This window comes from Ipomoea nil, unplaced genomic scaffold (genome assembly GCF_001879475.1).
Source record: "Ipomoea nil cultivar Tokyo-kokei standard unplaced genomic scaffold, Asagao_1.1 scaffold1334, whole genome shotgun sequence".
In the NCBI taxonomy this organism is placed as follows: Eukaryota; Viridiplantae; Streptophyta; class Magnoliopsida; order Solanales; family Convolvulaceae; genus Ipomoea; species Ipomoea nil.
This window is the reverse complement of record NW_017617762.1, coordinates 2,208,223-2,280,311: the sequence shown is the minus strand read 5'-3', so window position 1 is coordinate 2,280,311 and position 72,089 is coordinate 2,208,223. Positions and strand designations below refer to the sequence as shown.

Sequence of the window (72,089 nt, the reverse complement as noted above, 5' to 3'; positions counted from 1 at the left end):
ACATTGTCCAGCTTAATGCCCCGTCTAATTTCCCTATCAAACTCACCTCCATCAACTTTCCTATTTGGAGACGCCAATTTCAATCCACCCTGATTGGCTTTAATCTCCTAGGCTATATCGACGGTTCTGTCAAAGAACCAGCCAAATTTAATGATACTGCACAAACCACTCCAAACCTGGCACATTTAACTTGGTATCGCCAAGACTAGATAATCACCAGTGCTTTACTTGAGAGTTGTTAAGACACCATCCAACCCCTTATAGCCTCCGCCTCAACAGCTTGTGATGCCTGGCAACTGCTCGTTGCCAGCTATGCTAGTGCCTCCCGAGGACGGATCATTTTCCTCAAGTCCAAGCTTACCAGAAACCCGAATGGTAATTAATCAGTTACTACATTTTTGAATGACATGCGGTCCATAGCCGACGATCTCGCCCTGGCTCAATGCCATGTTTCTGATGACGACATGGTTGTTGTGTACATTTTAACACAACTAGGAGACGAGTATAGTTTTATCGTCTCCGTTGTTCGTATCCGTGACAAGCCCATTTCTTTGGGAGAATTAACCGATGTCCTGACGGATCATGAACGTCAGTTGAATGAAGTTGATGATGCTCGCCAGTCTCTACTGGCTACTACTAATGCCACCCAACGTGGAAACGTGGTCATTCGGCTTCTCGAAATAATCAGCAGTCTACCACCAATCGGAGGTTCCACAACAACAACAATAACAACAACAACACTTACGACAATAATAGACAAAATTGGTCACACAATGGCAACAACCGACCTGGTGTTGTGTGTCAGTTTTGTAACTTTGCTGGCTATGAAACCTGTGTTTGCCGTAAGTTAGCTCGATTAAAGGAACATAACATGTTTCCCATGCAGACACCTTCGTCTTATTAGTCTCCTACAGCTAATTCTACCGTAGCGTCAACTCCACCATGGTTTTTTGATAGCGGGGCTTCTGACCACGCCACCCCCAACATGACTCCTCGTTAGACCTTTATTGAGTACAAGGGTCCTGATGAAATACGCCTGGGCAGCGGTAATTTTTTAAAAATCTCTCATATTGGTCAGTCATCTATTCACACTCCCTCTTCCGTGCTCACTCTTCAAAATGTCATGCGTGTGCCACAGTTGCATAATAATTTAGTATCCATATCTTAGCTGTGCAAAACTAATCAAGTGTCGGTTGAATTTTTTGATTCCCACTTTCTTGTGAAGGATCTTCAAATGAGGATGTCACTACAATGGGGGGCGAACATTAATGGTGTTTACTATGGCCCACTCCTAAGTCAGCCCGCAGTCAACTCCATTCATTTGTCACGTGTGTCTCAGTGGCATCACCGGCTTGGCCACCCATCTAATAAGGTGGTGCATCTTGTGTTGCAACACTGCAACATTCCTATATCTATGTCATCATTAAGTAAGTTTTCTTGCCAGTCGTGTAATGTATACAAAAATCATAAGTTACTTTTTTCAAAAAGCACTCTTGTTAGTACTAGGCTTCTACAATTGATTTACACTGATGTATAGGGTACTTCAAAAAAATCGGTTGATGACTTTGTCTATTATGTTATATTTGTTGATCATTTTTCTAGATACGTCTGGCTATATCCCTTAAAACGAAAGTTTGATGTTTTTGTGATATTCCCTCAGTTTAAAAGGTTAGTGGAGAAATTTTTTGGTCTGTCAATTGTTTCAGTTTATTCTAACAATTGGGGGGAGGGGGGGGGGGGGGGGGGGATTTATTAAATTAATACCACTGTTTAATGCTCATGGCATCTCACATTTTACAACTCCTCCTCATACACCTGAGCACAATGGCATGGCTGAAAGGCAACACAGGCATGTCATCGAAAATGGTATGTCATTTCTGCACGCTGCTTCTTTGCCATCTTCATACTGGTCTCACGCATTTCAGGTTGTCGTCTATCTAATTAATCGACTCCCGACACCGATTTTAGGTAATCAATCTCCTTACTAAATGCTATTCAAACAATGACCCAACTAAGATAAATTACAACCTTTTGAGTTTTGATTGTTTGTGTTTCCCCTGGTTACGTCCTTATAATAGTAAAAAAAAAAAAATACTAGAACCAAAGTCGCGGCCTTGTATTTTTCTGGGATATTCCAACACACAATTGGCATATAAATGCCTCGATTTTGTCTCAAAGTGTAACACCCCCGAATAAGAATGAAGGCTGCTGCAACAAAAAGATGGGGAAACGAAGACTTAACGGTATCCATTTCACAAAACACCTCGAGTCAGGGACAACCATTAAATACCATCTCTCCCATCCATTGATGTATGAAAATGAAGTGGTGTCGGGTCGGGGTGTGGAGGGCCCTTTAGGGTTGGGGTTCAACCTTTTCGAAGAAGGAAAATGAAGTGGTGAGTTTACGGACATAAACTGGATTCGAACCACTAACCTCTCATAAAATTACACTATTCACCCACATATTTTCATCTCTCCATTTGGAGAATGTTTTTATTTTATTCTCCAAAATCATATATAAAAAGTGGAAGAATGGAGATGAGAATAAAATTGAAAAAATAAATTTAGTAAATAAGTTCTTCATTTTTTTTTTTTCATTTTTCCACTTCTTCATTTCTCGATTTTTTCAGAAAATCCTCAATTTCTCCAATTTGGTAAACAACCCTTTATATTTTGATTTAAAAATAGAGTACATTTTTTTTAAAAAAATAATATCTCACTTTTCTCATAAATAACATCATTTATCCCAATTTTTTTTTTTTGAAGGGATCATTTATCCCTACTTAGCATTACACTATTCATGATAAATATTGTATTTACATTTACACTTGACCCGTCTCACGGTCTCCGTCTCACAAGAGAGTCCTCCCTTATCTTAATTAAAATTCATTAAAATGCAAATTATATGGCTAGAAAAAAAAAAATATTTTCTATATATTTTCATGAACAAAAAATTTCAAACTGGGCATCAGCGCCTTGGAAGGCTGAAATATTTTGAATTTCGTAGTCCGCCAAAAAAATCGCCTTCGTCTCCACCGAATACTCATCACTCATCAGACAACAAAGACACACACAGTCTCTTTCTGAACAAATAACCCTACAAATACTCCAATCTGTCTCCCAAGTTTCAAACTTTAATTCCTCCATTGCATCTTCATTCGAGCTCCATTATCGCCCCAGAAAATGGCTTCAATCAAGCCATCTTCTCGCTATGCCACCGCCAATTTTTCATTTGAATCCCGATCCTCCACCAGATCCGACCCCTCTTCTTCCACGGAGGTCGCCCCGAAGTCCCAGTTCCTCCGCCCCTCCTCTCGTGATTCATCACGCGCCATCGTCCCCACTAAGGCCCCGAGCAAGGACAACGCCAATTTCAGCTCAATGGTGAAGAAGCTAGTTGATCACAGGTCGAGCTCCGCGCCGGCGAAGAAGAAGGGCGAATACAAGCTGGCAATTCCGGCGGATTTCATAGCTGAGGATTTGAAGAAGACGGCGAGGAAAGGGACCACGGGCTTGACCTCTCTGCACAAGAAGCTCTTCAAGGGATCGGCGAAGAGAGCGGAGGGGGGTGAACCGAAGGCGTTGACGGAGTTCAAAGGGAACACGCGAACATTGGCAATGGTGCTAAGAAGTGAGAGGGAGCTATTGAGTATGAACCAGGAGCAGGAGAACCAGATTACTGAGCTCAAGTTGTTGCTTGAGGAGAAAAACAAAGAGGTATTGCACACAAAATGTTTGTATATATTCACTTGATTTTCCTTTTGGATTTCATATTAGGGCAGCTCAAATTTGAATATGATTTTTGGGATTCCAAGCATTGGGTTCTATGCTAGTATTAGTTGAAAGGTTTATGAATCACTTGAAAGGACATATAGAAAAGTTAGATCCCTTGCCTTTTCTATTTAGTTCATGTTTGATTAGCTTTTAGAATCTGCATTTTAAAAGTTAGATCCCTTTTTTCTTTCTAACTTGCCTGTTTGGGATGGTTGTTTGATTTTATTTTGTTTAATGAACTTTTAGCATATACCATCAGAACTAGTAGTCTAGTACAACCTTCTCACTAAATTGTGTACAATTAATTGTAGGTAGATAAGTTGAAAGATTTGTGCTTGAAGCAAAGGGAGGAGATCAAGTCACTGAAGAGTGTCGTTCTTTTCCCAGATGTTATGAATTCACAACTACAGGAACTTATGGAGAAGCAGACTTCAGAACTCAAGCAGGCTAGACAACTTATACCTAATCTGCAAAGGCAGGTCACATCTCTTACTGACCAGCTGCAATACCTCGCAGAAGATTTTGCAGAGGTAGTACTTACAATCTTACATATAATTACTTTTGCTTGAATTACCTTATATTGATAAACAGAATCATTAATTAATTTACACATGCATTTATTATATTCTTGTGACATATTTCACCTCTGCGACCAGTTAAACTTGCATTTATTCTGCATTGTGTATAAACGGTTCTGTTTAATTGGTTCTTAGAAACTCTTGGCCTTTGAGGAAGTGGCATAAATAGCTTTAGCTAAATCTTTGAACTACCTAGTTGTGCAGTCTAGCCTTCACTAATGCCGAATAATTGAACAATTTTGTTTCATCATCTTGCAAAGATGGTTTTTTGTCAATTGGGCATTTGGGCTCTAAATTTGTAAGGGAAATTCTGTTGCTTTCCAGATTTACACAGTAATGCTCAGTTTCCTAAGCAGCAATTTTCAGCTGCACGATTAATGGTATAATAAATTCCAAGGAAATTAGTGAATGATGTGTCTTTGGTGTTGTTTTAGGTTCTTTTACTTAATAGGTACTTTAAGGATTTAATAGAGACATAATTTTTTCAATGTTTTCTCATTACATGGCTCCTTCACTGCCATGAAAAACAATTACTTTGTATATCACAAGGTATGAATACATGTTTCTGGTGTGATATTTTAATTCTTAGACTGGTAAGAGTAGCAATAAGGTTTTCTCTTTGCATTTGCTGATTATGTTTTTTTTACAGGTCAAAGCAGATAAATACTCAATGAGAGGGTTCTATGATAGTTGCATTAGTTCTCCACGAACACCTGAATATGATCATAGAGAGGCAGCAAATTCTCTGGTAAAGACATCTAAATTAATACAAATTTTCGGTGCAAATGGATAATTACAGCTAGTGATTACATTTGATTTAAATGAATTTATTTTGAATTGGTAGCAATTTTTGTGTTTAATGAAGTGATTACACAAGAAATTTTGACATTATAGCACTTATTTTTTTTTTGGGTTTAAAATTTGAGTTCTATGTTTCATGTATGACCACTTCAGGATTTTAGTTCTGAAGATAATGCAACACCAGAGAGCCCTGATGATATGTTTCTCAAAGATCTAAACCCTTGTTTAACACCTTACGACAAGACGAAGTCCAAGGTAAGTGTCAAAACAAAATCTTGCCAGTGAATGCTTCATTTGTTGAATTGCTGGTTGATAGAATAAGGTTCTGGATCTTGTTCATGACAAAGTTCAAAACCATTTTAGTATACCCTCTATCTTAGCTTTTATTTTATTTTTCTTGCAGGAATTTGATACATTTGATGTCCCAGATGATCAAGATTTGCATAGCACTATTAGCTTCAGTTCTTGTGCAAGGAAGCTGTCAAAAAGCTCAGATTGTTGCCAATGTTCAAAGTCAGGGAACAAATGAGTTGTGATCATATGAAAGAGAACCTACATGTAAAAAGCAGCTGCACAATAATTATCTCCAAATTCTGTTCGATCTTCTTCCCTGAATCTCAAATGCCAGAGTTCAGACCAATGGTCTCTTTGTTTGTGTTACATGCACGTCTCTCTGTGTTCATTTACTTCAGTCAGGTCAATAATTTTTGGCCCCTAAAATAGTCCGTGCGTTTTGGTTTAAGTCGTGTTTGGTAAGTTAGCCAGACAAATTTTACTTGACGGGCTAAATTTTGATTGGTTCATTGCTCCTTTTTATTTGTCTCACCAATAAGTAATAAAGTTTTAGTTTTATTTGATGTATAAGTTAAACGGAGCACGCTCAAGTGAGAACGAGGGTTCAGGAGAGAACTAAGAACTAATCGTAATTGTTCACATGTTTAGATTTAATGAATCAGATGTAATTTAAAAAACGATGCGGTGACATTTTTATAAATAATTTGAACTTTGGTTCAAGTAAAATATGTTACAAGTGTAAGTAATTTGTGCAAGTTTGTAAGTAAAATAGTGCAAGTAAAAATCACTTACAAGTGTAAGTAATTTTATCTCATTAACGTTTGTGCACATAATGATAAACTCTTTCACATAGATGCACTTAAAGATAATGTTTGGTGCAAGTAATGATAACGCTAGGTGCACTTGATATTGATGCTTAGTGTATATTTTACTTGCACTTGTAATACATTTTATTTGTATTTTGGTGTATTATATGAAATTGTTATTTACACTTTGATGTTTAATTATTTATGAAAATGTCATCATATTTTTTTAAAAAAATCAGTGTTTCTAATTCATTAGATTGGGATATGTGAATGGCAAGTGGTTCTTAGTTCTTTCCTGGGCGACCCGTTCTCACTTGAATGACTTTTTAAGTTAGACAATGAGATGTGTTAGTTCAAACACTTTATTCTACCAAAAAATGGATGTATTACTTAAAACAAAGTATGCTAGAGTCTTAGATGGCAATTTATCAATAGTTATTGTGTGGACCGTGGTCTACAACTATGTGGACCACAGTAAAAAAACATCGTCGTTTTACTTTTTTTTTTTGCATGTCTAGCTGCAACATATATATTTATAACTCACAATGTACATTATTCTAAAACAGTACATTATTCTAAAGTATAATGTACATTATTCTAAAGCATAATGTACATTATATTACTCAAAATATTTCATTATTCTAACACGTAATGTACAATATTTTAACACACAATGTACATTATTCTAACACGTAATGTATATTATTCTAACACATAATGTACATTATATACGTATGACCATTTTCCTAATAATATGTCGATATTTTTAATTGCAACTTCTAAAAGTTTGATGGCCTAATTGACTTTTTGTGTAAAGCTCGAGGGTATATTTGACCATTTTTCCAATAAACTTTGTCCGTGCATCGCACGAGTGGAGTACTGGTTGAATTATTAAATAAGAAAAATATATATAATTGAACAATTAAACAAGTAAAATATGTACAATTAAAATATTTTTTTAAAAAAATTTCAACATAATTTGAGTTAATAATATTTCAATCTTTTATCCTAACTAACATAGTAAAGGAAAGGGAAACTGTTTCTATTCTATATATATGTTTTAAGTTCAATAACCTAATTTCATAAAATGTATAAGTTCACGGATTTGTTTGACACATTTTTCTTTAAGATAAAATAAAACTATATTTCTTTTTATTGTTTGGAATAATTGCCAAGAGCAACAAAGCTACAAAAGGCACTGAAATATGTTTATATAGTTGTGAATTAGAGAGTACATATTCTTGAGCTAAAGGAGAAGTCCCATATTGTTCAGTCCCCACCGCTGAGCGCCAGCCTCACCACCTGGAAAACAACTGCATCAAAGACAAACTAGAATTTAATTTTAATCCTAAAAAATAGAAAAAATGTATGAAAAAAGAAAATTGGAAGAAAAACTTTTGGGTTGATTGGTAAATAGATGTTAGCTGATTGAGTTAGTGGATTTGAGTAGTTGATAGCATTTTTGATAACTTAGTTGTTAACTGATAGTGGATTACAGTCATGTTTGGTAAAAAATTGGCTTATAGACCAACTTTGGCTTATTTGACCACTATTAATTGTTTGATTTAGTCAAAATATCAATATAAATGTTTGGTTAATTAGCATTTTGGAACTCCAAAATGCTAAAATTCAAAAAGCTACTCCAAACAACTTTTTCAATTAACTTTTTGAGAAAAGAAATTATACCAAACAGCTATCAGCTAATAGCTAATTTACGAAACACTTTTCTACAATCAGCTAATGTTATCAACTATTTATACCCTATAATTAACACAATCAGTTAACAGGGCCTATATGCAAAATGACTTTCTCAAAAATCTTATTGAAAAAGCTGTTTTGAGCAAATTCAAAGCAGCTTTTTGAATTTTAGCATTTTAGAACAATAAATTGTTATAAAAGCTAATTAATCGAACACTTATATTGAATATTTAATCAAATCAAACAGTTAATAGTTATTAAATAAGTTAAAATTGACTGATAAACTAACTACGTTATCAAATATGACTTACATGAGGCGATGACCAAGACAGCAAAGAGGATGATAATGATACGGGTAGGCTCGAATCCCTTCCTTGATGACAGAGGATTCAACCCTCTCTTCGTTATGTTTTTCTCAAACTTCGCTATTTTTCTATCTGCAAGCCGTTTTGAGGTTGTCTGCACAATAATCATTTCTTTTTAAATTTACAAAAGAAATTTACAAGAAAGACTTAAATTAAAAAGACCAATAACCAACAAAATTAACTTTCTAATCAACTTGGTTCTTTACAAGAAGACGAATGCATTATGCATGAAGAGCAAATCATAACTTTGTTTCAATACACATGCAAATAATCTCAATTTGGACCCAAAAGTATATTACTATTATTTTCCTACCTTACCCCCCACAACCCAATGTGCTTCAAGTGAATCGTTATGCTGTGGAATCGTGTCCACCTTGTAAGGTGGGCACGATTTTATGTTCATAATTACTGAACTATATGTTCATAATTATAAAGATATATATTCATAATTTTTGAACTCCATATTCATAATAACATAACTCTATGTTCATAATTATTGAATTATATGTTCATAATTATAAAACTATATATTCATAATTTTTGAACTTTATATTCACAATTATTGAATCTCTATATTCATAATTATAGAACTATATGTTCATAATTATGTTCACAACTTTATGTTCATAATTATAAAACTATATATTCATAATTTTTGAACTATATATTTATAATTATGAACAGTTTTAAAGCCGTATCTACTTTGTAAGGTAGACACAGTTCCACAACATAATTTGCAGCTTCAAGTAATATATTACTCCGGGTGTAAAATAAGAGGTACACCTTTTTAGCATCTTAATTGCATTTGAAACAATGAATGGCCTGTTTTCTTTTTTTTTTTTGAAAGCTACTGGCTCTATTACATTGTAGTATCTGTTCATAAACAATGAATGGCCTGTTTGATACGCAGTAGTTACAATTCCTTTTCAATGGAATTGTTTGGTCATCAAAACTCTATTGTTTAATTGAAAGGAATTGTAATTTCATGAAATTAGAAAGATAAAAAAAAGGGAGAAAATTGACAAAATTATTCTTCATTATTACATAAGGACATTTTTTTTATAAGGAAAGGGGATACCTAAACATACAAGCTAATATGCCTCCACTAAGACTCAAACCCATCACCTCCCACCTAGTACCATCGAACCACAAAGTTCTTAGTATTTAAATTTCTACTTTATTCTCCTATTCTTTTCTCACAAAATTACAATTTCTTCCCTCTAATTCCCTCCTCCCAACCAAACGCTCTAAGATTGGGATGAAATTAAAAAAAAAAAAAAAATACAACGGGGTGTCGGAATTTTTTAATCACCGATGAAAACAAGAACCATACCCTTCTCCTTATTCAAAATCTTTAAGTTTTAATTTTGATATAGTACGTATGAATATATAATAGTAAAAAAAAAAATAAAAAAATAAAAAAAACTCTACGGAAATGGATAATCCTTGTCTCCATCCATGGATTAGCTCTACAAGGTGGAGATGGGAATGATTTTGTCCCCAAACCTAACAAACGAAATCATGATCAAAATCAAGAATGTCCCGGATACATACTAAACACAATGCCTATATTTTAGTTACTCCAAAAAAAAAAAAAAGAACTCTATATATTTAAAAAATACTAAATAATTTATAATTTGAGTAATGAGGAAAATCTGTAATCACTAATCTAAGGTGTACGTGGACGAGATAAATCTTGTCCTATGACTCTAGTAAGTAAAGGACCACAAGTAAATTAATCAAAGTTGCCCATAATTGGTCAGAGTAAAATTTGTAATTTTGTAATTACCAAGTAAATATTTTTATGTTTTCAAAAAAAAAAAGTAAATAATCTGATCAAATTACATGAGATTACCCAAATACTTTATAATTTGTGTGAAGGAATAGAGAATAACACTGAACATCGAATATTGTCAGCCAGTTCTACAATGACAATCTGGTCCCATTCCAACCAAAATAAAATAAATTAATGTGATGGCCCTACATGCAATCGCAAATATTTTGACAAACACCATAGAGTAAAAGGAGTTACAAATTAAATTGGAGGCGCTAAGGTATGCGATCTTATCTTTTTGTCACAAAAGTTACAAATTAAAAGTTAAAAATTCGAAATGTTGTATTCAGATTATTCACAGCATCAATTTTCCTCTCCCAAACAACACTAAAGAAAACAAAAAAATGTGATCTGATATGCTTTTCCTAAGTGTTACTATGATCGTAGATGAATATTCTCATAAATTTAAAATAAAAAATTACTGAGATTAGTATAAGGACGATTTTTGTACCGAATATATTTTTAGATTGTATTGAATATCATAGAGGATAACCAAACCGATATACTATAGAAAAATCGGCACCGATCAACATGATAAAAATTTTCAAGTATATTTATAGATAGAAGAATGGCTAAAAAAAGATGACTAGGAAACAAATCCAATGGAAAATTGAACTGGAGACAAAAAGTTTATGCAAAAATTCGGAGAAAGAGAGAGAGAGAATTGATTTTACCATTTTCGCCTTAGTTTCGGTATGAAACCGGAAGGGAATGGAGACGGCAGAAGAACGCAGGCCCTCTGGGAATAAACAAACAGACAGACAGAGAGACAGAGAAGTCAAGAGATCCAAAACCTAGGATTTAATTCTCTTTTATGTATGTTTATTTTTATTTTTATTTTTATTTTCTCTTCAAAGTTTCCTTTTTCTGTATCATTGTAGTAGTTGTAATGATATGATGCAAAGCGGGGAAACGTCCATTAAAGACATGTATTAATTGCGTGCGTTTCAGTTTGGAAAACAACCATTTTGGAATAAAATTTAAGTTTTATTATAAATCGAAAATCCTTAAATTATATCATAATTATTATTCAGTTAATTCTTGATTTCTTTTTATAATCACTTTTTACCTTTAATTAAAATTTTTTTTTGACTCTTTTCACAAACCTTCATGGAGTATTTCAATAAACAAAATTATTAAACTTAAAATTATAAGGTTAAACTTGTAATTTCACTTACTCTAATTCTACTTTCCTCCCCACAACTGACTAGTAGAGTAGTTTATTCTAAAAAAAAAAAAAATTAGTGAAAAAGTTCATAAATTTGACAACTAATCTCATATGACATTGAAGAAAATACGTGACTTGATATACCTCCTAAATCAAGTTTATACACAACCAATTTATTTCATCTTGTTTGTAGTTCTTTTGTTTATAATTTAAGATGGCATAAAACGATATCGTATAAAATTACTGATTAGAAAAATTAAATTATGGAAAGAGAAATTAATTACAAGTTTAACCCTCAAATTTTAAATTTAGAAAATATTTCATTTGTTTATTGAGCATTCCATCATTTCCATGAATGTTGGGTGAAAAGAGTCATCAGTGAAACAATTAAAGGGTGAAAATTGGCTATAAAAATAATTGAGTTAATACCCAAAATCGTCCTCGACTATAGTGGTTTTTCTCAATTTCGTCCTAAACGACTTTGGTGACCTAATATCGTCCCAGACTTTTGTGTTTCGCTCAATTTAGTCCTAGACTTTTGTATTTTTACTCAATTTAGTCCCTCATTTGTTATTCTGTCCATTTGGTGTTAAATAAATAGACAATTCAGTAATTTTAATATTGGCATCTCTTTACTCATAGACATGTGAACTGCGAAATCCTTTTTTTTTTTTTTTTATGAATTACTCCTAAAACTGCGAATATAAAATTTGATTTGCAGGTCCGGGAGTAATTCTGGGTGTAATTCGTACAAGAAAGAGGAATTTCGCACTTCACAAGTTGAAAGTAAAGAGAGATCAATATTAACATTACTGAATTGTCCCTTAATTTAACACCAATTTGACGGAATAACAAATGGAGGACTAAATTGAGCGAAACACAAAAGTCTGGGACGATATTAGGTCACCAAAGTCGTTTAGGATGAAATTGAGAAAAACCACTATAGTCGAGGACGATTTTGGATATTAACCCAAAAATAATTTAAGGGCTAAGTTAATAATTATGGTATGATTTGAGGGCTAACAATGTCATTTTCCCTATTAAAAAATTTAGAAAATGTTTTTTTTTTTCTTTTTAAGTATGTTTATAAGGAATATTACTCTTATTGTATGGCTTGCATTCATTGAATGAAAGGGAAAAGAAAAAAGAAAAGTGAATTGCCCTCTAAAATCAATTATCAATCATCAATCTAACAAACTAAAAAGTAAGATAAGGTCAAGTGTAGCGTGATGACACATCTGTTACTATTTTAAATGGATGGTCACAGGATCAAATTTTAGTGGTGGGTTATTAATTCTTTGGACTGAAAGTATAGAATATATACTATCTTGTAAAGAATATGAGTATTTCAAAAAAAAAAAGTTAAAGAATAAATATAAATATACAGTAGTATAACTAAAAAAATCACCTATTTATTTCTATTTAATGTTTCTTTTTATTCATTTCTATTTAATGTTTCCTTTTACTTAATTATTGTACAGCTCATTTGATTCATAGTCATCCAATTAAAATAACGGTAATAAGAATAAGAAATTAAGAATTCAATACAATCGAATAAATGTAATATTTGTTGTAATTGATTCCTCCTTTAACCCATTGTGAATTGCTCTATTTAGCTTGCAGCGCTCCTCAGTGAAACGAATTAACATATGGCAAACGAGAGAGACAAAATGTAGGGAAAGAAAAGAGACAAGGTGTGTACTGTTAAAAATGTTAATCTTTTATTCCAACAACATATTCTTGTACAAATTACATAGGATATATATAATTACAAATCGTAACAGAAAACATAAATAGAGACATAAGTACGATTGTTACATAATAATGTTCACATAATGATAATATTTATAACACTCCCTCTTAGACATTATTTTTTTATAATCATGCCTCGTTAAAAACTCGCTAGAAAAATCCTGTGGGAAAAATCTAGTCGAGAAAAGAATACATGATATATGGGTAATTCATGTATTGTTTGAGTTGCCTCATTAAAAACCTTATCGAAAAATCCTGTGGAAAAAAAAAAAACTTAGTTAAGGAAAATAGTACAACCATAAGCCTTCAGGGCATAATCTCCAAGATTTTGAGATTGTCTATTTAAGTATTTATTTGCAGCTTTTCCCACATTGACATTACTATATCATACTCATGCATCGTTAAAAACCACACTATAAAAACCTAGTGAGGAAAGTAGTACATGAAGATGCATTCATATGTTGCAAAAAGTACAACTGTTAGTTTTTTAAGACCCAATCTTCAAGATTGATTCGAGTAAATGTACTTCCAGTCTCCCCCTGAAGATAACAATCTTCAAGTTCTACATGGCTTAAAGTAAAGTCATTGTTTCAAAAGTGTGTAGAGAAGGGATATGGTACAATCTTCAGGATTGTCACTAGAGTTTATCATTTTATATAATAATCTCATGACTCTTCTGGAGCTTACGTGGGTTGAATATTTATATATAACTTGTCTTTAAACATACCCACTTATAAGACAAACTTTATTATCCTCACATAAGATAGTGGAGGTAAAACAAATTAAACATAACTAGTTTGGATTTGGCATCATGAGAATCGAAAAGAGTCAATACCCAAGTGGTCTATGAATACACGTATAAATTGCAAAATCTTTTATAAATAAATCAAAGATACGAGAGGATTTTCGAATATTATTCCAATATTTGATTATAGGATGAGCACTAGGTATTATTAGTAAGGACAGTGTCAGTCCTAATGCAATCATGAAATTTCTGATTCTATAATAGTGCTACAATAGTAATGAAGTAATGGACTTCCAGTCTTAAAAATGTCCTCATTATCTTATTTGAGTCTAAATGATCTTTTATCTACTTCAAGAGATTATTGGACAGCTGTTAGTGTGATAAGCCAATGATACTTATCCATAAAAAATGCGTTAAAGACATTTTTTCAAAATAGACTAATTGGTTAAAATTCCTTTCAAGGAAATACTCTACATGCAGGTCGGGATATTATTTGGTTTTCTAAGTCCTTAATTTCCAAAATCCGTCTTTAGAAATTAGCTAATATCATTGAACTCTTTATGTGTTTTAATGATGTTCATAACACCAATATAGACTGAGATAGTAAATAAATAACTCTATTAGTAGCCTTTTAATAAGTACCTAATGGTACATATTCATTTCTACATTTTCATACTTCATGAGGAAATCACTCAGTCAATTGTTTTACTATTTTAAGTTAAGTAAAGCCTTTGTACTTCAACAACAAACATATTGTGATATTTACTTTCTTTCATTATGAGAATTATAAATCCATCAAGGATTTTTCAAATAAACATTAGTGTCCAACGACCCATAATTTTATGGTTATGACTTTAATCAGCTGCATATCTAAGTTTATTATTATTTTGTCAGTTATGTAGTGGAACTTAATGATATTCATTATGAGAGAGTATATTTGATTATGGGTCTCTGCGTGGACCCTTAGGCTGCAGACTCGCTTTATATCACACCACCTCATCATTTTTGCTTCTCTTTCATACAAACACCCATTTTACACCTACATAGTTTACACTTCAATGGTGTACAAAAGAAATATATTTATCAGTGAGTTGAGCTATAAATGCCTTAATTGCTCTTTTTATACGTTAACTAATCAGGGCGTTTCTGGCGCCTAGTGGGATCTAGATTGTCATATAATATGAGCAATTCGAAGGCAATTGTGTTGTCGACAATTTATTATAATATTTTCAATAATTTCTCCCATATATAAAGGTTCATGGTAATTTCTAAGTCAACCAGATTCTAGTCATTTCTCAAAGGTATTTATATTTGGTTGTTCCGCATCCCACTATTATGCTTATTTGGTGCACCTATAGATTTATTGGGTTTTCTCGTCTTCTGGACGAATTCAAGAGTGATGAAAATTCTTTACTTGATCTAGTTGCTGTGGATTCTTATTTTTCTTTATCAATGAATCTCCTGCATTTTTGGTGCCAATGAGAATCAGAGGATATATATATGGTTCAATTTTAAGGAATGTTTATGGGACCTAATTAGTCTTTTATTAAATAGATATGTTTGGCAGATATGTTTGATTTCCTTCTGAACTTCCAATTCAGTCTAATTGATACGTTTGATTTCCTTCTGAACTTCCAATTCAGTCTAATTGATACGTGGATTTAATTGTTTTGAAGACCATTTCATTCCATGAAATTTCTCGGCATTAAATTTGATCATATCTCCCCCTAATGCCGTGAATCGATCTTCATGCAATCAATGTATATATCCATTGAGTCCCTCTCTAGACTCTAAATATTGATACAATAGATGGAGGTTGAGAGATATGCTATGGTGGTGATACAATAGAATGGATTGCATATGTAAAAATAGAAACACAGATTGGGAAATGTTTAATTTGAAAAACACATATTAGGTGTATGGGGGAATAAGATATGTAGTGAGCCGGAGTAAAAGTATATCAGATGCATGTAATACTGCATTTCCCCATTAAGTACCCAGCAAACTAGACTATTGCAATAATTTTAACTCGTGTAAGTAGCTAAACCATTTTGGGTGCGTACATAAGGTACTTGATGCTCCACCTTAATGCCCAATCTCATACAGTAATTGTCGAAAGCTGACAAAATTAATAGGATAATTGGAAAATTAGGCATTATCCAATATTATTCCTCCATTCGCACATGTTAAATATGCGTCTCATATTGGACTCTGTAGTTCGTGAAAGACGAATAACACATGTATACTTATTGGGCGAAGGATATTTGATCGAAGTAGGTTATATCCAGTTGAGCTCGAACTCACAGTACGTGTAGTGTATGGAATTGCATATCAAATATAGTAATAATCATGAAGAAAAGGAAGCAAGTTCTTCGACTTCTTGTTTTGTGCCGTTAACAATGTGGGTTATGATAAGGTATTTCAAGTTATGAACAATTTTGGGTTTGTCATTAAAAACAATTGACTTAATGTCCTTAAATTGATGGAGTAAATGTGCAGCTCTACCGAAGCCCACAAAGGAAACCTTATCATTAATAGTAGGTAAAAGTTAGAGGTTTGTATATAAAGATCATCTAAAAGAAAAACATCATCAAAAAGATGTTGAATGAATCCAAAAGTAGGTCATCAACATTACCAACAAGAGCGTTTGCTTCAGGCAATGCAACATGGTTGGATTCAACCTTGTGCTGTTCATTATCGTGTTTTTACATCTGTTGGTAGGTTTCAACAAAATGTTTCAGCGTATGGCACGTATGTGACCAATGCCTTTTACACCCACACTTGAAGCATACTTGCTATTGGGCCAAAGTTCTAGTTGGATGAATGTGGTTGTCCACGACGAGTTTGATCATTTTGCTACTTATTCGGGTTTCGGGAGTTGTTTATTATTGTTGTCACTTCGGTCTTACCTCTTTCTCAACCCCTCTTGGTGTTGCATGACTAGACAACAATATGTGCTTCGGGCACTTGTGCAGGGCCAACTGGGCACGCAATATAGTTTTGCACCAATAACAGGGGGTGAGTGGAAATCGGCCCAGGATGTTTCGCACAATTGTTTGCCCTGTACTTCTGTTAGAGTACAAGGTTATTCGCGTGAAAAGAGGTTAAGGTCTTTTCAATCAACTTCGTAACAAAAACATCCTGCTTACACAACTTAAGTTGGAACACACTGATAATCAATCAGTAACTTAAAATCTTGAAAATTCAAGTTAAGTCAGTCAAATTGTGCCTAAAAAAGGACCTACAATTTTTGCTGGCCATTAATGGTTCTTGAGGGATTTTCATAAGACATAGGGGTCCTTTTCAGTAAGTTATTCATTTTCCAAGTTATGGTTTAGATGGTGGCGTAAAAAGAATTAGAGCTTTGACTTTTTGGGTTGCATCGTTCGTAGACTTCTTAATGATTGTGTCTTCAAGTTGCGTAGATGTGAGATAAATGTCAACATCAATAGCTCATATTAAAGAAATGCTCCCATCAAGGATAAGTTCGGTAAATTCATATTAAGTGATAGTAGTCAAGATATAGATTTTTTTAAAAAAAAACTATATATACTAAGTTTGGCTAAAATCGGATCACTTAAAAAAAAAATTATTTATATGCCGCATAATCAAAACTATAGATTATGCTAATATAAAAAAATATGCATAGGAATTAATAAAATAATATTATCCAAATAAATTGCACAAAATAACAATTAAAGATATGAACATATTCAATAATAAATTGAATGGCAATTTGAAAGCAATATATTTTCAATTGTTTTTAAAAAATCAAATTGCTGGCCCAAATCAATTTATACATGTGTGTGTGTGTGTGTATATATATATATATATATATATATATATATATATATATATATATATATATATATCAATCGTTATGTTGTGGAACCGTGCCTGCCTTGCAAGGTGGACACAGTTCTATGTTCATAATTACTTAATTATATGTTCATAATTATAAAGCTATATGTTTATAATTTTTGAACTTCATATTTATAATTGTTGAACTCTATATTCACAATTACAGTACTCTATGTTCATAATTATAAAGTTATATATTCATAATTTTTGAACTTCATATTCACAATTATTAAATCTCTATATTCATAGTTACAGAACTATATGTTCATAATTATGTTTACAACTGTATGTTTATAATCTAATCTAATCTAAAAACATAATAAGTCTCAATCAAAGTTATATCCCTCATTTATATCCATGTTTTTAATGCTAATCATTTTGTACATTGTGCTTTTAGAGTTGTACTATATAGTTTTTTAGACAAAAATACCCCTACCGTTATAACTTCCGTTATCTTTTCCATTATTGTTACTATGCACATGCATCCGTCATATATTTTCTTAAGGTTTAAGAATTGGGGTGATGGAAATCCTCACAGACCTGCTGAAGATCTTGCATTTGCTGTTGCTCATTTTTTTGAGTATGGTGAATCTCTACAAAACTACTATATGGTACAATATTGTGCTTTATTGCGCTATTCTGATTTTTTTGATTTTAAGATTTAACCTATTTTTTCATCCTTAGTATCATGGTGGAACAAACTTTAGGAGAATATCAGGCTGACCATACATTGTCACAACATATGACTACAATGCTCCCCTCGATGAATATGGTAAAGTTTTAATATTAATTACTTAGCCTTTAATTTAATCTGATGATGATCTTATTCTGATCTATTGATACTAATGAAATTGTGGAAATGGTTTAGGCAATGTGAACCAACCAAAGTGGGGGCATCTCAAGGAACTCCATAACCTCTTATATTCTTTGGAGGATGTACTTTTGTATGACAATGCAACCAATACTAACTATGGAAGGATGATGTCTATAAGTGTTATAATTCATTATATTTGTTAATTCTTTAATTCTAATTTAATTTTGTTCAAATTTCATGAATCTAATAACATCATTCTATATTTTTCAGTCGACAGCATACGAGTACAAGGGAAAATAAGTGTGTTTCTTAGGAAATGCAAATGACAAAGATGACATATCCATCACCTTTGAAGGCAAGAATTATACCACTCCTGCATGGTCTGTCACAATTCTCCCTGACTGCAAAACCGATGTATATAATACAGCTCGGGTGAGTAACTTAATTATAAAGACATCAATCTACTACAATTAGGGACGGAGCCATGATTGAATAGTACGGGGGGCCAACTGCGGTTGAAGTACTAAATCAAATACATTGATACCTAGTTAACATATTTCAAAATAATCATTACATTACAAATTTAATAAAGTTTATAATAAATAATTTATAATTGAATCTATATTAAATTATTTTGCAATATGCTTTTCAATGCAATTGCTTTGTACGGTTGAAAGAATGAAAACATTCAGGCATACTTTAAAAGACTATTGATTATTTCTTGAAATATCCTCTTCACAACATAACATAATAGCAATTGTTTTCTCAAATACATATACTACACAATTGTTACATTATTATGCATTTTAAATTAAATACAAAATTTGTCACATAACTACAAATTTACATAATTAACCAAACAAATGCACCTTGATATACATTATTTAGAATCAAACAAAACAACTATTTAAGATAAACAATATAATACGAAACAAATTAACTATAAAAGTAGTTAGAAAAAAATAAAAATAAAAAACAAAAACAAAAATGCATTGTAAATATGCATAGAGAGAGAAACTAGTAAGTAGGTTAAATGGAGTTTAATTTGAATGTGAGTCAACAGTATAAGGAAGATATAATTTGAAATGGTAGAGAACTGGAGAAGTTGAGAAGATGAAGAAGTTTATAACTTAACCTATAAAAGTAATTTAAGTGGAGTGGGGCCAAATATTTTGAAGGAACAACAAAATTTTTAAATTCTATATAATATTTTTTAAAAAAATATAATACATATATAGTATTAAAAATATTGGGGTGGGGGAGGGTGGGCCAAGGCCCCCCAAGGCATTAACTTGCCTCCGCCCCTGACTACAATATTCATGAATGTAACTAATAATTTTAATATATTTTATTGACTTTTATTTATTTATTTATTTATTTATTTATTTATTTTTGTTGTAGGTTAATGTTCAAACAACTGTGATGGTGAAGAAGTTGAGTGAAGGGGCATTGAAATGGTCATATAGACCTGAAACTGTTATGCATCTCAAGTATGGTGACAAGGATCAAAGCTCAGTATTGATATTTGTAGATATTATATATTGGATTATTATAATAAATAAATTTAATTTTATATAGATTTTAATTAGTAGGGATTTGTTAGTTATATTAAACAATATAAATATTGGGCATATGTTTTTGTGCATCGTGCAGAGAAAAGACTAGTTATAGAATTATATGTTCATAATTTTTGAACTATATATTCATAATTATGAATAGTTTTGAAACTGTGTCCATCTTGCAAGGTGGACACAATTCCAGAGCATAATTTGCCTATATATATATTATAATTGAAAATGATTAAATAATCAGAGACTACAATGTAATAGAGCTAGTAGCATTCAAAAAAAAAATAATCAGAGACTCAAAATTATTATATTATAAAAGGGACCAAGCCAATTAAAAGCCTAAACCACATATTATCAATCGTTATACCCTACACCACGGCGTACATAGCACTGGGCGCCGCGCGCCTCCCAAAACGACGTCGTTTTGGGGTCGTTTTGGGAGGCGCGGTAAGAAGTTGCTGGGATTATGTGTATTTGTTCACACAGTTATCTGTATTTGTTCATACAGTTATGTGTATTGGTTCATACAGTTATGTACATTTTTTATACAATTATGTACATTCTTTTTATACAATTATGTACATCCGAATCAGAAAATTTGTGTGTATTATGTTAATAGTTGATGTGTATTATGTTAAAAGTTTATGTTTATTATGTATTATGTTAGATTATGTGTATTATCTTTTAAAAAGAGTATGTATATTTTGTTATATAATTATGTACATTCATGTATAAAATTATGTGTATTCTAGTATAACATTATGTACATTCTTGAATAGCGGGTTTTTTTTTTTAAAAGAAAAAACTACTGCCATTCACTGGGGCGGGAAGTTTCAAAAAAAAAAAAATTAAAACGACATCGTTTTGCATCTAGGCGCATAGTGCAACGCGCGCCGTAGTGTAGGATATAAATTGCCACATATTATTAACTTTAGACTGCCAAAAAAAAAAAAAAATTTAAAACTAAACCCAAAACAAATAAAAGGCCCAAAATACACATTTAAAAAAAAACTCCAGTTCGGGCCCAAAAGGCCCAAAATATTGGCTAGTATATGTAAATTATAGATGTTAATTTATCATTCTTATTTTATCTTTCCAAGCACATTTTTTATATAGCTATAATATTACTTTTTGTATGTGTTCTGATTCGCGGACACTGTTTTTCTTGAACCCCAAGAAAAATTGGGGCAAATTATTGTGTGGTGGTACACACAATGTTATGTGGACCATAATAAAAAGTATATTTTTAATATACTAAATGTACATTATTTTTGTACTGGATGTACATTATACAAAATAATATACATTCAGAACAAAAATAATGTACATCCTCTGAATATAATGTACTTATTTGTGTACTGAATGTACATTATTTTTGTATTGAATATACATTATTTTACAGTAGATAAAATATGGTCCATACAACTTGTGTGGACCTAATGATTGAAAAATTGGCACACAGCAGACTGAAATTCTAACAACGGCGGCCGCGGCGTCACTAAGGCTCCGCTTGAAAAGCACGACAACGATTTCTGGAAAACGTTTTTCTGGAAAATGAGTTATTTTTTAGAAAATATTCTTCTTTCCAGTGTTTGGCTGCACAATGAAAAATTGTCATTTTTGTATTTGGTTCATTTTCTAGAAAATGAACAGAATTGTATACTTCATTTTCCAATTCAAATGAGTCTACTTTGATAATCAATTTTTCATTCACACAGTATCCATTTTGAACGTATAATATATTATAAATTTCACGGGTTAGGGTCATATGAAAAAAAAAAAAAAAAAGGCCCGCGAAATAGCGGGCTTAACGGGTCTAACCCACTAAGACCCGCAGCCTAGGCCCTAATAGAAATTGTTGACTTCGAATGAATTGTCAAATGTTAGGTGCAAAAACCGTTTCCCAATTCTAGAAGATATCATGATCTATAATCCAAATGTGATTAGGATTAATAACCTATTCACACACAAACTAAGGTTCTTGATCCTATAAAAGTAGCCACTCTCAATCACAAGAGCTCAAGCTTTCAAGATCTAATTGTGAGGTACGAGAGTCATTGAGAAGAGATACCCAAATCCCCTTGAAAAGTAGTACATGTGTTTAGGTCACAATAGTCCGATAGGAAAGATCATTCTATTGTCTAATCTCTGGTTCGAAACAGTGTACTTTAAATATTAAGCTTTTAGTAGATTTAGGCAAATTCTCAACTTGAGAAGTGCCTCGCAGATTAGGGTTGTTTGCCCGAACTGCGTTATAAATTGTTTGTGTCACAACGTCAGTTTCAACATTACTGTGTGATGCTCTTATATATATATATATATATATATATATATATATATATATATATATATATATATATATATATATATATATATATATATATATATATATATATATACATACATACATACATACATACATACATACATACATACATATAGGTGTGGTCATGTGGTCAATTATAGGCCATTAGATTAGATAGATCCAATGAATCATATTAATCAAGATTTTTCTAGTATTTTCGCGCACATTCTCCTACCCAGCGAACTGCAAGGGTAAACTCGTCATAAACACCGGAATATTAATCAAGATTTTGTTGTGTATTTTATTACACTATTGGTGCATGTTGTCAACACTGTTGGTGTATTCTGGAACCCGGCCGCTATAAATGGCCATTGTAATTACCATAACATGGGAATACACCATTGGTGTGCTTCACTGTGGTGTGTTTTATTACTCTATTGGTGTATGTTGTCAACACTGTTGGTGTATTCTGGAACCCGCCCGCTATAAATGGCCACTGTAATTACCATAACACCCCCACTTACCAAAACGCGCGAAAATCCTCAGAAATATCACTGCCGTTAGATTGAACTGATTCAACGACACAGATACGACCACACGACCACACCTAATGACATGACCACCAGCCCTACTTCGCACAAATTTCTCCTACTGAAAAGCCAGAATGCAGATATACATCTTGGCACAAGGAGAAGGTGTCTGGAACGCTATAGAAAACGAATGGAAAACTCCAGTTGATGATAAAGGAAATAGAAAACCTAAAATTGACTGGAGTGATGAAGAAAAAACAGAATATGACTTCAACTCGAAGGCAATTAATGCAATCTATGGAGCTGTGAGCTAAGATACTTTCAAACTGATTGCCACCACTGCATGGAGTATTTTATGTGATCATCATGAAGGGAACACATCTGTAAGACACTCCAAATTACAGATGATACAGACAAAGTTTGAAAATTTGAAAATGGAAGAAGAAGAAAATATCACACAATTTAACGCCAGAGTTTTAAGCATCTCTGGAGACGCATTCAATCTAGGCGAACCTATACCCGAACATAGGATCGTAAAAAAGATACTACGTTCCCTACCTGGAAGATTCCTGATAAAAGTTACAGCAATTCAAGAGAAAAAAGATTTGAATACCTACAAACTTAGTGATCTAATGGGAAACCTTCAAACCTATGAGCTTGAGATGTTACAGAACCAGAAAAATAATGGCAAAGGAATAACATTACAATCTAAACAAGAAGAGAGCTCAGAAACTGATACTGAAACCATGGAACAGTCAATCGCGCTATTGACAAAGAATTTCAACCGAGTTCTCAAAAAATTCAACAAATTCAGAAATAAAAACTTCTCAAATGGCCAAGGAAATTCCACAGTCAATCAAAAATCATCAGGTACAAAAAGAAAGGACAGTTCAAATACAGAAGGAATACAATGCTACGAGTGCAAAGGGTTTGGACACATCCAATTAGAATGTGCCACATACCTTAAAAGAAAGAACAAGACATACATAACAACATTAAGTGATGACTCAGACAGTGAAGAAGACATCAACACCTACTTCGTAGCTTTCACCGCAAACCATGAAAATAAAAACGGCGAGGATATACAAGAATTATTAGAGGCATATACTCAACTAAATGCCAAATGGGAACAAATCATCAAAGTAAATCTAGAACTCATGGAAGAAAATCAGTTTCTAAAAGATGAGAAAGATATGGGAGAAAAATGATACAAAAAAGCTCAAAGTGAACTACTAGATTTCAAAAACAGAGAAGCTAAACTGCTATAAGAAATCAAAGTGCTTACCGAAAGACCTAGATCTCCAATCTCAGTCTCCAATGAAAGCCACCAAACTGAAATACACGAAGTGTCGAAACATCACTTCCAACATTGAAGAAGGATAAGATGTTATTGTTGTCATAAATTAGGACACATTAAAGCACACTGCTACAAAAGACAGAATGATCTTTATTACAAGCAAAACAACAGAGATTGGTCATCACAAAACAGAAATAATAACAAGAAAATCTGGGTAAGAAAAGACCAAAATGTCGCATATACCTCCAAGACAAGCAAAGGACAAGACATATGGTATTTTGATAGCGGATGCTCAAGGCATATGACTGGAAACCCAGAAAATCTTGAAAACATTCAGTAAAAAAATGAAGGGTATGTTACCTTTGGAGATGGAGGAAAAGGAAAGATTATTGCAAGCGGGGTTTTGAATGTACATGGGCTACCTAGATTACCAAAAGTCTTCTTAGTACAAGGACTAAAAGCAAACTTGATTAGTATAAGCCAGCTATGTGAAGATGAACTTAAAGTGGAATTTTCAAAAGATAGCTGCAATGTTCTCAACCAAAATCACGAATGTGTTATGATCGGGAAAAAGTCCACAAATAAATGTTACACATGGGACGGTGATTTAACCTGCTTACAAACAACCGTCAATCAAACACAATTGTGGCACCAACGGATGTGGCACATAAACTTCCATGACATGAAAAAGTGGTTAAAAAGGGGAGCCTACCGAGGAGTTCCAACACTCGACATAGATGAAAACAAAAAATGTGATGCATGCCTTGAAAACAAAATCACATGAACAGTTCACAAGAAGACCTTGGGAATACACACTTCCAGAAATCTAGAGTTACTCCACATAGATTTATTTGGACCCACTCAAACAGAAAACATGGGAGGAAAGAGATATGTCTATGTGACTGTTGATGATTATTCACGATTTACATGGGTAAACTTCCTTAGAGAAAAATCTGAAGCGTTCACAACTTTCAAAACTCTCATCATCAAAATCCAGAATGAAAAAGATGGAAAAATAAGGAAAATCATTTGGTTAAGAAGTGATCGTGGTAGAGAATTCGAGAATTCAAAATTCAAAGACTACTACATAGAGAATGCGATTCATCATGAATTCTTCGCTCCAAAAACACCCCAACAGAATGGAGTAGTCGAACGGAAGAATCAAACTATCCAAGAAATGGCAAGGGTTCTCCTAAGCCACAAAAGATTACCATCAAAATTCTGGGCTGAAGCAGTAAACACCGCATGTTACTTGATAAACCGAGTATTCATACGAAAAGAAACCAATATGACGCCCTACCAAAATCTGGAAGGGAAAGACATTAAATCTAAAACGTACACATGTTTTTGGCAGCAAATATTATATATTAAAAGATAGAGAACCATTGGGAAAGTTTGACATCAAATGAGATGAAGGAATATTTCTAGGATACTCCTCAAATAGCAGGGCCTATCGAGTGTTCAACCTAAGAATAGACAGTGTTATGGAATTCATAAATGTAGTCATCAATGACACTTCACCAGAAGATCCCACCACGACGATGAAGAATCAACTGTTGTCGAAACAACAGTTCCAACACCACTGGAACAGAAATCTGAAACAGAATCATCAGAAAAAGAGGAAACAAAAATCATTGAAGAAATTGAGGAAACTCACACTACTGATGACACAAGGACACAGAAAAATCATCCAGTAGAAAATATTATAGGAAGACTAAATGAACGGATCATAACTAGAGGAAAGAAACGAGATTATCAAAAAATGGAGGAAGGAGACTATTGCTACACTTCCAAAATAGAACCCAAAAACATTACTGAAGCCTTAAAAGATGAATTTTGGGTAGAAGCTATGCAAGAAGAATTACAACAGTTTGAAACAAACAACGTCTGGGAGTTAGTCCCAAAACCAGAAAAAGCCAACATCATCGGAACAAAATGGATCTACAAGAACAAAATAGATGATCAAGGAAACATAACAAGAAACAAAGCCAGACTAGTAACACAAGGATACACACAAATTGAAGGGACAGATTTTGAGGAAACATTTGCTCCAGTAGCTATAATTGAATCAATTCGGCTCCTCATAGCAGTAGCTTGCGTACTCAAGATAAAACTCTATCAAATGGACGTAAAAACAGCATTCTTAAATGGCAATTTAAAAGAAGAAGTCTATGTTGCTCAACCAAAGGGGTTTGAGGATCCTTACTTTCCACAAAAAGTTTTTAAACTAAACAAAGCTCTATATGGGCTAAAACAAGCACCACGGGCCTGGTATGAACGACTCACCGAATTTCTACTCAAAAAGGGCTATGAAAGAGGAAGTGTGAACAAAACCTTATTTGTTAAACACTATGGACAAGACATAGTCATTGCTCAAATCTATGTCGATGACATAGTCTTTGGGTCAACACTCGAACACCACAAAAACCAGTTCATCACTAACATGGAAGGAGAATTTGAGATGAGCATGGTTGGTGAACTACACTACTTCCTAGGTCTACAAATCAAACAACAAGATAATGGAATCTTTATATCACAAAGCAAATATGCAAAGAACCTAGTTAAAAGATTCGGACTAGAAGAAAGCAAAGTTGTCAGAACACCAGTTCCGAACACCAGTTCCAACAACAGAAAGAATATCAAAAGATTCAAAAGGAAGACATGTTGAGCAAACCCTATATCGAAGCATGATAGGAAGACTACTATATCTAACTGCAAGTAGGCTAGATCTAAGCTTTGGAGTAGGAATCTGTGCTAGATATCAAGCCAATCCTACTGAGCAACACCTAAAGGCAGTAAAGAGAATCATTAAATATGTCAAAGGAACCTCTGACTTAGGAATATGGTATTCCTTCGATACAAATCATTACTTATCAGCTTATTGCGATGCTGATTGGGCAGGAAACATAGATGACAGAAAAAGCACCTCAGGAGGATGTTTTTTCCTAGGAACAAATCTAGTATCTTGGATAAGCAAAAAACAGAGTTCTATATCCTTGTCCACAGCTGAGGCTGAATACATTGCAGCTGGAAGCTGTTGCACTCAACTACTTTGGATGAAACAGATGCTAGAAGACTATGGATTACATCAAACAACTATGACTATTCATTGTGATAACAAAAGTGCAATAGATATCTCAAAGAACCCAGTACAACACTCAAGAACAAAACATATTGATATCCGGCATCACTTTATAAGAGAGCTAGTAGAAGATGAAATCATCAATCTCACACACATCAATACAGAAAATCAACTTGTAGATATTCTAACAAAGGCACTTGATGCAAATAGATATGCAAAATTAAGAGCCGAAATAGGACTGTGTATTTTATGAACAAAAAGAAAATGCTCAGGCCAGTTCTATAAAGCAAATATATATATATATATATATATATATATATATATATATATATATATATATATATAGGCATGATCCATATACCGTGAAATCAAAAAAAGGGGCCCATAACCCAGCTATCAATGAAAGCCCAAAACTCGGTCCACTCCTGAAAATCCCTAAATTAAAAACCATGGTGGTCATCCGCCTAAGACTATTCAGCCACGATCATCTCTCACACTCCACGACAGAGAAGCAATGGTGAAAACAAGAAATCAAAGGAAAGGAAAGATACCTCGGAGAGGAACCACACCACAGTACGCCGGCACCGGAGTTTCATCGAATCCGGTATGCATCGAAGAAGAAGATCCCACCACCATCATCATTGACCCGGTCCCCATCTCACAAGTTCCATTCGAAGAGATTCAAGAACATCAAAACCCTAACCCAGGTAATCTTACAGTTGAATTACATGGAGATTTTTCAATTTGCCTACCCACTGTAAATGAAATTGGGGACAATACTGATTGTGCCAAGAAGAGGAAGAACACCCTATAACAGGAGTTGTTGAACCTTCATCTCCACCTCCTCTGTCCGACAGAGAACAGAGAAAAAGAAGAAGGTCTGACCCCTACGAAGGGGCAGATCCTAGAGCAAAAAAGCCCAGCGATTTCCCAATCTCTGCTAGACCCCCTCGAAGAATTCCTAATATACCTCCCCCAAGGCAGAGTAATTCCAAGAAACAAAAAGAAAAAATTACAGAAGAAGATCAAGATTGGGTTCCCGAAGATGCAAGAGAAGTCTCTGATTGTGAAAAAGTTCATTCAGAAAAGAAGAAAAAGAGATTGAGTGTTAAAGAAAAAGGAAAACAAAAAGTTGTTAGTGATGCTGACCTGTCAAAACTGCCAAAGCCTTATAGTCCAAAATTTCTGACTATAGAAAATTCCAAAGAATGGAATAAACTTGTGGAGAAAAACATCATCAGCCAGAAACTCCTTGTACTGGACAGGTTGGAACAAAAGACCAACTTCTGGGATCAGTCACCAATATTTACCCCTATGAGGAACAAGCAGTCAAAGAATTCTATAGCAACCTTACCAAAAATACCACCACACCCAACAACCCCATGTTTGGAAAGGTTTATATAAGAGGAAAGTTCTATGAGTTCAACCCTGAAATCATCAATGAATACCTAGGGACAACTACAGGAGAACAAGATGTTCAACTAGGAAGTGAGCAGGTTGCCCAAGAACTTACAGCTGGAAATGTAAGTTTTGATAAAAACAAAATCAAGGCCGCATCTTTAACAAGCAAGTATGCCATACTACAAAAATTGCCCTTGTCAATTGGATGCCATCTCTACATGAATCAACAGTTAAGTGGAGCCTAGCAGAACTGTTATACAAAATAGGGAAAGGAATCAAAATCAATCTTGGAGTCATTATTCACACGCAGATTACAAACTTTGCAGAGAACAGTGAGTCAAAAGCCCTCCTAATCTTTCCAAATCTGATCTACTCTATCCTAACCAAACAAGGGCTAAAGTCACATGGGACAAAAGTACAAGTCAAGACCTTGAACACAACCATGAAACTTAAAAAGGGATCACACCAGAATGATCTCAAGGCCTCAGTCCCAACAGATAATCCAATTGACCAGTAAACCTTAATCAAATACTTTGAGAAAAGGTTGAATGAATTGGATGATTCAGAAAAACAAGTGTTAAGAAAACACATGGAAATCAAGGAAGAAAGAGCAGAAGTTCTACAATGGCTGAAAGCCCTAAAAACAGAAAATAAAGAAACAAGTGGTGAAAATGAAGTTGAAGAAGGTCAAGCAGATGAAGAAGAAGATGGTCAAGAAGATGAAGAAGAAAGTGGTGAAAATGAAGAAGGAAGTGGTGAAAACTCTACCTGAACATCTTTAAACATTTAGCAAAAAAGGGTGAGAAAGGCAACCAAAAGATCTGGATGGCAATCAGAAGACCTGGATGAAAAAAAAATGGCAACCAGAAGATCTGGATTATGGATAATCTGGACTTAAAAATTTTAATTTTTTTTGACTGTTTTTGAATACTTGGAGTATCCAGACTGTTTGACAGTCTCCTTGTTTCCTATACTATGCAGTGGTCCCAACAAATGTGTAGCCATCCTTGAATATTTTTTTTGTCATCATGTTACTGCATTATGCTATAGGATCTTCCTGCTTTTTGTAAAAGCAAAATCAGAGATTAAATCAAGGGGAAGACATCTCAACAAAAGGAAGAAGGCCAGTACATTCTTCTTATTATTAATTATTAAACAGAACAACCAAACTAAGATCAAACTAAGGGGGAGACAAGCCAAGAATCAAGCCTCTCTAAAGATCAAGGTTTTTGCAAAAGTTTGACAAAGGGGGAGATTGTTGACTTCGAATGAATTGTCAAATGTTAGGTGCAAAAACCGTTTCCCAATTCTAGAAGATATCATGATCTATAATCCAAATGTGATTAGGATTAATAACCTATTCACACACAAACTAAGGTTCTTGATCCTATAAACGTAGCCACTCTCAATCACAAGAGCTCAAGCTTTCAAGATCTAATTGTGAGGTACGAGAGTCATTGAGAAGAGATACCCAAATCCCCTTGAAAAGTAGTACATGTGTTTAGGTCACAATAGTCCAATAGGAAAGATCATTCTATTGTGTAATCTCCGGTTCCAAACAGTGTACTTTAAATATTAAGCTTTTAGTGGATTTAGGCAAATTCTCAACTTGAGAAGTGCCTCGCAGATTAGGATTTTTTGCCCGAATTGCGTTATAAAATGTTTGTGTCACAACGTCAGTTTCAACATTACTGTGTGCTGCTCTTATATATATATATATATATATATATATATATATATATATATATATATATATATATATGTTCAAATGCAATTGGTGCATCTAGGTGTGGTTGTGCGGTGAGAGGAGAGTCATTGATTTTGATTAAATCAACGTCCAGGATTACTAAAATTTAAAAAAAAATACGGGGACAATTTTGTAATTTTTGCATCTAGGTCAAATTTAAGGTGTGTGGTTTTTGTGCTTAAGATGCGTGAGTTTTGTGCCTAAGGTGCGTGTGTTTTGTGCTTAAGGTGCGTGAGTTTTGTGCTTAAGGTGCGTGAGTTGTGTACTTCAACTTAAGGTGCGTGAATTGTGTACTTAATGTGAGTAGTTGTTGAAACTTAAGGTGCGTGAGTTTTGTGCTTAAGGTGCGGGGGTTTTGTGCTTAAGATGCGTGGATTTTGTGCTTAAGGCGCGTGACTTTTGTGCTTAAAGTGCGTGAGTTTTGTGCTTAATGTGAGTAGGTGTTGAAACTTAAGGTGCATGAGTTGCCTTCTTAAGGTGCATTGTTTTCCTTCTTAAGGTGTGTGATTTGTATGTTTAAGGTGCGTCAATTGTGTGAAACTTAAGGTGAACCATTTTAAGACTTTAGGTGCGTGGTTTGTGTTGTTAAGGTGCTTTGTTGTGTGCTTAAGGTGCGTGGTTTGTGTTCTTAAGAGGTCGTGTGGTTTGTATTGTTAAGGCGTTTTGTTTGTGTGCTTAAGGTGCGTGGTTTGTGTACTTAAGGTGCACCATTTTAATGCTTAAGGTACGTCCTTCGCACAACTGCACAGTAACCCTTCCCCACACCTGAACCCTTCCCTATACTCAGCTGTGACTTAGGGAGCTCACCATGGACCGCTCAGTTTGACAGCTGCGTCCAAAAGGACTGCTAACCGAACGGTGACGCGTATCCAAAATATGCCTTGGCAAGGAGTAACTAGTCGGAAGATGACTTGACTTTTAAAGACGGAGAGCTGGTCGGAGAATATTTTTGAGATACTTTCCTATGACATTGACTTCGCAAAATCTTAAAAAAGTGGGGGACTGGATGATGAATGGTAGATTGGGCCTGGGCCACATGGACCAGCCCAAGAAAATAAAATAGATCAAGGAAGTCCAAGAATAATACACAGTACGGAGCAACTTAGGAATTTAATAAGGATTGAGCTTATTATTCTTAATGTAATAAAGATTAGAGTTTATTACTCCAAATATGAGGTAGTCTAGATTCTTATTCCTAATTTCCTAGTAGCAAAGGCCTAAAATATGTATATATAGACCCCCATACATGGGAAAATGGGAAGCAATTTTCATTATTCACAAGCAATTCTCAATAATACAAATTGCCGACATTCTCTCCATATATTCTCTCCATGTATTCTCATTTTATTTTCCTATATTCTAATTATTTTAGCGGTAGTGTTAGCCGCCGTTGACTGCTCAAAACTGATAAAATCAACAATGAAGATTGCTCTGAGTCAATCTCTTACAAGTTAGCAATGTCTTTGAAACAAAGTGGAGTAAGCTATGGCACATTGATAGATAGATATATAAACATTAAACAACTGCAAAGAGTAAAGTTAGTTTTTAATTTCTTTGCTCAAGAAAACTGTAAAGTTAATTAGTCTCTTCTCATCAACTCATGTGTGACATACATACGGTACATAATGGAAAACTGTCCCCCTTCATAGCAATGCCTGAAAAGACTTGTAAACACATACACTGATACAATTAGAATGTATAGGTATCCTGTTATGTAAATTCTTCCATTCAAAGATTCCACAGATCAGAATACAATTACCAAATAAAAACAACCTAGTATATATGGATCATGTAATGCAACAAAGGCAAAAAACATGGATTTTCATTCTTATTTTACAGAACCAAAGCACCCAACTAAGATTCACATACATTGAAAAGCAAGCTACCAAGTCCCACATCTTCTAGTTAAGCCACTACATATATAGTCTTTCTTCATCTTCCATTGCACTTGGATTTATTGTCACCGTACAAACGGAAGAGACTGAAAGCCGAGATACCACAGAGAATTATCATGCTAATGCAAACAATGAGTGAACTTGCGATGCCTTCCCCGACTTGGTTGCAGAACTTACCGTACATGTTACATATCCTCATCCATTGCAGTTCGGACTGCCCTATCTTCGCATACACAGCAGACTGTGCCGCAGCTGCTACAGCCCCCAAACTCAAGTACGCCATCAGCTGTGCACGCAAAGATTAGATTTTAACTGTTAGTAGATGAGTAAAGTAGTAAACAAAGTGTGGTTAAGCTTAACAGAAAAGGCAACAATTTCTAATTAAATGGCATATGATTGCTGATCTCCTGAGTTTGGTTGGCATCAGAACTGGTACCATAAGTAAAGAAAAGAGAAAAAACCCAAAAAAAACAAAAAAGGTTCTTGAATTTCCTCATTTAGAATTCAATTAAAGGCCTTATGGTTGGACCACACAGTGCGTTTATGATTGGTTGGTCTGCACTCCAGCTGCTTCTTCAGATTTGGCGTGTAGTACTTATGAGAGACCTGTTTTTTGTTTAGAGTAATTCTCCACGTCCCTTCCTTGTATAGGAAAACTCTCGCTTGATTAGTTGGCTGTCTAAATCACGAGACCCCCTGATTTGCCGACGAGCTAATTAGGGAGAGCCACTTTAGGATGGACAATTGATTTCGTCTAAGGGCTTCCTATCACTTTCCTTTTATTTATGAGGGTCACTATTACTCTAGACAGTTGAGCTAAGACAACTTAGAACTCAAAACTCAGTCAAGATTTCAGAGAACCAATTATATAACTGTCGTAAAACTACAGGTTAAACTAGGCAACAAATTTGGGGGATGTATTTATGTTAGAGAACATATTCCCCTTTCAGAACCATCAACTCACAAAGCAAACACCAATATGGCATAGTAATCAAATTGAACAAACAAACACTTCATCTCTATTCAACCATATATGCACTTTGTGTAATAGAACAAATGGATTTGGTATCACCAGAGCTTCATACAAATTGTTTGCACTCAAGAACCAAAGGCTCTCAAATGCCTTGTGAGAAAAAAATAGGATTTGCAAACCTCTTCTAAGGGAAGAGAAATTACATCCTCCTAAATCTTGTACTTTTCCCATTCTACTACCCAAGTCCTCACTGCCATAGAGTTTATTCAAGAAAATCCAATCCCATCTCACTGAAAATCATATATTTATGTAACAATGGTATAAAAATTTCACAACCCTTTTTTCCCTTTTCATCTAAAAGCTATATATATGGAAAGAAACAGATATAAACAACTAAGATGCCTAAAATAAACCAACTTTATATGCCGAAACAGAAAATTTTTCTCACCTGATCACCAGAAAAGATAGCCCAAGCCAGGGGTTTGTTGAAGAGAACACTTCCTCTAATCATACTCACTGAGCACCTCACAAGCTGAACCAGTGAGTAGGCAGCAGCTAATCCATTGGCTATCACCAAAAACCTGAAATCCAAAAAGTATTTGACTGTAAAAAAAATGAAACCCCAGCAGAAATTATATATTAGTGAGAATTAAGGGCTTACACTAGGGCTTTCATGTCTGTAAATTTAGCTTTCTTCCGAATGGAGAAGATCTCTCTAACCTGACTATCTGTCCCTATAAGAACAGCACCCACAATCGCTAACCCACAAATCACACACCTAAAAATCAGCTCTGCAAGTCTTACTCTCTTGTCAACCACCTTCAGGTTGCTGCCATGGTAGACTGGAACATTTCCAGGGCTCACTCCAACACCCAAGTAGCTCATGGTCACCAATATGCTCCTCAAACCCACACCGGAAACCCCACAAACTAAAGAAAGCTCCTCAACCCCACAAACTATGGCAAATGACAAAACGAGTAAATGGGTATTAGTCCTCAGAAAAGAACACACAGGAATTCTCAACCATCTAGGCTCCCAGCACTTATTATATAGGATAAATACTCACCTACCATGGTTACTTTTTTCTTTTTTTACTTCTTCACATTTCTTATGACATACGAAGCTTTTCATTACGGAATTTAATTTTAAAATTTATGAGATTTACATTTCAATTACTTTGTATCTATTTTCATTTTCCGATCCCATTTACAGCATTTTTTAAAATTTAATCCCTTAATTAATAGTCCTTGACGAGAGATACATAAAATTTTAAAAGAGTCACAAAAAAGTCTAAAAATTGTGAGGAGTTATAGAGCTGGATTACAAGTACAATAATCCAAATTTCAACCTAACTTGCAAATGCATCTCACTTTAAAAGTAGGTCTTACATTCATCTCATCAAATTTAAAATTACTTTACTATTTCCTCTATATTCCTGCAATATTTTCTCACTTTAAAAAACGATCTCACCTACACATCATAATTATAAATTTATATATTTTTCATTATATAAATATAAATAATATTGTTGGTTTTACGGCCTATGAGTAGCCGTTCGGCGGGCTAACACTACCGTAAAATACTACGGTTTGAATGAACGAGAGTGAATAAAGAGCTCTTTCTTAGTCAAAGAGTCCGACCTTTTCCACGGTGACCCCGTGGGGGTATTTATAAAAAGAGATGAATTTTCTAAAGGAATGTAGGGCAAAAAGATAGAACTGAACCAGCTATGAAATCTACCATAATTAATGCAACAATTACTAAAACTGGAAAAAGAAGTTATTTGCTAGATAAGGAAAATAATCTCCTCTGAATCCGCCACTAGCGGCTTCTAGACGTGCACTCGGTCGGGGACGCACTAACTGCCTAACAAGGTAGCCTGACTAGGAAGGCTGAGGCACTCAGGCAAGGACGATCCAACAGCTAAGCTTGGGGGCCCATCCAGGCCCTCCGAGGGAACTTAGCCAGGGACACGCCGACTACTGAGCCTGGTCGCCCATCCAGGTCCTACGAGGGAAACCAGTCGAGGACACGCCAACTACTGGGCCCGTTTTCTTGCCTGAACCAGCCAGTTCCTGACCGGATACTCACTCGTCCACTGATCGGGTCTCCCGGTTGCTTCGCGTGACAAGCGAGAACCACGAGCGAAACCCTTTCTCTTGAATCACCAAGTGTTATAACATACTCAGTCCTGAGTACCCTTTCACACCCTCCAGACTCGGTGCCTGATTTGGGGTATCTATCACAAGTCTCTCACTTTTTTGGGTCTAGCCGGGCGATGACTCAAAAAAGTAGAAAAAATAACTAAGGTTGTATCGGAGAGGCCTGACTGCCTTGATACCGCTTCCTTCGAGTCATCCTGGTGCTTAGTCGGGAGCCCGCTCTCCTGCCGACTGATCCCGCTTTTACCCCAACTGGTCCTGCGAAGTGGTATGGTCGCTGATATGTAATTATGATAACTCCTCGAATCTCGCCAATTACAGTCTCGAGGTGCACTTTCCCGTAACTATCTTGTCAGACGTTACGTCCGTTCCCCAACCATTCGATTGTGGACACGTGGCGCAATCTGGCCAGCTGACCAATCTATAAATACTCATGGCTTTCCCTCCTCCTTCTTCCGCGTTCTTCATTTTCCTCCCCAAATCTCCAGTGCACACCTTCCTCCACTACCCCATATCTCTCCCTCTCCGGCGGTTGCCGTTCTTGTTTCTCCGAGTCAGTTCCATCATCTCCTCTGGCCGTCGATTTTTTTTAAGGTCAGCCCTCTCTTTCTTTATTCTTTCCCTTATTTCCCTTCCGTTTTTACTATATCCTCTTCTAAACCTTCGGTCTTCCTCCGCCGCCGGTGACCATCAAGGTCAGACTTTGAACCCTTCGGCCACTAACTCCTTGTCGGCAGTAGCCCATGGTCCTTCGTCAATAGCCCCGGTGGAACCCCCCATCGACCGGGAGTCGGGTTACTTCGACAACCTGGACTGGCCAGTGGGCCGTCGCTCGACCTTGCGCGAGTTCGACTTTTTGCATGCCCGCCGGCTGCTGGGTACGCTGGCCGCGGCTCGCCGCCCCGGTAACTAGTTGGTGACCGATCCCCCAAAAGGCGGGTATGTGGGGATCTATTACCAGTCGGTCTAGTGCGGCTTCCAGATACCCTTCTCCCCATTCGTCTCTCTCCTGCTCCAATATTATGGCATCGTGCCCCACCATTTAGTACCTAACTCCTCTAGGCCACCTTGCTCACGTTCCACCAGCTCTTCCGTCTGATCGTGGTTGGCGTGGTCACCCCGGGACACGTGCAAATATGTTCTCGAGCCGACCGTAAATTTTTGGAAAAACTGTTCTCCTCCACAAAGGTTGGAAGGAGGATTTCCTCTTTGTCCGCCCGGCCGACCACCTCCCAGCCTTTGACTTCCCAACGTCTTGGCAGTCGTCATATTGCCATCTTGATGGGAGGCCGACTTGCCCTGACGACTTGGTTGATCTGCTCCAACGGATCACCGGGGGCGAGCTCATCTCTGCTCAGCGATGGTCCCGACTGGTGGCCATGATGAGGGCTGGTCTGTTGCCAGACGGCGCTGCTAGGACTGGTTTGCTTTCTCCATACTAACTGACTGCGTGCTCACCCGAGCGTTTGAACTTAAGGTTTTCACTTTCCTCGCAGGGAACAACTATGACAACCCAAAATTTAATTTGCTAAATTCTATTTTACGAGATTCCAAAATAGCCATTTTTCATTCTTCAAAAATTTTATTTTGAAAACGATGTTTGAATTAATTATTTTGAATTACGTTTTTAAATAAATTCGACACCGAGATTTATTCTATTTCAAAAATCCTAAAATCTCGGGTAAATTGTGTACCAAAATTTTGACCCAAAAGTCAATCTGAGTGAAATCGGAAGAAATCTGAGAAACATGAACCAAGTGTTTATCTAGAAAACATTTTTGGAAAAATCTATTTTGACCCCAAACTATTTAAAGTCACATTCCTAGACTATGGTCCATGTTGTAAGATGGACCATGAGCTTTCCTGATATTTTGGAGAAATCAACCAAATGACCACTTTTCCCTCCACCAATCATTGAGAATCCTTCTAGGGTTTTGAACCCATATAAAAGCAATAGATAGCTAACATTTCCTCCTGATTCCATTCTTTGTCTTCCCACCCAAGAGCTCTGCAAGAGAGAAAGAAGAAACACAGTAAGTTCTTAGGTCCATTCATCCTTTGTTCATCTAGCTTCCCCTCTTTAGCTTCAAATCTCTGAGATTCTCCTCTTAAGCGTTGTTGTTTGGCTTGTTTGAGGTATTTAGGTGATGAAGGGGGTAGTGGTTGAGTTGGGAAGAAGAAGGAATCCATACAAGGAAGAAGATGCAACAAAGGTATAACCCATGGACTCCCAACTCTATTTTTTACTCTATTAAAGTGTTAGAAATGAGAAAATGTTGCTTAGAAATGCTAGATTATTATTGTGGTTGAGCTATTGATGAGATATTGGTGATCTATGTTGGATTTGTGAAGTTTTGGGAGTGTTGTTTTGCACAAGAAATGTTTACAGGTGAAGAGAAGGCCTCTGGTGCACCAGATAGCCTCGCGGTACTAGCCAACGGACCTCGAGGAGGTCCACCAGCTAGCATTATGGAGCAACGGCTTTAGGGGGCGAACCATGGCGTGATCCGCTGCCCAGGGCCTCCCCTTGGCGGAGCCAAGTGGCGGGGCTTCTCAAGCCCCCACACCAAGCTCCGCCAGGCCAAAATGGTTACTGGCCGGGCCCTCTGTGGTTCAGCTATGTGTTGTTTGGACTGGGACTCGTGGGCCATTGAGGCTCGGACACTCGGGTTCGTTACGAAGCACTAGTAGAAGTTAGTTTCGTTGAATTTGGAGTTGAAATGCTTGTTTTACAGTGGAATTTGGGCTGAGAATTATTCTTGTTGTTTACTGTAATTGGTTTACTGTGAAGGAAAAATAGAAGTATTTGAGCTTAGCTATGTGAGCAAAGAAGCTTGATCATTATTTGATTATTTTGACTGAAAAACATGTCTAAGTATCTATTGTTATTTATTGAGAAGTTGGCAAAGATTGTGAAATTTGATAAGTCCAGTACATGATAACCCTAGTTTACAGTAAAGAGCATTTGCTAGAATTTTAAGTGTATTTTGGAGCTTAAAGAGCATGATCATTACTTGCTAAGTATTTACTAAGAATTTTTGCTAAGTGTTGAGTTATAAGCATGAAATAATACCTTATTCCTTGATTTACAGTTGAAGAGAAGTTGAGATTATTTTATAGTAAAAGAGCATGACTAGTATTTCATGATTTACAGTGCATCATTTGGCTCTTAGTAAGCCTAAGTTTTCTATCAAAAAATCTATATCTATTTTGGAAAATCATTATCTAGTTGCATTGAGAAGTTTGCATGATATATGATTTCCAATTTGTGAGAAAAGAGAAGTTGTTGAGAAACTATGTGCATGAGCTTGCATATGATAAATTGTTGCATGAGAAAGAAGTGCATGAGATATATCTATATATAAGTATAGTGAGAAGTTTGAGGTTTGGAGGCCCGTTGGGACTATGTCCTTTCGGAAGGAAAGAGAAAGACAGAAAGTTAAGAAAGCAACGAACATTGCGATCCGATATGAAGTAACGAGGTCGATATTCCCGAGTTACTAGGTTGGATACTACCCGCCGGGCTTGGAATCCCGTTCAGGGGGTGTGCACACTGACAATTACGATACCTGATTCCATAGAGTTTGAGAAAAGAACCAAGAGAGTGGCTCTGTGGGCGAGATGAGTATTTGGCCGGCTAGATGCCGAGCCCAGATAGGTCCGTTCACATTATGGTGAAGTTCCTACCTCGCCCACGAGTAAAGAAAGTAAGTAAGAAAGAAAGAAAGTGAGTCAAGAGACTCAAGTGAAAGAAGAGAAAAGCGAGTCATTGTGACTCACCAAGAAACCTCCTTAGAATAAGTGTTCTTGATACGAAAGAACGAGTGTATATGTATATCTATCCATATATACTTATCAAAGCATCATGATCATCTTACTGCATGGTTTAAATGACTTGCATGTTTAGCTTGAAAGTTTGAAGAGAAGTAAGACTTTGTATTGTTGTTTATTGCCCAACTTGATAGCATGAGTTTGCTTGTTAAAGTTTAAGTATCTCTTATCTATCAGTATGAATTATGTTTAGAAATAACTGTGAATGCATGATATTTATGATAAGTGGAGTACTTAAGAAAGCATGCCTATTTGTTAATTAGGTTGCAAGCATATAGAACTTATTGTTGAGTATGATATGAGTTATGGTTTAAGTATGTGGAAATATTTGATTAAAGTGTGATTGTCAAATGTTTTCCAAAAGTATATCTATAGTACTTTACAGGGTTGAGTTGAGTTATACTTAGCATTCGTGCTAACAGGTTGTTTTTTATTTGCTTGTTTGTTAACCCCTTTCAGGTGGGTCCAGTGCTTAAGCGCGATCGAGTTAGATTAGCGTGTAGCTTATAGATGCTAGTCTAAACTCTATTTCAGTTATGTTTGTTTTGAATTTGGAAGTTGGACACTCTATTAGACGTTTTTTTATGGTGTTGGACACCGGGGAGTTATTTCCCCAAGTTTGGTTGAAGTTTGCTGAACTTGACTTTAGTTAGAATCCTTTCCTAGCCTGTGCAATCACCGTGTGTGGTGATTGTAGCGGTGACACATCTTTTGGGATTTGTTTTAAGTTATTAATCTTATATTTTCCTTGTTTAGTTATCTTTAAAGTTAAGTATTCGAGATATTAGATTAAGAAAAGTGGGGTGTTTCAACAACGGCACCGAGGAATATTTCAAGGAGTCAGAGGAGGGCGAAGAGGAAGTGCCGGTTGCCGCACCCCCTGGAGATCTTTCCGACGCATCCATGACCGACCGTCGCTATATTCTCCGCGCATCCGGTCAGGCCTGTCTGACCGCCGCCGACAAGGGCAAGGGCGCGGCTACTTCCGCCGACTCCGCCCAACAGCAAGCTGCACGCAGCCTGGGTCCTCTAGTCATTGGAGGTTCACCGGTCGCCACAGCCTAATCCGCCGCAGATATTAGGCGGAGGAGATTGGCTACTCGCACAGGTTCATCTGATGCTCCCTCTCCTCGCTGGTCTGGAGACTGAGGGCATCCACAAGGGTCGCTACCCCGTAAGCGAGTGGCTCGATAAGGTCATCTTTCCCAAAGACCTCGAGTCCGTTGAAGGGGGGGGGGGGGGGGGTCCTAACTTGCTGCTGGATGGAGTTGCCTTCCGCACCTACCAGTTAACCACTCAGCTCTTTTCTCCCGACCGCCTACTTTTTATACTTAGCTATTTTTGACATTTAACCTTATTTGTAGACTCTGATGTGCCAACTTGCCCTCCGCTGCCGCCAGAAGGTCATGATAACCGAGCTGAAGGATTTGCATGCCATTCGAGATAATCATGCCACCCAAGTGGACAACTTCAACCTGAAGCTCGGCCAGGCTGCCTCCACTCTGGTGGTCGAGCAAAGAAAAAACAAAAAGCTGGCGGTCAAGCTTCAGAACGCCCGGGAGGCTGCTTTGATTGCCTTTAGGCAGCCGCGGGATTTCTAGAGGGAGTTGGCGGAGCATGCGAGGGCCAACACCAAGGGTATTGCCATGGAGTGGCTAGCTTCAACTGTTGGCCAGGCTTATTTGGCAGATGCAGGGACGGAGGACTACCAGCTTGGGATGGCGGACATTAAGAAAGAGATCTATGCCGTCCTAAGGAAGAGGTACAGCGATTCAGCCCGCACCGATATGGACTCCCGACTGCCCTGGTAGATGACAGTGTGGACCCAGTTACCCTCGCATATGACCAGAGGGTGGCCGACCTGGACAATCAGGCGGTCAGACAGGTAGGCGGCCAACAGGTTTTGCTGGATGCGGAACTAGGCGTAGCCAATAATCCTAATGCTCTGGCTGGGGGCCACGTACCGGCGCTGCTGGACCCGGAAAGAGAGGATGAGGCCGAGCTGGCCGACCAACTACTAAGACGCCGACAAAACCAAGCTGCTGCTGCTCCTGGAAACGCTCCCCCTAGACCATTGCTATTCTGGTGGTCTCTCATGATGTAACCTGACTGCCCTTCGAGGCTTTTTGCTATGAACTTCTATTTTTCTTCTTTCATCTTCTTCGAATTTTGCTAAATATTTTCTCAAGCATGGATGACCGCCCCTGAGCCCCGAGAGGGGAACGAGCTCCCAGAAATGGCCAAGTCCCTTAGTGGGCGAGGCTGACCGACTATGAACCCTCGAGAGAAAAACGAACTCCAAAACATCCAAGTCCCTCAGCGGGCGAGGCTGACTGCCAGCGAGCCCCCGAGATAGAAACAAACTCCAAAACAGTCAAGCCCCTCAGTGCGCAAGGCTGACTGCATGCGAGCCCACGAGAGAGAAAAAACTCCAAAAATGGGTGAGACTGGGCGCCTACGATCCCTAAGAGAGAAACGAACTCCAAAATAGCCAAGTCCCTCAATGGGCGAGGCTGACTGCCTGCGAGCCCGAGAGAGAGAAACAAACTCCAAAAATGGCCAAGTCGCTCAGTGGGTAAGGCTGACTACCTGCGAGCCCTCGAGAGAGAAACAAACTCCAAAAATGGCCAAGTCCCTCAGTAAGCGAGGTTCGCCGCCTATGAACCCTCGAGAGAGAAACGAACTCTAAAAACGGCCAAGTCCCTTAGTGGGCGAGGCTGACCGCCTGCGAGCCCCCGAGAGAGAAATGAACTCCAAAATAGCCAAATCCCTTAGTGGGCGAGGTTGACCGCTTGCGAGCCCCCGAGAGAGGAACGAACTCCTAGCTTCTTCGCGGCGTGACCGCCCACCCAAACTACGTGCCTGAAAAGGCCGCTTGACAAGACGCAGTCAGCCTTCCTCGCTTGGAGAAGATAACAACTCCAAGCTCTTTTCGCGGCATGACCGCCTACCCAAACTCCGTGCCTGAAAAGGCTGCCTAATAAGGCGTTGTTTGCCTTTCTCGCATGATGTGGCAACTCCGAGCTTCTTTCGTAGCCATGGTTACCCATCCAAACTCCATGCCTGAAAAAGGCCGCTTGACAAGGCCCAGTCAGCCTTCCTTGCTTGGAGGAGGTGACAACTCCAAGCTTCTTTCGCGGCGTGACTGCCTACCTAAGCTCCGTGCCTGAAAAAGTCGCATGTCAAGGCGCAGTCAGCCTTACTCGCTTAGAGGAGGCGAAAACTCCAAGCTTCTTCCACGGCGTAGCCGCCCACCTAAACTCCATGTCTGAAAAAGTTGCCTGACAAGGCGCAGTCAGCCTTCCTCGCTTGGAGGAGGTTGCAACTCCAAGCTTCTTACACGGCATGACCGCCTACCCAAACTTCGTGCCTGAAAAGGCCACCTGTCAAGGCGTAGTCAGCCTTCCTCGCTTGGAGAAGGTGACAACTCGAAGCTTCTTCCGCGGCGTGACCGCCTACCAAACTCCGTGCCTGAAAAGGCCGCCTGACAAGGCGCAGTCAGCCTTCCTCGCTTGGAGGAGGTGACAACTCCAAGCTTCTTCCGCGGTGTGGCCGCCCATCCAAACTCCATGCCTGAAAAGGCTGCTTGACAAGGCACAGTCAGCCTTCCTCGCTTGGAAGAGGTAACAACTCTAAGCTTCTTTCGCGGTGTGGCCGCCCATCCAAACTCCATGGGTTCACCTTCTGTGATCTCCAACCGGTAGGTCCCTGGGTAGACTTCCTCCGCTATCTTGTATGGTCCTTCCCATTTTATGGCCATTTTTCCTCACGTTTGACGTCTGGATTCCCTATTTTTGAGCAACAAATCTCCCACCTGAAGGTATCGTACACGCGCGCTCTTGTCTTGATAACGCTTGAAGGCCTGCTAGTATTCAACAATTCAAGCGTGTACTGTGTCTCTTTTCTCTTCTAAGAAATTCTTCTCAATTTGCAACATTTCCTCACTACCCTCGTCATTGTACAACAAAATGCGCCGACTGGGCACCAGGAGCTCGGTCGGGACCTTCTATAACACCCCATAATTTTACCCTTCAAACCCGAATTAATTATTTAATTAATTCCTGAGTCGCCCCATCATTATTTTAATGATGCCCGTTAAAGGTAATTTAAAGGATTTAATCTGGCCCAAAATTCCTTAAGTTATTGATATGATCCATGGTGGACCGTGGACCCTTGTCTATATTAAAGCCTTAAGCCTTTCATAATAAAGAAGGAGGGCACATTACTAATCAGGTTCCAATTGGGAATCCTAAACCTATTTAAAGGAAATTAGAAATCACTTAGAACCCTTTTTCACCCACCTCTCTCTCTCTCGAAAATCCCTCCCCAAAATATAGCTAAAGAATTCCCCACCACCAAGCTTAGGAAAGATCAATTGGAAGAAGAACTTGAGGAAAGATCTTAGGAGTTGTGAGAAGTTTAATTAAGCTAAAAGGTAACCCATGTCTTACAAAACCTATTTTTCTTGCTATGTTATGATTTATTGGAATCCTTCAATGATGGAATGCGTTATCTCGTAATTATGCCTTGATAGAGCTTGTATTTAGGGTTTATATTGTGATCTCTTGATATTCTTGATGTTCTTGGGCGATTATATGCTTATTCTTGGGTGATGAGATAGACCGCAGTCTCAAAGGCATAATCCCAATATCGTTGTGGAACCGAAGCCTGGGCCAAGAGAGCCAAACCCGTTTCCACAACGTGACGATGCCGACGCTCAACTCTACCATTCTGCTCATGGGTATAGGCACAAGACTGCCTATGATTAATACCCAAAGAGACAAAAGTACGGTGCAACCGTTTATACTCTCCCCCTAAATCAGATTGAATAGAGACAATCTTACGACCATATGAACGCTCAACTAGTGACCGAAACTGCTCGAAGATAGCATACACATCAGTTTTCAAACGCATAGGATAAAACCATACATAGCGCGTATAGTCATCAACAAACAAAACAAAATAACGAAAGCCATTGACGGAAAGAAAAGGCGCTGGGCCCCAAATATCAGTATATATAAGTTTTAAAACATGAGACGTAGTAGTATTGACACGAGGCAAGGGAAACCGTGAGGATTTCCCAAGCATACAAGCACGACACAATTCCGAAGTATCACTAAAACTAGACTGAATAGAACATGAATTTAAAATCTGCCGCAAGACACGCGGGTGAGGATGACCCAACCGGCTATGCCACACGTCAGAGGAGACTCGAGAGGCCACAAACGCAGCGGGACTTGAACGAGAGACAGGCCAAGAATAGAGACCCCCCGAAGTCGGCCCTTTATATAGAACTTCCCTGGTTGAACGATCCTTCACAAAGAAACAATCAGGGTGAAACTCAAAAAAGACATTATTATCACGAGCAAACCGTTGCACAGACAATAAAGACGCAGAAAGCCCAGGAACATGAAGAACATCAGACAATCGAAACAGTGTTTTAGATGCGGCTAACGAAGATGAACCAGTACTAACAATAGGTAAACACTTACCGTCACCAACACGAAGATGATCCGGACCATTATAAGGAACCGCCGAGGACATTAAAGACGGATCCGGAGTGGCATGATCCGACGCACCAGTGTCAGGAAACCACTGCTGAGGATTAACCGAAGCCGAATCATCAACAGAATATGCAACATGTGCCCGCGGCCCCGGAGCGCCATCATAACGACGATAGCACGAAGCGGCTGAGTGACCTTCGCCGGAGCAGATCTGGCACTGGACAGCCCCGGCGCCACCTCGACCGCGGCCTCGGCCCCTGCCACGACCTCGACCTCGATTGCCGCCACCACGCTGCTGCCCGCCCGAGCGACCTCCACCTCGCTGAGCCGCCATGGCGACCGGAGCAGCAGCAACGTCACCACCATCATCAGCACATATAAAGGCTTGCGAAACAAGAAAATCGGATAACTCGGGTAAAGACACCGGAGCACCCCTCGTCAGCGACGCCACCAAAGGGCGATATTCGGACCGCAAGCCCCGGAATATATACATATTCTGATCTTCTAGTGTCACCGGACGGCCGGCAAGTGCCAAATCCTCAATAAGCACCTGAGCACGCCCAAGATAATCCGGGATCGAAGCATCCCCCTGCCGCAATCCTTGCAGTTCGCCCACTAACCGAAGAGCACGGGCCCGAGTCGTCGAACCAAGAACCTGTTCGATCGCCACCCACAAATGCCGAGAGGAGGTTTTACCGATGGCAAGATGCATCATCTCGTCGGACAAGGACGAGATCAACAAGGAGAGCACGACCTTATCTTGACGAAGCCACGCACTCCGAGCGGCGGACGATACGGCCGACGAAGACACAGCAGCAGCAGCCTCATCGGCAGAAGGTACCGTAATCGCAGTAAACGGGGGACACACAGACGTTCCATCGACAAAACCCAATAATCCTTGGCCATCCAGGAACGGAAGAAGCTGAGTGCGCCAAAACAAAAAATTACGGGATGTCAATTTGATGAAAATGAAGTGATGAGCCGAAGAAAACGACACCCCGGACTGCAGGGGTGCCACAAGCGCAGCCTCAGAAACAGTCCGTTCAGAACTTCCAACAGAACCGCCATCAGAACTGAGGTGCGCCTTAGAGAGAGAAAAAGAACCTGCTGATACCAGATGAGGATATAATATTTCTGAATGAATCAAATAATAAGTCTGTATAGGAATATATATAATAGCGAATAGCAAACCTAATACAAGACTAATACTAGTAACAATAGGTAACGGATACTAATAATAATAGAGTCCTAATAGGGTTATGCATGTTTAGAGCTTGTGCTTAGGGTTCAATAATGTTGTTCGTTGAGTTATTCTGTGTATTCAAGTCCCTATAATTGTTGATGTGAGTTTTGGGTGGGTTTGGACTTAAATTTGGGCAAAATTGGTTAATTCCCGAAGTGGGAAAGTTCCTGGTGGATGTTGTTCCAGCGGGTAGTCAGTGGGGGGTTGAACCCCCACCCAACCACCCGGTGGACGGGTGGAGTGTTATCGGAGGGTGGACGACCACCCGCTGGAACGGCAAAGCTGTGCCAACGAGGGGCCGGCGGGTGGTTGTCCACCCGCCATACCACCGCTGGTACGGTGCGTAGCGGTGGTTGTCGGCCTCTGTTTGGTCAATACCCGTGTGCCGAAGTGTTATTTGATGTTCATAAGTATAGAGCGATGTCCTAAGTACCGTAAATAAGATTTGTGAGTCGTGATTATGCATGTGGTCTAAACTTGTATCGTGTTGGTTCAAGTATGGTCTATTACGTTCCCCATAAGTCTTGTGTTTACGTGGATGTCACTTAAGGTAAAGGACACTTTGACATGCCGAATCCCATGCTGCACGCAAAATGCCACAAAGGCTCGATTATCGAATTGTCGGCTATTGTCTATGACTAACTGCTCGGGCAGCCCAAAGCTGCAAATAACATTCTTCCATATGAATCGCCGACACTGGTACTTAGTGATGGTGGCCAAAGGCTCGGCCTCTGCCAACTTGATGAAGTAATCTACAGCTGCTATGCAAAAGCGAACTCGGTTGGGCGCCTGAGGCAGCGGCCTGAGTAAGTCAACTCCCCACTTAGTGAAATGAATCGCAGTGGGAACCGGGATATAGAAGGTAGCCGGTCAAGTGTCCTTCTTGGCGAATGACTGGCAAGTGCTTCACCATGGTCGTCCTGTAGTTTCCTTGGATGATGATTTTGCGGGCCAGAGTGTTTTCTCTTTGGTGGGCCGCGTAGATCCCTCGATGGGCCTCCAACATAACAACCTTGGCCTCGTCGGGGAACAAGCAGCGCAACAATGGGCTCCAAAAAAGATCGCTTGTACAACTGCCAATCTATTACTTCAAAAGAGGGAGCCCTTCTGCGCACCCGGTCAGTGTCCTCTTTCTTGTCGGGCAATTCCGACTCCTGCCGTATCTTATTATGTCCACGATCCAGAACCACTCACGATGAGTTTTAGGATCCGGATGTGGAGTGGGCATTTGGGTGATTGTGCAAAGCGCCTACGTTCTCGGCCGTTCCACGATCTCGAGGCGACAAGTCATTGACAGATATTAAGGTACGCTCCCTAAAGCTAACTTTGACAGAATATCCACTTCAAAATTCTCCGCTCAGGCAGTCCCTCGGTCATGTCTTTATAGAGCTTCAGCCTTTTTTCCTTGGTTTTGCACTTGGCCTTCAACTGACTGACTACTAGGTGGGAATCGGTTTTCACTCGCACTCGGGCGGCCTTCAGCGCTATGACGAGGCGTAGCCCCCCGATGACCGCTTCATATTTTGCCTCGTTATTGGAGGTCCGAAATTGATATTGCAGTGTGTAATACAAATGGAAGCGCTCATGAGCCGTTATCATTACTTCGCTTCCACAATGTCGGGTGCTGGCCGCTCTATCAGCATGTATCTCCCACCATTCGGCCTCATTCGGTGGAGTAACTTCTGGGTGTGCGGAGCATTCCACAATGAAATCAGCTAAGGCCTGGGCCTTGGTGGACGGCTGGGGAGCGTACTCAATCCCATACTGGGTGAGCTCCATCGCCCATTTTAGTAGTCGTCTGGATGAGGACGGACTACGCAGCATAATAGACAACGGAAAGTTGGTTAACACCCTGACTTGATGGGCCTGAAAGTAGGGTACCAACTTTCTGACGGTGGTAACCAGGGCGGAAGCAACCTTCTCCAGTGGGGAGTAGCTGATCTCCGCGCCTTTTAGTGTCCGGCCCACGTAGTACACGGGTAGCTGGACTTTGTCCTCTTCACTCACCAAAACTGATCTGTCCGCCTTATGGGAGGCAACCAAATATAGCAGCAATACTTCGCGCTCTTTGGGCTTAGATAATAGAGGCGGAGTTAAGAGGTACCTTTTCCGATCCCCAAAGGCAGTCTAGCATTTCCCAGTCCACCGGAAACCCTCTTCATATTTGTGCAAACTTTTCCCTTCGTCCTGATGCACTCGGGATAGGTCTGAGATATACTTCTTGGGTTTTATGCTTCCGACAAAGTGCATCAAGAACCGGTTGGCCGATTCTCCAAAACTGTTAATGGATCCTAGGGGGAGCATGAGGAACCATTGCTGGGCGGATCTGACCAAAGTTGGGAAGAATGCCCAGCAAATCATTGGATCATCCGCCCCAATCACTTGCATCTTGGCCTGGAAGCTTATCACATGGTCACGCGAATCTCCCGACCCGTCGTAGGTAGGGTGATCAGGTAGTTTGAACCCCACTAGAGCCCTATATGCTTGCACCTCCACCGAGAAGGGGGATGTGGTCAGCAGGTTTTCAGTAGTCGACCTATCTCTCCCCTTTATCTTCTGCCACAGTTCTTGAACTGCGGCCGCCAGGTCGGCCATTCCTGGGGTAGGCTGTTCTTGGAGTATGAGTGACTCTCAAGTTCCTTCGGCGGCCACCTGCCTACGGCTTGCAGCGATCCTTCTCTGGATGACTGCTTGCGGCAGCTCTCCCTCGGGTTGCTTTTTTCCCCTCCCGACTGACTGAGCAAGGGAGCGTTGCTTGGCTCGATCGCCCAACCGATCCATGACCGACTAAGCGGGAGCTACGGGGCCTAGTCGTGAATGTTCAGAACGGGCTACGCGAGGGTTCCCTGTTGAGCAGCCCTCCGAACACATTGAGTGCTCTAAGGCTACAACGTTATGGTTCACGACGAGAACCGACTGCGCAGGTCGAGGATGAGCGGCGTTGGGCACCCGATCCACCCCACGCGCATATGCATCGAAGGCCTACACTAACAACTCCACGAAGTCGGGTTGGGCCTGAGCGACAGGCGGTGGAGGGTTGCCTCCCGGTGTCTCGTGGGTCGACGCGACAGTACGCTCGGTACGTGCTGCAGACAGTTCACCGGGACCGCGATGGCTTAGCTTCTCTCTCAAATCTCTCCACGAACGGCGCCAATGTTGGTTTTACGGCCTATGAGTAGCCGTTCGACAGGCCAACACTATCGTAAAATACTAGGGTTTAAATGAACAAGAGTGAATAAAGAGCTCTTTCTTAGCCAAAGAGTCCGACCTTTTCCACGGTGATCCCGTGGGGGTATTTATACAAAGAGATGAATTTTCTACAAGGAAAGTAGGGAGAAGAGATAGAACCCAACCAGCTATGGAATCTACCATAATTAATGCAATAATTACTAAAACTGGAAAATGAAGCTATTTGCTAGATAAGGAAAGGAATCTCCGCTAATTCTGACACTAGCCGCTTCTGGGCGTGCATTCGGTCGGGGACGCACCGACTGCCTGACGAGGTAGCCTGACTAGGGAGGTTGAGGCACTCAGGAAAGGACGGTCCAACCTAGAGCCGTCGAAACGGTTTCGCGGGGCGGGACGGGCCAAAACACACCAAAGCCCGTCCACGTAGCGGGACGGGCTAAAAAGCCCGCCTCTTAGCGAGCTTGGAATGTGGCCGGCCTGGCCTGGCATGCAAAAGCCCGCTGGCGGGGCGGGCTAGCCCGGCAATCAATTTTTTCACTGTGTTAATTTATTTTTTTTTTAAAAAAAATCACTGTACAATATACTTTAAAAAAAAAAAACCCTTGTACAGACGTACAGTACACTAACACAGTAACACTACCTAGTATTGTATTCCTATAAATCTATAATCCTATATATAAGTTATAACACACTAACACAATTACACAAACCAAAATAACATGTATTAGATACTAAATATATATAAAAAATATATATGTTTTAGCATGTCGCGGGCTAAACCCGTGACCCGCTTGACCCGCCCCGCCTGGACCCGTGACCCTGGCGGGACGGGCTAAAAAGCCCGCCTCCTGGCGGATCAAATTTTGAAGAACCCGTCCCCTACTAACGGCGGTACGGGACGGGTCGACCCGGCGGGTAAAACCCATTTTTAACGGATCTAGTCCAACCGCCGAGCCTGGTCGCCTATCCAGGCCCTTCGAGGAAACTCGGTTGGGGACACGCCGACTACTGAGTCGGGTCGCCCATCTAGGTCCCCTGAGGGAACTCGTCCAGGGACACGCCGACTACTGAGCTTGGTCGCCCATCTGAGGGAACCCAGTCGAGGACACGCCGACTACTAGGTCTGGTCTCTTGCCTGAACCAGCCAGCTCCTGATTGGATACTCACTCGTCCGCTGATCGGGTCTCCCGGGTGCTTCACGTGACAAGCGGGAACCATGAGCAAAGCTACCATTTGGCAGTAAAAAGAGTTTCTTGAAAGTTTGCTAAATTAGCAAGCTTTCAACCCACCGTGGCAATAGAAAAAAAAATAACTTTTTTTGCCACCTCACCTAGCAAGTGATAAGCTTGCTGGGTTGAGGTTAGTCTAAGTGCATCTTAACCTCCGAGATCAAGAAATTGGTAAGTGAGATTGGGCGTAGTTAAGAGACCGGTCAATTCGTCACCACTACTCCAAGTATCACATCAATATTCAACATATGTCACGATCAACCTGAGCTACTAGCCACATATTGTCACGCTAGACCTAGTAATGAGATTATGGAATTGTGTTCCCTACTCCGATACTATAAATAGATATCACAACCAATTTGTTGAACACTATAATTTTCTACTTTCTAGTACACTTTCTGACTAGGCAGAAAATCCCGAGCTCACTTTGTGTCTAGGAAGTTGAACTAATATTATTAATGCCAAGTAACTTGTAGCTCAATGGCACCTCTGTAACTCTTCCATTTCAGGTTCGTACCCCAATGAGAGGTGTTGACTCTTTGTGCAACAGATACTATATTGTAATAGAGTCAATTATACCAAAAAATTGATATTATTATTAAACACATTTGTATATTCTATCTCAATTGCATTTATATTCCACTATATATTCTACGCGCGCGCGCGCGCGCACACACACACACACACACACACACACACACATATATATAGGCTAGTATTCCCGTGAGTTCACCCTTCCTCATAAGTCCGTGTAGACATATCTGGGTCATTGAATACTTGAGATCAATGGCTTAGATTTGACCAACTGTGCAACTTTGCATAGTTGGGGAAATCTAAGCCATTGGTCTTAAGCATTCAATGGCCTAGATCTGTCCACACAGACTCATATAACAAGATAGGCCAAATTTTTGGGAACATATGCACTTGAAGAAGAAAAATTGTGCACTCGGATATAAAGATAATCTGACTTACTTAAAATTATGATAATGCCACCCCACGTTTTTTAATTCATCTTCAATTTGGATTGTTGATTTGGACTATATCTATGGTTGAGATTTATCCTTTTATTTTTTTTTATTTTTTTTTTTACCTAAAGACTTCATTAGCATATGATCCAAATTATATATATATATATATATATATATATATATATATATATATATATATATATATATATAACAACTACGATCTTAAAAACGTATGCACGGCAAAGCACAATAATGTGCTCTGTAAGACTCAACAATGTGCTCTGTAAGGCTAAACTATATGCACACTAAGGCAAAACAATATATACACTTCGAAGGCACAACAATGTGCTTTGAAAGACACAACAATGTGTTCAAAGAGGCATAGCAATGTACTGTGGAAGGCTCAACAATGTGCTCTGTAAGGAAAAACAATGTGCAATGGAAGGCGTATCAGTGTGCTCTGGAAGGCACAACATTGTGCTTTGAAATGCATAACATTGTGCTCTACCAGAAAGGAAAAAACTGCACTGGAAGACAAAAAAAATAACTTATTTACACAAATTTACCATAATATTATCTTGTTTTTTTTTTCTTTAAATATCTGCATTCTAAACCCTTGATCTAGACTTATTCAACGGATTAAATTAAACCTTATTTTTCACCTAATGCTTTCTTCGCACATGATTCGTTATATATATATATATATATATATATATATATATATATATATATATATATATATATATATATATATATATAATGATGGAAAATAATATAGTAGATAACAATGAGATTGTATTTGATTTTTTTTTAAATTTTATTTTGCAATGAAGTTTCATTTTTTGTGCGTGAAAAGATAGAAAAAGAACTAATTCAAAATTATCGTAATTTAAATATAGAATTAAGAGTTAATACCTTCGATGGTCCTCCGAGTATTAGTCATATACCAACTGTGGTCATCCGACTTTTAAATGACCACGAGACGTCCTCCAAGTTTTTAAAAATAACCACCCATGGTCCTCAGTTAAGTTTGGTGTCAAATGGATGTTAAATGTGAGGACAAACATATCATTTCACCTATATTTCTTCCATAAACCTTTTCTAATCAAGCCTCTAGTAGCAAACTAGGCCGGTGATGAAAAATACGGCGGCGATCCTCTGTTTCTCCCCAGCTCTAACGCCGAAGATGACGTGTACATCCTAGTCTTCATCCACGATGAGAAGGCCTGGAAATCAAAGCTCCAGATTGTGAATGTGTAGACCTTAAAGTTAGAGGCCACCGTGGGATGGTTGCTGATAAATCGCCCTCCACCACTGCTTTTATTAATTTTCGCTGGTTGTAGCATACCACTAGTACTCGTCGCTGTGAAAGGAAACAAGTCGTCGCAACTGCTTGCTGGAGGAGATAAGGTCGCTGGTAAGAATCGCTTCGTCGGATGATATCTCGCCATTGACCAAGTTCCACAATCGCCGTTGCTGGAGGTAAATCGTAAATCGCTCAATCATAAATCTAATCGATTAAAACTCCCAAAAATTAAAAATTGAAAAACAAGTACAAATTGTTGAGTGATCAAAACTAGATTTAACCCATTATAAAATTATTAATAAATTTTGAAAATGAAAATTATAAGTGTATTATCAGGGAGTAAGAAAAATGTTACTCCTGTAATTTCTTCTCTTAATTTTACATTCTTTACTTGACGTAATACAACTATTTATATTCATTGGTTACTTGTGAAGTGACCAACAGCAGCCAATATTAAAAAAAAAAAAAATCTACTTATTAATGAAATACAAAAATAACTAATCAAGTATATATTGCTATGTAAGGGGATGGATATTATATATGACTTAAAATTAAGAAGAAAATGTAGCATCACTTGTTAGTAAAAACTATGAAAAAATGGAAGTCAATCCACATGTGATGATTTTATTAGAAGGAGAAAAGAAAAAAAAAATTGTGATCCACTTTTTATGTGAATCAACCCGACAAAATCATGCTAGTAATTAAAGAGTAAAAATTAAGGTAAGAAGCAGTACACATATCTAGTATTACTATACCAATGACTTTGTGCTCTAATGGTATCAAGTAAGTTGTGAGTTCAAATCTCAATGAATGTGTTTTATATGTAACAGAGAGCTTTTTTTTTTTTTTTTTTTTTTTTTTGGATGATTAGGGAAATTAAATTTATAACTACTACGAGGGTATGCACAGAAAGCTATATTCTTATGTAATAGTCCACAAATCACAAATGAGGTGTAAACCGTACTAGGTTTTTATGTAATAATCCACAAATCACAAATGAGCGAAGTAAACCGTACTAGAAAAATCCAGATTTGACCGAAAGGATGTTAGGAAAAACTTGTGACCGTATGATACAAGAATAATGCTCCACTCATTTGACAACTTTCTGGGCTACACCTATCATTTTTTTTTTTTCATTTAATAATGGGATGAGACTAACGTAGTTCATTAGAATACGTACGTAGGAAGAGGTGAAAGGCACCTGTCATGAGTAATGAAGGGAGCATTGAATGGGTAGTTAATAGGGCAGTAAATGAAGGTTATCTTATATCAAGAAATGCCATTAAAGTGCGATATGATGGTGTAGGTGGGAGCAATATTGTATTTTCTTTAGGATTTTGTAGGTAAAGAAGCTATGGTGGATGATTGTCCCAATGGAAAGTGGTGGTGGGAAGATAAGGGTAGGGTGATAGGACTGTGGACTGCCATTAATACACTGGTGGGGGTGGTCGAATTTATGATGACCCATTTCTTGTGCATGTTGTAAAAGGGACAACACACAGGCCGGGTTTCTTCCATTTGTTTTTCGTTTAATTTGTGGTCATGGCAATCCAAGGATACTGTGAAACTACATTGTACACTTCCAAGGAGAATCATGACCCGGCCCCAAACATCTAGAAATGATTGACACAACCACTCTTCTTTGTTTCGTGAATGTCCTGGCGAATATGGAGATTATTATATACATGTAAACAAATAATTTATAATTGCTGATGCATAATAGAATAATTACGGTACAGAAACTATTAATTGTAAGTACAAAATGTGTCCATTATAGATACAAAATCTGAATTGATAATTACTAAAACATAATATGATAGCTACAGGAAAACTATCAACTGCAGGTACAAAATGTGATAACTATAGATATAGAAACGGAAAGTTGTTTTTGGACTAGGGTCTACAATGTAAGGTAGACCCTGGTCCATGGTATAATTTGCCTTGTTATGGTTGGTCGGCTTACACTTTTTGTCCTACCACCACGCACCTGGGCAAATTATATTGTGCACCGCGGTGCATAATCGATTATGCACCGAGCTTCAAAACGACGTCGTTTTGTTTAATAAAAAGAAACGGCGCTCGTTTCATGCCGTTCCACAAAAAGTAACTCTGTTATTCAGTTTCATTTTGTTTACACTGCAGTTTCAGTTCAACACAACTACAATTTCATTTCGATATAACTACAGTTTCATTTGATATTTATACACTCAAATATGTGAAAATGTTATTTAATTTTATTTTATATACACTATAGTTTCATTAAAACACAACTACATGATCATTTCGATATAACTACAGCTTCATTGCACAATATACCTATGTGAAATGTTATTCAATTTTATTTTATATACTGTAGTTTCATTTCACCACAACTACAATATCGTTTTGATATAACTGCAGTTTCATTTGGTAATATATAAAATAATACGTGAGGCAGTGTCGGTTTAGATACACTGTAGTTTTAATTGGTAATTAACACACCAAAAATACGCGCTCCGTTAACAGTAACGGCGCGCCGTTTCTTCACTTAAAGAAACGACGACGTTTTAACCGCAGTGCACGTGCACTACGGTCCATAGTACAATGACCCAGTCACCTCATCTCAGGCCGTGTTTAGCTACTAAAATCAAAATATTTTTATTTTTATTTCATCTTTTATAACAAAAAAAATTGTAATTTTTTTGAATGATGAGAGAAATTCATAGTCATTGCTCAGGAGTGTTTAACCAGCTAACAATTGGTTAAATCAGCTTGAGTTGCTCATATATAGTTGACTGACTCAAATTAAGAAAGTCAATAGACTACTCCTATTGAAAATAATTTGTAATCTTGTAATTATTAAGTCAACACTATTGATTGAGGCTGCACCAGAACTCAGAAGATTGCACTTTTGATCCATATATCAATTATTATTTGTTATGAAGTTTAGTTTATTATTTTTAGTTTTGAAACATTTAGTCACATAATTGTTTTTAATATTGTCAATTTAGTCCTTTAATTACCGAACTATTTGTTTTAAGATTTTTCATGGGTCCAGTAGCGTGAAAATGGACAAAGCCGAGGAAGAAAGGAAAATGTTATACATGAGCTATTGAGTTGCATAAAGAAATTTTAAACATCTATGAAAAATATAATCCCAAAATAAACGATTTGTCAACTAAAGTCTGGAACGATATTAGGTCACCAAAGTCGTTTAGGACGAAATTGAGAAAAACCACTATAGTCGAGGACGATTTTGGGTATTAACTCGATTGAAAATATTGGTATCAATTGAGGGATCAGATTTTTTAAAATTGAATTGAAAATAAAGAATTAAACTATATATTTGATAAGATCTCAGATTTGATCCATAAGAGATTATAGAGCGACATTTAAGTTAAGTTTATTTTAACAACTTTAGAATAAGTCATTGGATTAGTAGGCAAGTAGAGATATGGATAGATACATATATGTCAAATGACAAATTTTACACACACATTAGTTTTATTATAGTAACATTGAAGTATTTTAATTACACTTCATGTATATGCTATCCAATTTCATTTTATACACACAATATATAGGTTAATTATATTAAAAATGTTTTTGAATTCTTTTCTTAGGTTGGAAAATTGGGGTGTGTTACTTAAGTTTTTTCCCCATTTTTAGGGTATTCTCAATTTAAATTTCTTGTTCCATTATTTTTAAAAAGAAAACATATTCATCAATATTTATTTTTGAGAAAATTGTTAAATAAGTTCCTAAACTTAACTCAAAAAAGTCAATTATACCCTTAAACTTTCAAAAGTTGTAATTACACATTTTCACCCACAACATGTTATTTCGAAGCATGCTCAATAACCTATTGGTTGCCTTCTCCAATCGCCGGTGTCTATCATTGCTCTGCTCGGCGGAAATTAGTCGAAGGCTCGCCGTAGAGTTTTTGGAGTTGGCCGAAATCTCAGTTAACCTGCAATTACAAGTCACCAACATGTTATCGGGTTTATTTAATGCTTCAAAATAACATGTTTGTGGCTGTAATTACAACTTTTGAAAGTTTAACTGTTTAAGGACCTAATTGACATTTTAAAGAAAGTTTAGGGGCTTATTTAATTCTTTTCCCTTTATTTTTTATATCATCATTTTCTATTTAGAAAATACGAAATTAGTTAACATCAAATTGTTTTCTATATATCTACTAATCTACAAAATAAAATAAGAGCCAATGTTGGTACAGTTATAACAAAATATTCCATTAACTATTTATTATCCTTAACTTATTATTGCAAAATATTTTCTAACTTTTTAATAACAAAAAAAAATATGATGAATATTTTTTTTTTATATAATAATAATATTATTATTATTATATATAATGATAAAATTAGTGTACATAAACTGAAACTCGTGTTAATTTTTTTTTATTTTTTATTCTTTTTTTTTTGTAAGAATTAGAATATAATAATATTTACATATATATATATATATATATATATATATATATATATATATATATATATATATATATATATATATATATATATATATATATATATGTATGTATGTATATATCATGGTAGGCGCCCTTCGGGGGCTCGGGGAGCGCCTAGGCGGGGATTAATCGGCGCCTAGGCGCCCATGTATTTTTTATTTATTTTTTATTTTAATTTTTTTTTAATTTGTTTTCATTTTTTAAAACTTGATAATTATAAACTATTTAATACTTTAATAGTTAATACTTGTGATTAAACGTATGCAGTAGGCTTACGTAATTGTATATTGATGATGTATTCTGTACAGAAAATGAAAGCCTATATATATACAAGCTAAGGGAAAGCAACGGCCATTAAATTCAAAATTCAAATCCTAAAGTTGAGAGTGATCCTCTCAACCACAACCCAACTCTTCTAACACTCCCCTCAAGCTGGAGCATAAATATCAGACATGCCCAGCTTGTTACATATATACGACATCCGACTCCGGCTCAGCCCTTTCGTGAATATGTCAGCTAATTGATCACCACTACGAACATGCTCAGCAGATACCAGCCCTTGTTGCACTTTCTCTCGTATAAAGTGACAATCCACTTCAATGTCTTTTGTTCTCTCATGGAAAACTGGATTATTCGTAATGTGAATGGCCGCACGATTGTCACACCACAGCTTCACAGGAAGTTTCACTTCTACACCCATCTCTTTTAAAATGTTATGCACCCAAACTACCTCACTGGTCACATGAGCCATAGCTCTATACTCGGACTCTGCACTTGATCGCGCCACAACACTTTGCTTCTTACTCTTCCATGAAACTAAATTGCCTCCCAAAAACACACAATATCCTGTCGTTGACTTCCTATCACTAGGCGAGCCAGCCCAATCCGCATCGGAGAACGCCTCAACACCTGTATGTCCATAATCAGCATAAAGGACCCCCTTCCCAGGTGCGCTCTTCAGATACCTCACAATACGAACAGTTGTTTCCCAATGAGTTCGTGTAGGTGAACTCATGAACTGACTCACCACACTCACCGGAAATGCAATATCCGGTCGAGTAATCGTGAGGTAGTTTAGCTTCCCTACCAGTCTCCTATACCTTTATGGATCCTCAAACACCTCCCCCTCATCTGGTACAAGCTTGACCCCTTGTTCCATTGGCGTATCACACGGTTTCGACCCAAGCAGTCCAGTCTCACCAAGAAGGTCTATCACATATTTTCTCTGTGAGAGAAATATTCCCTTCTTTGAGCGAGCAACCTCAATACCCTGAAAGTATTTTAGTATTCTCAAATCTTTAGTATGAAACTCAGCTCCAAGGAAGGACTTAAGAACACCAATCTCGTCTGCATCACTACCTGTGATCACAATGTAATCAACGTATACTATCAATAAAACACACCCACGGTTAGTATGTTTATAAAAGAGAGTATGATCATAAGCACTCCTCTGCATTCCAAATTTCATAATCGCACTGCTAAACCTCCCGAACCACGCATGCGGGGACTGCCTTAGACCGTACAAAGATTTCTTTAACTTGCACACCTTCCCAGACTCCCCCTGAGCTACAAACCCTGGTGGTTGCTCCATATAAACTTCTTCAAGTAAATCACCATGCAAAAAAACATTTTTGACATCTAATTGATATAACGGCCAGTGATTAGTAGCAGCCAAAGATATAAAAACACGTACCGAAGCCAACTAAGCCACCGGGGATAAAGTCTCGGTATAATCTATACCATACGTCTGTGCATACCCTTTAGCCACCAAGCGCGCTTTGAGTCTGGAAATAGAACCATCAGGGTTCATCTTCACTACATAAACCTATTTACACCCAATAGGTACCTTACCGAATGGAAGATCCACCAAATCCCAGGTTTGGTTCTCTTGAAGAGCAGCCATCTCTTCCCCCATAGCCTGTCTCCAACCATCATGACCCATAGCTTGTTTCAAAGACGTTGGCACTTTAACTGACTCTAACTGAGATATAAAGACACGTGAAGAGGGGGATAAATGGACATATGACACAACTGAAGAGATGGGATGAACACAACGACGCGTACCTTTACGAACAGCAATTGGAAGATCGGAATCCGTTGACGATGACGCTGGCGAGGAAGGATTGGCTGATGGACCTAACAATGCTTGAACTTCTCTTGACCGCCGGTGATAAACTTGTGTAACAGGAGGCCTTGTCTCACCCCAACCCATGGAAGGAACAGTAACAGTATATGTAAGGAAATCGTCCGACACTGAATTACAATAAGATGAGGTGAGTGGTTCCTTAAACACAACATCCTCAAAGAACGACACATCAGCAGACACTAAGTACCTTTGTAAGTCAGGAGAATAACATCGATACCCTTTTTGAGTGCTAGAATACCCCAAGAATATGCACTTCAGAGACTTAGGATCAAGTTTCCCCCTGTGAGGGCGGATATCCTGAACAAAACACGTGCACCCAAACACCCTGGGTGGAAGGGAAAACAACGGATTAGACGGATAGACAAGGTGACACGGAACCTGGCCTTGGAGTACTGTCGAGGGTAATCGATTAATCAAGAACGAGGTTGTATGGACAGCATCCTGCTAGAACCCTTTGGGAACCTTCATCTGAAATAACAAGGCCCGGGCAACCTCCAACAGGTGGTGATTTTTACGTTCTGCCACACCATTCTGCTGAGGAGTGCCCACACAAGAGGACTGGTGTATTATTCCGTTTTGGCTCATATACTCGGAAAAGGTACGGGAAAAATATTCAGTCCCATTATCACTACGCAAAACTTGAATCATTTTATTGAACTGAGTCTTAACCATAGAACAGAATTTACAAAAGACTTCAAACAATTCATCCCTAGATTTCATGAGATATAACCAAGTGTGTCTCGAGAAATCGTCCACAAAGATTACAAAGTATTTGAACCCAGACTTAGATGGAACCCGACATGATCCCCATACATCTGAATGAACCAACTGAAATAAAGACTCTACCCTTTTATTGACTCTAGGCGGATATGGTACCCGACAATGCTTTGCAAACTCGCAAGATTCACATTGCAAAACAGACAAGACTCTAAGTTCGAACACAGCTTCTTTAAAATAGATAAAGGCAGGTGACCATACCGACAATGTAACTTGGAAGGAGACGTACTACCCAACAGACTAACAGGAGCCTTTACAGGACTAGGAGGGAACTGTTCCAGCACATACAGCCCACCAGCTTCCTTTCCTCTACCAATAATCGCCTTCGTCAAAAGATCCTGAAACAAACAATAACTAGGAAAGAACACAACACAACAATTTAAACTTCGAGTGATTTGACTTATCGACAGTAAATTGAACGGAAATTTTGGAAGGTATAACACACGAGAGAGCGGTAACGACATGGTCACACTGGTACTACCTCTACCCGAAACTGAAGCGGATGAACCATCCGCTAGGGTAACTGTAGTACCAGGCGGAAAGGAAGAATATTCAGAAAAGACATTTAGATTACCTGACATATGATCACTGGCTCCAAAATCAATAACCCACTGTCGGGATGAGGACGAGACACAAGCAGTAGGATTACCTGTTTGGACGAACGTGGCTGAGGAAGACGGTAACATTTCCTGACTGTTTAGAGGTTGTGAGGCGGACACTTTTAACTGTTTGAACATAGCCAACTCTTCATCTGTCATTACAACCACATTACCCTCTGGTTTGGAGACAGAATTGAAAAAACTTTGTGGTCGGAGAGGTTTTGGACACTGGTTACGTAGATGACCGGGCTCTCCACAATTATAACAAACTCTTGGACCTCGACCTCATCCTCTACCAAAACCACCACGTCCTGGGAATCGACCCCCGCGATTACCAGAACCTACACCTCCACTATCCCCTTACGCTACAAAAACATGCTTCTCCGATACTCCACTACCTGTACTTGAGGCATTCTGGACCATAGTAAAAACTTGGTCTATTGATTCTAACTCTTTATGCCCTAGCAATTGGGACTTCACGACATCATACTCCTTATCTAACCCTGAAATCCAGCTAAACACATGCAACTGATCACGTTGTTTTTTTTACTGTGTCCAAATCCGTGATTGGCATAAAAGTACACAACGCCTCACTCGCACTCTTGAAATCATAAAAATAATCTCGGATGTCTCGTCCATTTTGGGAGGGACGATGGACATCCTGAGACAATTGATACAATTTCCTCAGATTGTTTGTTCCACTAAACCATTTATTTACCAAGTCCCAAACCTCCTTGACATTCTTACAGTGTTGCATAGATAGAATGATTTTCCTATCAATACAATTTATTATGCGGGATAATAAAGCTTTATCATCCCTGTTCCATTCTTGAGCCTCAGTTTGCTCTGTTGGACACGTCCCAGTCAAATGTTTAACCTTACCCATACCCCCCAAATTAATTTCAACCAAAAATCTCCACTCTTCAAAATTAGACCCATCTGGTGAAAGCACCACATCAACTAATTTGGTCGGGGTCGATATAATATTACACGTAATATTTCTTGCATCCGCCATAAAGAAAAACTTAAACAAAAGAACCTGGGAAACAGTACGAGCCAAATAGCCGACACAAGCTTGAAGAACACTTCCAACCACCCTTCACCAAACTGCCTCACGCGCTGCACAGCCTGATTGGGCTCCTCCCTACGACCACGCCGGTGTCATCGGCGTCACGAGAAGTTGCCGGAAAATTCCTCACGCGCCGGCGCGTGGATCGGCGACCAACTGTCGCGGTGGCGCGAGACGGCGCGTGGAAGCTCCGGTGGTGTCGCGACTTCACGGTGAAGCGTCGCCGTCGTCCTCGCAAACTACCTCTCACCCTCGCCGTGGCTCTGATACCATGTGATTAAACGTATGCAGTAGGCTTACGTAATTGTATATTGATGATGTATTCTGTACAGAAGATGAAAACCTATATATATATACAAGCTAAGGGAAAGCAACAACCATTAAATTCAAAATTCAAATCCTAAGGTTGAGAGTGATCCTCTCAACCACAGCCCAACTATTCTAACAATACTAAAATATTAAATATTAACCAAAAAAAATCTAGAGTTTGAACAATTTAGGATTATTTCACTCAAAACGATGTCGTATTGAGTGTAATAACTCACTTAAAAAAGAATGAAATAATACTTAATTGGCCGATTAGGCGCGACCTAGTCGAAGCATAGGCGGCCTAGGCGATCTAGATGGCACTTAGGCGGCTTAGACGGCACTTAGGCGGCCTAGTCAGTCACCTAGCCGGCTAGCCGCCTAGACCATCGATTATGGTGATACGTTAGGCGGGCGGCCAACGGGCGCCTAGCGCCTAGGCGCCGATTAATCGGTGCCTAGGCGGGACTTTTGCAACATTGATATATATATATATATATATAGATGTGTATTCAAATGAGGACAAGAATATTATAGAGGACTGTGAGGACAAATGTAGTGTGTGCCATTAGCCGGTATGTCGTGTGCATGGCCGAATGTAGTTGTGTGCCACAGTTTGTATGTCGCGTGCTAGATTTGTTAATTTATAGAGCCCGAGTTCGAAACCTGATGTTTACATTTATTCTTGTGTGCCATTACGTATTAAGTTGTGTGCCTGGTATTAATTTGTTGTGTGCCCATAATTTGTCCTCACAGTCCTCTACATATTGCTAATGGCACACACTACATCTGTCCTCACAATCCTCTATAATATACTTGTCCTCATTTGAATACACATCTATATATATATATATATATATATATATATATATATATATATATATAGATGTGTATTCAAATGAGGACAAGTATATTATAGAGGACTGTGAGGACAAATATAGTGTGTGCCAATAGCCGGTATGTCATGTGCATGGCCGAATGTAGTCGTGTGCCACAGTTTGTATGTCGCGTGCTAGATTTGTTAATTTATAGAGCCTGGGTTCGAAACCTGATGTTTACATTTATTCTTGTGTGCCAATATTTATTAAGTTGTGTGCCTGGCATTAATTTGTTGTGTGCCCATTATTTGTCCTCACAGTCCTCTATATATTGTTGTCCTCATTTGAACTCAACCCTATATATATATATATATATATATATATATATATATATATATATATATATATATATATATATATATATATATATATATATATATATATATATATATATATATATGCATGCATATAGATGGGTTGGTTCTGGTGCCAAAGATCTCTCGGGTGAAAGATTAAGTTAGATTTGGTCAAGCCGTTGATCAAATCTAGATCAACGGCTCAAATCAATGATTTTTTTTAAAGGCGTTACTCATTATATTCAAAATTTTGTTGTGAACATCCAACTGGCGAATTACCTAGTCAAAAGACACAACTAATACCAAAAGCAATCGCACCGTGGTAGGCTTCATGATCAGGCTAAAAGTGTCAAAGAAATCCTGACCTGCCACCTAATTGAAGCCCTTTATGTAACACCCCCGATTTTAAGTATATTTTAAAACCATTTAAGCTTAAGTAAAAGATAACGTCTAAGCATTAATGATAAACAAGTGGAAGCTAGTCACATGCAAAACGTGAAATGTTATGTCACACCTACACAACTATAGGTGCACAGGCTAAGTCTAAACAATCTATCCATAAACAGAATCATATTATCTAAGGCACATAGGCCACAATCTAGAACTAAGGAAACCATAACAGAGCTACGCTAACTAGTCCATCCTCTAGCGCACTCGGGAGACTACTCATCACCTAAAAACACAAGGGATAACACCCGTCAGCGAATAATGCTGGTAACCCACCAATACACGTTAAGTATCATAAAATATAAATATAGGGAAAATCATTTGAGACAGTGGAATACAATATATAATCCTTTAAAACGAAGAAGGAACAACGTAAGACTCAACAACAAGTCACTCTCATTCAAAGACCAATCTCAACAGATTACTCAGTCATCAACAAGAACGATAAAGACAACATGCTCAACAGCAAGACATATCAAACGATAATCAATCAAGAGACAATCATAAGTCACTTCTCATGGACCATGAGAAACAAGAATCACATTCAAAGATGAGTACCAAGTTCCAACCTTATGCCATGTTCCAACCATTCTCTCCAGGCCAACCTTATTACAGTTTCAACCTTTACCTCCTAGTGCCACCCTGTACACCGAGTCCAACCTTATTCCTTCGGAGCGATCCGCCCCCAACTTGCATCCGCCAGCTTTAACCGCCAAACGGGACACTCGTAGTGTCAATAGTCATATAGAATAATACTAATCACGTGATAGTCTATCTCCTTTCATTATTGCCCACCAATCATATAACATTACATAGGTCATCATCACCGAGGATTGAGGCTCATCCCAATCAAGTATCAATAAACGGGTACATCACATGTACAAGATCATAGCAAGGAATACAACCAATAGATTTCAATGAAAGGCATGAATAGACCATCAAACAAGGATACATCAACGATAAAATTTAATCCAAAGACTACCATGGTTGGCAACACAAGTTGCAAATCCTCATTAGGAACAAACGAACAACACATACTAGCATCAACAATATTAAGACTAGCTTGTACATCAAAAGGAGAAACATAACGGTTCAACCAAACCTCAAAGACTTCACAATAATCCAACGAATCACAAGATTGGACTATAAGCACGATTCAAGACTCATAATCCTATCACGGATACTTAGGACACCCTTCTAGACGTACAAAACATCAAAGGAGACACACAAGTGTACAACAATCTAACAAAATGGAGGCCAAAGCATCATGTACCAGTGAGTGGAACGACAGGTGGACGACCACCCGCCACCTCCTACCCGCCTATACCAGCGGGTGGAACGGCGGTAGGGGCCCTACCCGTTGTTCCGCCCGCTGCCTCCCCTGAAGCAACAAAGATTTCCCTTCGGGGAAAAACATCAACAAGGCCAAGTTTAAGTCCAAAACACCCAAAACCTCACATTCAACAAGGAAATGACTTGAACACATGAATAGCTCAAAAAATAGCATTTAAGAACCCTAGATACAAGCTCTAACATGCATAAACACAAGATTATGCATCAAATCACTCACAACATCAAGAACAAATCATAGAATGTCAAGAAATCATCATAATAAGTGTAAAATAGGTTTTGTAAAGCATGTGTTACCTTTGTAGACCACAAATCTCTTCCTTAGACTCCTAGACTCCTTCTTGAGGTTTCTCTTCACCCAAATCTTCTCAACAAAAACCAAAACCACACAAATAAGAACCACTCTTAGATAAAGACTATGCAAAACTACTCAAAAACACCAACTAAACTAAGATCTTACCCTTCCTAGTGCCTTAGTGGAGGAAAGGTGAAATCTTGGAGAGATCCTTTGCAAGGAAGAAGGTGGATTTTTCTTGGCTTCGGAAGAAAGCTACTATTCTAGTGAGAAGGTGGAGAGTTTAGAGTGTCTTGCCAAATGAGGGAATGAAATGTGATCTTGCTAGGGAAAGGCAAGTGTGAAAAGACAAGCATATCCTTACTGAAAGCTAGGAAGACAAAAAGGCCATGTACAACTTGTAAAGCTCAAAGTCCTTTTTGTTGACTAAACCAATTGACCAAGGAATTGGTCAATCTTGGTCCTTCGACTTTTAGTTGAAGAATTGGGAGGGGAAATTCATGAGAAGGCTTAGAATTAATTTCATAATTAATTCTATTTAAAGGGTTGGATTTTCGGGATATCACACTTTACCACCAACCGAGGCTTGTAGAACTCCACTGTACCATCAGCTTTCCTCTTCGTACGGAAGACCCACTTGTAGCCAACCACATTTATCCCATGACGATACGGCACTAACTGCCACGTATTGTTTTATAGTAGCGCATTAAACTCCAAATCCATAGCTTCAGGCCACTCTAGAAACTGAGCAGCCTGAGTGTAACATGTCAGTTCAGTCGGACAGACACTAATAGTAAGAGCAACCAGGACCAAATCAGACACTGTAGCCCTTGGTCATGTGACGCAATACTATCAGATGTGAGCGAGCTACAACCGAACGAGGAGCTGGAGGCCAACGAGGCTAACGACGCCCACTAGGAGGCATATGAACACTCTAAGTACTAGAAGAAGATGAAACCCAATTACAAGGCTCAACCAAAGGTTGTGAAAATGGAGCAACCGCTCACGGATCAGGCATAGGCTGATGTGACATAGATCTCGGCGAAGGAACCTTTTTGGAAAATGGAAACACAAACTCATCAAAACGAACATACATGCAGATAAAAACCTTATCAATGTTTAGGTCCATACACATGTACCCCCGAAATGACGCCAATATAACCTAAGAAGACACACGGAGAAGAACTATAATCCATTTTGTGACGATTATAGAGACGAAGGAAAGGATAACCGAAACAACCAAACCCTTGGAGAAAGGAATAAGACGGAGATGAACGATGCAAGATTTTATGGGGACTGGAATTCGCTAAAGTTAGAGTGGGCATCATATTAATCAAATAAACAAGTCAAAACAAAAATCCCAAAAACGAGGGGGAACCAAACCCTGAGATAAAAGAAACAAACTAGTCTCGACAATATGCCAATGATGACGCTCAACATGACTATTTTGCTCATGAGTATAAGCACAAGACTATTGGTGATTGATACCAACCTGAGCAAGAACAATATGTAACTTTTTGTACCCCCCCCCACCCCCACCCCCCGAAGATTCAACTATCGCACGAACATGATCAAAGACGCCATACATATCAGATTTCAAATGTAAAGGGGTAGGCCAAGTATAGCGGGAAAAGTCATCCACAACGATCACATAATAATGAAAGCCATTATAAGACACATGAGGAGCTTGGTTCTCAAATGTCAGTGTATATCAAGTCTAGTAAATGCGAAATAGAAGACTCAATTCTATGTAAGGAAAAATGAGAAGACTTGGTCATTTGACAACGACCACGAAGATAAACAATCACTTGAAAAATAAGTAACATGACAATTTTTTATAATCTGACTCAATACGCAACGATGAGGATGACCAAGACGCCTATGCCAGACGGAGGGAGATGCACAAGCAGACAAGAAAACAGCGGGAGCCGTCCAGTCGCCCTGCTGGAGGGATTGCAACTGGCTAAGCAATTGGAGAGGTCATGCCCTCGTCGACGAACCGAATGCGTGCTCTACAGACTCCTAAACTTGTCTCGACGTCATGCGTCCAACAACCAAATGCATTGCTTCTTCAAAGAGAGAGAGAGAGAGAGAGAGAGAGAGAGATAGAGAGAGAGGAAATAGACATTGAAAGACCCGATTGGTCTTGTTGAATCCAAACAGCATAGGCTGGATTAGGAGATGGCACAGACTGAGCTTCGCTGGACGGAGCAGGAAGCACAAGCAAAGGACATGGAAAAGATCCATCCACATAACTAAGCAAATTTTGACCTCAAAGAAAAGGCATGAGTTGTGTATGCCAAAAAGGACATTCCGGGATGTTAACCTCTATTGAAACAAAGTGATGAGCTGTTGAAAGAAAAATAGGGGCTGCCAGCGATAGCAATGCAGTGGTCGCGGAGACAATCTGCTCAGAACTAGCAGTACTGTTGTTTGTGTCGGCCATCAGAAACCTGAATGTTGATACTAGATGAGAACAAAATTCTTTGAACCTTAACGGGAATAGATTATCCGTAACATATAGTATAAGTAGAAACCAACTATAAATAGAAGACTAGAATCCTAACACATATATTAAATATCTTGCGTCAATGATTGTTAGTTTTGTTGTTTTTATCATCGTGTGCGGCACTTAATTACTTTTTGAAAAGTATAATCAAGCTTCAAGCCACTTGTAGGTGGTACAACTAATTTTTTCCACTAACATAAGTTCACATTTAATAGTCATAATGGCGTCTGCTTAAACGTATTTTTTGTATCAATTTATTATGATTATTACAAGAAATCATGTCCAACTGCCTAACATATACTTTCAATTTTTCTACAATATCATGCAAAAAAAAATGAACAATATTTTTATGCGTATCGTAACGCATGCGTATGTATAATTTGGGTCAATGCGGACTGCTCTTTCAATACGAATATATCAACTTGCACTTTTAGAGTTCTTGTTATGCACTATATAATTAAATATAAAAATAACCAACTATAATAATGTTACGGGCTTAATTGAGTATAGTACGAGTTTAAATGTGCCTCCTATAATTAAAACATGCTTAAGACATCTCGTGGTTCAACGAAAACAAACTATAATAATGTTACATGAAAGAGTAGATATTCTAAAGTGAGTATTGTAAATAATGCAATATTACACTTTGTTAGATGTATCTTTTTTGTTTTTGTTTTTTTTTTTTGTTTTTTGTTTTTTTTTTTTTTAAATATTGATGTGGCAATCCGGCATGTTATCCTTGGCCAATTCAAGATGTCTTAAATATTTAATAATAACAAAAAAGGTCCAGAAACTTATTAATTAGCAATTACACAAGTGAGATCAAGATTTGGTTCAAATATTTTTTTTCCTTATGAATTGGTTCAAATATAATTCATGAAGAAGATGATAACTTAAACATCAAAATACCTATTGGGAAAAGAAGACAATAAGACAATAAAAAACTTAGCTGATGCGCTATACTATTCGTATTCGAATAAATCCCATTTAATTATTTTTTTTTAAAAAAATAAAATATACAAGAGTGTTTTGAAAAAAAAATATCTTTTGTAATAATTTAAAACGCTACACAATTCAAAATGTTAAGGAGAAAAGGTAATTAACAAATATATCTACTTTAGCCAAATAATTAAAAGCTAATTTATAGCAAAATCTTTTATAAGGATCCGTATGACGGGTCAAATTTTGAATAAGTATTATATTTCCTTTATAAATATTACAATTTCATCATAAGTAACTATTCAATCTAATATTAAATTTTTATTTAAAAATATTGCATTTTTCTCATTAATATTATAATTTCTCTCAAAAGTAGCAATCAATAAATTTATTCCCTATTAGTATAACACTTTTTTTTTCTAAGTAACTTTTCAAATTCTAAATATTAAATTTTGATTTAAAAATATTATATTTTTCTCTAAAAGTATTACCACTATCCTAGTTTTCCTTATAAGTATTAAATAATTTATTTCGACAAATTATTCTGCGGACTCGAGTCCAAAGATGCACAATTTACATACTAAATGTTTACAATTTACTTTTTAAAATACAATTTATATTCTAAAAGTACACAATTCTAATACTAAAAATACACAATTTAAGATCAAGGCTCACCGTATAAGGTAGACTCTGATCCATAGTATAACAACTTATTTCTTTGTGATCAATATTACATTTTTTGTATAAATATTAATTTTTATATTAATCCATTCTATTTCACGAATAAGGACTCGTGAAATGATTCCACGGTAAACTCATCCAAAATTTATTTACCAGTCAAAGCCTTTTATTGTTTTACATATATTTAAAAAAAAAGATATATTTTATATTAATAAAATATAGTAATTCAACAAATGTGCCACGTGAGTATTCAAAGCTACTCATAAACACTACGCGTAAGTCGTAATAACTCTGATACGGAGTATCATAAAAGCATCTAGCACGTTCCAATCAAAGGATTCTTTTTTCTTTTTTTAATGTATATATTATTTTAAAAAAAAATATTTATTCAACATTCTTGACCATTCTATATTCTTCTTCACACCATTGTGATCTCATATTTCTTCGGTGTGGTGTCAGCATCAATAGTAATTAGGGGACGTTTGGTTTATAGAATCTTAGATTACCCTAAGTAATAAGATTATCTTCAGACAGATAATGTGAAATTTTAAGAATGTAAGATTACCTTATATGTCTGGTTTGATTTATGCAATATAATATTACTTTGTTTGGTTAAGGTTATTTTTAGGTTATATGGATCAATTTACTATAATGTTCTTACTCTTCCTTATACTTATATTTGGGAGTTGCCATTTGTCCCTAAAAAATGGCACCCCTTGCTTACCATTGATTTTAAATCTAATGGATGAAATTTTTTTGATCTAATTATTTATTTATTTTAATTGCCCTCAATTTTTAAAGAAATAATAAATTTACCATTACTTTTTGGTCACTAGTACAAACTTGACAAAAAATATTAGACTATTAGCATCTGTTGTTTGAAAATTAGAGACTAAAACTCGCGCAGTGGCATTTTTGTAATATTATAAACAACAATTAGCATCTGTTGTTTAAAATAACAGGAGGGAAAATCACCGCTAAATTTTTCTAAAAAAATTCTAGACAACAGATTACTGTTTTAATAGAACAATAGCCTGTGGTCTATATAATAAAATATAATAATAACAAAAAAAAAGAATATATCTCTGACCACCGCCGATATTCAGCTAAAGCGTACGTAATAAGCCTCTTTCTTGACCAACTCCTTAGCCCTTCTTCACTAACCACCACAGATACTCTCCATCTCTAACATTTCGTACGTAGAAGCCACCACCCGCGACCTCCATCTCCATTATTTCGCTGACCACCGCCGACTTTAGCCATGGGTTGAGAGGAAAGGTTCGCCAGCGACCTCTAATAGCGACTTCAGCCATAGATTGAGAAGGCAACTTTGGCGGCCAGCTCCAGCAGCTAAGTGACAACGAAGGTTCAGAGGCGACCTCCAGCTGCGCTGCAACGACCTCCACTGACGACCTCCACCAGCGCTGCGTCGACCTCCACCTGCGACCTTCAACTGCGCGCTTCAGGTACATACTGCGACTTCTTCTTCTTCTTCTTCTTCATTATTATTATTATTATTTGATATAATGTGTGCTTTATTTTATTATTATTATTATTATTATTATTATTATTATTATTATTTGATATAATGTGTCCCTTATTATTATTATTATTATTATTATTATTATTATTATTATTATTATTATTATTATGTAGTCTGATCTATTTCATTATTATTTTTTTTAGGTAAATGTAAATTGATTAAAAACCAAATAGAAATGTAAAGTATTGATTAAAGCATTATAGATTTTAAACTTCATTATTATTATTATTATTTGATATAATGTGTGCTTTATTTTATTATTATTATTATTATTATTATTATTATTATTATTATTATTATTATTATTATTATTATTTGATATAATGTGTCCCTTATTTATTATTATTATTATTATTATTATTATTATTATTATTATTATTATTATTATTATTATTATTATTATTATTATTATTATTATTATTATTATTATTATTATTATTATCTGTACCTTATTATGTAGTCTGATCTATTTCATTATTATTTTTTTTAGGTAAATGTAAATTGATTAAAAACCAAATAGAAATGTAAAGTATTGATTAAAGCATTATAGATTTTAAATTGGAATAAAACTAATGCAAAGGAATAAAATAAAGTTTCAAATATGTAATTCCATGGACAAACTGACCAAATGCTTAATTATAGATTCTCAATTATATTATATAGACTAAATGCCTTATCCATCTTCATTTATCTATATCTTATATAATATGTATTTCGGTTAAAGTTTCATAATCTTGCAGACGAGAGATATGGATCGTAGTTGGATGTATGGGAAACGCAATACACATGAATACATGCTAGGGGTTGAAAATTTTATAAAATATGCTGAAGAAAATAAAAGCAAAAATGGTGAAGAATTTCTTGTGTGCCCATGTTATGATTGTAAGAATCTTAGGAAATTTCGTAGTTCTGAGCAAGTGAGGAGTCATTTAATATGTCGTGGCTTTAAGAAAGATTATAACAGGTGGATATGGCATGGTGAAAGTGTACTTCGTAGTAATAGAATAGACAATGATGAAGAGAATGATGATGATAATGATGAAAAGAATGTAGACAATGAGGA

General features: G+C 37.6%; 4 protein-coding genes and 2 long non-coding RNA genes across 6 annotated transcripts in view; 3 read left to right on the top strand and 3 right to left on the bottom strand.

The window, feature by feature from the left end:
* Positions 1-2,977: 2,977 nt before the first annotated feature.
* LOC109185548 lies at positions 2,978-6,024 on the top strand. Its single transcript, XM_019335488.1, has 5 exons — positions 2,978-3,717; positions 4,086-4,304; positions 5,002-5,100; positions 5,307-5,408; positions 5,557-6,024. The coding sequence occupies exons 1-5, from the start codon at positions 3,184-3,186 to the stop codon at positions 5,680-5,682; spliced, it is 1,080 nt and encodes a 359-aa protein (XP_019191033.1). The 5' UTR covers positions 2,978-3,183; the 3' UTR covers positions 5,683-6,024.
* Positions 6,025-7,328: 1,304 nt separating this feature from the next.
* On the bottom strand, positions 7,329-10,965 carry LOC109185549. Its single transcript, XR_002054982.1, has 3 exons — positions 10,825-10,965; positions 8,263-8,410; positions 7,329-7,566 (listed from the first exon to the last, which is right to left on the bottom strand). It is a non-coding gene; the product is annotated as an uncharacterized LOC109185549 (long non-coding RNA).
* Positions 10,966-23,027: 12,062 nt separating this feature from the next.
* Positions 23,028-24,101, top strand: LOC109185584. The gene is made up of 2 exons (XM_019335523.1): positions 23,028-23,198; positions 23,298-24,101. The coding sequence occupies exons 1-2, from the start codon at positions 23,028-23,030 to the stop codon at positions 24,099-24,101; spliced, it is 975 nt and encodes a 324-aa protein (XP_019191068.1).
* An 8,016-nt stretch (positions 24,102-32,117) lies between these two features.
* Positions 32,118-57,210, bottom strand: LOC109185649. The gene is made up of 2 exons (XR_002055009.1): positions 57,172-57,210; positions 32,118-32,333 (listed from the first exon to the last, which is right to left on the bottom strand). It is a non-coding gene; the product is annotated as an uncharacterized LOC109185649 (long non-coding RNA).
* On the bottom strand, positions 32,131-34,314 carry LOC109185648 (CASP-like protein 2B1). Its single transcript, XM_019335617.1, has 3 exons — positions 33,950-34,314; positions 33,737-33,869; positions 32,131-32,601 (listed from the first exon to the last, which is right to left on the bottom strand). Exons 1-3 carry the CDS (start codon positions 34,171-34,173, stop codon positions 32,353-32,355), a joined length of 606 nt encoding a protein of 201 aa, XP_019191162.1. The 5' UTR covers positions 34,174-34,314; the 3' UTR covers positions 32,131-32,352.
* A 14,565-nt stretch (positions 57,211-71,775) lies between the features above and the next one.
* Positions 71,776-72,089, top strand: part of LOC109185582 — a 1,620-nt gene continuing 1,306 nt past the window's right edge. The window contains exon 1 of the mRNA XM_019335522.1: positions 71,776-72,089. This exon is cut by the window's right edge and continues 1,306 nt beyond it. Coding sequence (XP_019191067.1) covers positions 71,776-72,089 — 314 coding nt within the window.

Bases quoted from the DNA above. Each gene is read 5' to 3' on its own strand.
- LOC109185648 (XM_019335617.1), bottom strand. From the start codon at position 34,173: ATGAGCTACTTGGGTGTTGGAGTGAGCCCTGGAAATGTTCCAGTCTAC. The intron at 33,870-33,949 runs GTAAGCCCTTAA...TTTGGATTTCAG, and splicing joins ACAGACATGAAAGCCCTAGT to GTTTTTGGTGATAGCCAATG. The intron at 32,602-33,736 runs GTGAGAAAAATT...TTGCGTGCACAG, and splicing joins CTATCTTTTCTGGTGATCAG to CTGATGGCGTACTTGAGTTT.
- LOC109185584 (XM_019335523.1), top strand. From the start codon at position 23,028: ATGCAGATATACATCTTGGCACAAGGAGAAGGTGTCTGGAACGCTATA. The intron at 23,199-23,297 runs GTGAGCTAAGAT...TCCAAATTACAG, and splicing joins TTAATGCAATCTATGGAGCT to ATGATACAGACAAAGTTTGA.
- LOC109185548 (XM_019335488.1), top strand. From the start codon at position 3,184: ATGGCTTCAATCAAGCCATCTTCTCGCTATGCCACCGCCAATTTTTCA. The intron at 4,305-5,001 runs GTAGTACTTACA...TTTTTTTTACAG, and splicing joins TCGCAGAAGATTTTGCAGAG to GTCAAAGCAGATAAATACTC. The intron at 5,409-5,556 runs GTAAGTGTCAAA...TTTTTCTTGCAG, and splicing joins ACGACAAGACGAAGTCCAAG to GAATTTGATACATTTGATGT.